The sequence below is a fragment of the Haematobia irritans genome, chromosome 2, assembly GCF_050003625.1.
Source record: "Haematobia irritans isolate KBUSLIRL chromosome 2, ASM5000362v1, whole genome shotgun sequence".
Taxonomy (NCBI): domain Eukaryota; kingdom Metazoa; phylum Arthropoda; class Insecta; order Diptera; family Muscidae; genus Haematobia; species Haematobia irritans.
Window position 1 is genome coordinate 82,992,545 of NC_134398.1, and position 72,089 is coordinate 83,064,633.

Below are 72,089 nucleotides of genomic sequence, written 5' to 3' on the forward strand. Positions count from 1 at the left end.
CATATCCATCATCTCTACAACAATGTATGTTTTCAAACCCCGGAATTGAATATAATTGTGTCATTTCCCTCTTAAACCATGTTTCTTGTACTGCAATTATGTCTGGCAATTTGGCAAACCTTGATAGCAAACATTTAAATCTGTCAAATTTATCAATTGATGATATACTTCTTGCATTAATGCTCAAAATATTAAAAAAATTGCTGTTAATTTCATAAATATATTTAGTAAAATCTTCAAAATTTTTAAAATATTGATTATGAATCATACTAAAGAAAAAAAAAAAATTAACTATAAAGCAATATATGATAATTTAGTTCTGATTAGGAGAAACATAAACTGCGCCATCTTCTTCTCTTTCTTCCTCATCATCTTCTTCTTCACTTGGTAGAATAACTTGTCTGTTTTGAACCATTGGTCTCCGACTCCAATGTTTACTTGTTGTTGCTTCAGTAAGAATTTGATCTACATCTTCCTCACATCTAACAACTTGCGCTCTGGAAATTTCATTCCTTTTGCAAAACACTTTTCCGTCTTTGGCATAAACGGAACGATAGCCAATTGTCTTTAAGGCTTTTGCGTAGTTAAAAAGATTCATTGTTTCTTTGCTCAAAAAATCGTTTATATAGACATTTTTCGTATTCTCACTTTCTTTTAGTTTAGTTTTAGCAGCCATTAATTTCTCCTTCTTGTGTTTTGAAATAAATTTCACAACAACTGTTTTCTCTCCTTTTGTTTTGTTTCTGTTCTTAATGTAATATGCTTCTTCTAAGTCATTTTGTTCCAACTCAACACCCACATTATTTGATAGTTTAATTATTGCTTCCTTAGCACTTATTTCTGCATTGACTTTCAATCCACTGATAATGCAGTCATTTTTTACAATTTTATCGTTCAAAAACTTCACGGATGATTTAAGATACTGAACTTCATTTTTTAGTTTATTATTTTCTTTTTGAATTTCATTTATTTTCTTCTTATTTTCTTTCACATCATTGACAAGCACATCAAACTTCTCTGACATAAATTGGATAGAATCAGTCAGCTCATCTAATTTCTCCAGTTTCTTCAACTCTGTTTTTATTGTTTTTAATTCTCTCTTTATCTCTTCACTTCCATTTCCATCATCACACAGTTGACAGTTAAATAACTCGTTCTCATTTTGCAATAACCGATCGAACTCTCTTTTACTTAACCCAGAGCATTGGCACTTTCTTGACACTTCTCCGAATCTCGTATTCTTTTTGAATATATAACTTTTTTAATAACAACTGATGTTGTAAACAACGAAATATTTAATAATTTTCTGGAGCCTCCGAATAATTGCAAAAAATACGTGTTATTTCAACAGTGTTGCCAACTTTTTTTGGTGCCAATGATTTTCATTCTTCCCATAATATAGTTTACAGTTTGCAAATTACGCAACCTCAAGTTTAGGATGCAAAATTTACACACTATTAAGGACAAATTTCTTTAAAATAATGAAATTTTAATTAAAATAAAGTTTATAATCTTTGCTTCAATTTTTTTTCATTAAATTTAGGACACAAATTTTGAAAAATTGCGTCCCTTAGTTAAAGTTTCATGTCTTGAAACTAAGGCAAATTTTCCTTAAAATAAAGAAACACATTTTTGATTTGAAGAAATCGTCCTTAAATTAACTGAAATATTGAATCTTTAGATTTAAGATAAAAACGTTTCAAATATAGGCTAAGACTTATTTTTTACTTTGAAGTATCCGTCATAAATTGGATTTTTACACTGGCATTTGTTTGTACGTGAATAGCTTTATTAATATAACGGAAAAATAGAATGAAAATTCGATAAATGAGATCTGTATCCTATTTCCAATTTTATAGATCCTAGAGTTAAAGCCAGATAGGGAGCAAAAAATTTCTTATTTTAAAGAACCCGCATGTTTGGCTCGGAATCAATACCAAAATCCTTAAAGGAAGGTCAAAATCTTTGGATCCAAAAAACCTTTTTTTGAGTGTAGAAATCATATATGGTATGTGATTTATTAATATTAATGTCCATTAATATTAATAAATGTACGCAATGTGGTTATTTCATTTTTTTTAATTTTTTTTTGGGGTGTATCATCACAGGTTTTTTTTTCATAAAATTTGGAAAACCATTTTGTACCTATTTACATTCCTAAAATATTTTAGGGATTTAAAAAAAATCTAGAGCAATTTAGGGCTTTTTCTTAATATTTGCGAGGAAAGTTCAAAACGAGTGAACGTAGTATTAACCATCATCAGTCATTGTTAAACGAAATTAATTTAATTTATATGTATATGTGTCAATAGACTAGAAAATGCAGATTAGTGTGGAAAATGGGATTTTGTTAACAAATGGAAGGATTTCAGGATAGTAAACGTCAAACCTATACCGAAACAACGTACATCATTAAACTGATGCAAAATTTAACTCAATTTTTTCATCCTATTCTAATTTAGTATTGTTACGTTTTTTTATTGAGGCGTATTTCATTACCCGATAATTAAAACACAGTTCTTTTCAAATAACGACAATCTACAATTTAATTGTTTAACTGATTGGTTTCACTTTTTTGCTCTACGATATATACTGTATGAATTTTAGCATACGACTGACTTTACAGCTCCCTCCGTCAGGGGCTTATATACCGTGATTTGACGATTTCGAAAATTCTGGATAGTCTGGCCTTGTAGACCATCTAGAACTATCTAGATACAATTCATCTATCAGCACATATTCAACTGGTTATCTTCATTGCCCACAGCCATCTGGTATGTTCTACTAGTGTCCGGCAGATGTCGCACATGAATAGCTGATTATGTTCATAGTTTTGCCTACAATTATTTAATCTTCTGTTCATAGTCTTACCTACAATCATCTAGAACAATCAATTTGTCGTTTCTGCCTATCTCGTAATTTAGCTGACAGAGGGTTGTGCTCATATTACTACAACAATAACAAAACAAAAGGGGTTACTACAATTATTGTGAAACTAAGAACACAAAAGATGTTTAGGAAAGTACGAGAAAATAAAGAAATGAATGTGATGACGTACTTTGACCGTTACAATTTGAAATTTTAAATTAACGGAAACTAATTTGAATAAACTTAAATCTAGAAATATCAAATTCGTAACAGTATCTTTAGTACCAGGAAACCCCGAACATAGTACCCACACTGTTAGAAAAATATGTTTTTCATATGTTCCGATATAAACAAAATGTGTTTCGGGCACAATTTTTAAACACAATATATTTAAGTGCCAACATGTAATGTTCCTAAACTAACACTAAATGTTTGGCACACATACGTTAATATGTTAAAATATATTTTGTTTGTGGCATGAAGGTTTCATAAAAATAATATGTTGAATGTAAACATATATAAATTTACAAATTTCGAGTAAACATATATATGTTTACAATTTCTGTGAAACGGTTGTATGTTGTTTCGGAAAACTGCTTTATGATAAGGCCAAAAATTTGATATGCTAAAGTCTAAATATTATTTAATTTGAATATTAGAACGAGTATTCGAAGTAAAGAGAATAGACACTCGGAACCAAGAGCATAGAAATTTGAAAAAAACAGCATGTGTTTTCGCCTTGAGAGGAGAATTTTATGTATATGTGGACAAGTGTTTTGTTTATCATTTTGGTATTATGGACACACATTTTTTAACGTCCTTAAAGGTAAAAATGAAATTAAGTACAAAACACGATAAGTTTTAAAGGCATTTAACATAAAATGGTGTTAAATGCTAGTAAAAAACGGGTCACGCCTAAATAAATTTATGTGTACATTAAAAAATTATTTATGTATGTTTATACTCTTCTTTTGTTAGAGTTTTTGATTTTCCTCCAAAATTTCAAACTTGTATACCAAAAAAAGTTTTTTTGTTATAAAATTGTTATTTTTGCAAAAAAAAAAAAATAATATTTTATTCAAAAGCCATTTCGTTTATATCAAGCACTGTTTCTGACTGTAAATCTTTAATAACCCACATTTCGAAGTTTCATTATATCGGTCGGTCGGAGCAGGAATTGAACCCACGACCCTTTGCATGCAAGGCAGACATGCTAACCACTGCTCCACGTGGCCAACAAATGTATGTTTCTTTTAAATAATGTTATGTTTGTATGGGCTCGTGGGCGCTGCAAACTATGCTATATAAATGTAACTTATAACGATAATTGTCTACTGGTGACTATAACTGCTACGTAGCCCAGTGGATAGTGTGTTGGCTTACAAACTGTATGGTCCTCGGTTCGATTCTCCGTCCAGGCGAAAGGTAAAATTTAAAAAATTTATAAAATTGAATAATTTCTTCAACATTATTTGTATTACAGAAAAAGGTACCAAGAACTAAAAATTTCGTGGAAGTGAAAATTATGTTAGGGAATGAGCACAATCTTCTTTGGGGAAAGTTCTTCCAAGCATATAATATTTTTGGGCTCAAAATGCTTCCAAACATATAATATGTTCACATAAAACAAACATATTAATGTTTCGGCAGCATCCACTAATATATGTGGTTCCTGCAAAATATGTTTGGAACATATGTTAGAGAAGCGATTTTTTTTGAGGGTGCACCAGCTACATAGTCTATTTGTGTGTAAAGAGTCTTCTACCGGTTGCTAAATTATATGAATGTGGAATATATACTTCGTGCGCCATCTACATGTGATTTGTACAACACTATGTTAAGAGCTTTTTAAGTTATCAAAAGCTCGCTGTATTATTGCCAGATACAAATAAAGAATTTAACTCAGTGGTGAGAAATATAATTAGTTCCGGTGCTAAAGTTGCTCATCCGATATGTGAAACTTACTGAAGATAGATTTGAAACTTTGATTAGGTATGAAATCAGTTCTTTATTGATAGTCTAAGCGATCAGACGTTTAATTTGCCCAGTTACCGAAGTGCGATTTCGAGTTCCAGTGATAGAATTACGTACGTAGTTTGTATTCCTGTTTTTGTCCACAGACGTACATATACAGTCGAATAGGCATTCATGCAAAGAAGAGTTCTACGTTCAATACCGTAATAATATGAAGGTGGTCAACACGCTATTATACCTTCGTGTGAACAAATATGTCCGGTTACTTTGGGATGTGTACATTTGTAATTATGGCTTGGTTGGTCTGTGCATTTTGGTTTTACCCACGGCTAGACGAGAGTGAGAGAGAGTGTATCGAAAGTCAATTCATCAGAATCTTTAGTTAATGGGAAAACCAGTTTTGGCAACAAATTTATTTTGCTTTTTTGTTGCCTTTAGTTTAATCGATTTCTTTTCGGTAATTTTTTGTATCTCGTGTTGTTTTTTATTATTTTGCATTTTTCAAGTTCAATTTGTCTTAATTGTTGGCGATGTGTTTTGCATATTAAGTATGTACTCATACAAGAATATGGACATTAAAAAAATAAGGCAGTATTAATGGTGGTCAATTCGTTTTTGTCAGATACTCGTATCAATCGAAGATAATAATAAACCGGCGATAATGGGACAACACCGCATCCAGCTTAGCTGATTTTTTTTCGGTAACAAATGTAACAATAAGCTCTTATATAATTCGCGAACGAATGGTGGATAGTCGAATGGTAATTTCTTAAAATCGGGGATCCGCTATATGTACACGCCAAAACCGATTTATTTTTTGCGAAATAAGAATTTAGTCCAAATTTGTTGAGACACATAAAACGTTATATTTCACTAAAATGAAAATTGAAATCACTGCTACATCTAAGTTTTTTATACCCTCCACCACAGGATCGGGGTATACTAACTTTGTCAAGCCGTTTGTAACGCATTATTGGTCTCAGACTTTACAAAGTATATATATATTCTTGGTCGTGGTGAGATTCTAAACAGAAAAAATATCACCAAAATATATCCAATTAAAATGTTGCTTGAAGTTGAAAACGCAATCAATTGAAAAGCGATACAATTAACTTTTTAATCAAATTAGAAAAAAACGAGATTATATAATGATTGCAAATATTTATTAAACTAAAAACTATTTCCAATTAAAAATATAATTAAAATTTTGTTTTGAAAATTTAGTTTCTGTGTACATACTATTCACAGGTTTATTCCATTTGTACTCAAACTTAAAGATAAATTCAACTCTATTTGTAAAAGGAAAATTCCTAGGAAGGTGCTAAATCGTATGAACTTTTATAAAATTACAAGAAAATTTTTGTATAAATTTATTAAAGCAAAGTCGATTATTCAACGTTCAAGTTAGTTCACTCTATTCTGATAATTGGTTGATATTTTCGGTGCAAGTAGATGATGCTGATGAGGAATGTGGAAATCCCAACCAGTGATGAAGCCGACCCATTTTGTCGGCGCCGGCTGACACTAAATTTTTGACTCCGATGGCGGCGGCTTGACGGATGAGCCGATATAAATTTGTCAATAATCATCCAATAATCAAATCAATTTGAGATTCATTGTACAACCAATCTTAAAATCAAATTTCATTCGAATTTTCTGAGGTAATTTTTTGCAAAACTACACGCTCACAAAAAATCGCTTCTGTAACATATACTCCCAAACATATTTTGCTTCAAGCATATACATTTTTGGGTATTGCCCAAACATTTATATGTTTGATCTCTTCCAATATATAATATGTTTGAAAGCATATTGGTCTAAACAATATATGTTTGGGTAGTCTAAGTTCCAAACATTTTTTATTTTTGCATCCAAATTCAATAATGTTGTCTTCTAAAAAACAATATGTTATTATGTGAACATATAATATGTTTGGAAGCATTTTGCACCCAAAAATATTATATGCTTAAAAAAAATTCTCCCAAAAAATATTGTGCTCAAAATGTTATTTATTTACTTATATATTTACAATCATAATGAATTATGAAAATAAACAGGTAATATAGGTGCTAACAACATAGGTTTTCGACCTGAATGCTCAAAATTTTGTTTCTGCCTAATTGTATATTCCCCCACATCTTTCTCACTTCCACGAGTTTTTTTAGTTCTTAGCACCTTTTTCTGTAATACAAACATTGTAGAAGAAATTATTCAATTTTATGATTTTTTTATTTTAATTTTACCTTTTGCCGGACGGGGATTCGAACAGCGGACCACACAGTTTGTAAGGATCAAAGAAGTAGCTGATCAATTGCCCAAGGAAAAATAAAATGTTAATTTTGTAATAACAAGCAACAACCACCAACTTAATTCAATATCGCTCCCTGTTAAATAGCGCTCCAAGCTACTAAACACATATATGTTTATAGGCTATTTCTAAATTAATATATGTTTGCATCCAAGCATATTATATTTACAAACATTTTATGTCCCAAACATAGTATGTTCTAACATATTAACATATATGTCCCAAACATGTTATGCTAGTTTATGAACATTATATGCTTGCACTCAAAAATATTGTGTTTAAAAATTTGTGTTCCAAACATATAATGTTTATAGCCAAACATATGAAAAACAGTCTTTTTCATCCGTGTACTGATTGATTGTGGATGGAACATTTTGGCAAAAATACAAATGCAAAACAAATTTTTCCGATATAAATTATTATTTTTGATAAGTTGGTGGCTAAGTTTGAGTCGGCGTCGGCTGGCACAAAAAAAACCGGCGGTGCGACTGGGCAGCTTCATTCTCTGATCCCGAAAAGATCGTCCATCCAACCATTGTGCACTCTTTGCCCAAATAAATTTGAAAAACATACTTTTCCTCTGTTGGTTAAGCTATTGTTGTAGTTTAGTCACACAGAAAAAAATTTCACAAAAATTTTTCCAATTAAAATCTTAATTGAGTTTTACAAAATATTCAATTAAAAATTTAATTGATCCAACAATTTTTTTAATTGAAATAAAAATCAATCACACAAATTAATAGTATCAATTAAATATTTAATTGGATCAATTAATTTTTTAATAGACTGTCAATTAATTTTTTAATTGATACTATCATTTCTGTGATTGAAGACATTTCAATTAAAAAATTAATTGGATCAATTAATTTCGTGATTGAATCAGAAAAAAATTTTTTTGTGTGCATTGTATGGTTTTAAGCTGATATCAAAACAATAATAATGATAACAAGAAAACTATTTCATTCAAAGACCAAATAATTATAAATAAATAATTAATTGCCACCATTAACAAATCAATAAACAATTTAATTAAAAGTGTCGAAGAAACCAATTAATCAATTGTATTTTTATTTCTAATTAATTCTATTTATATTATCATTTTCGTGATTGAAGCAGTTACAATAAAAAAATTAATTGAATCAATTCATTTTGAGATTGAATCAGAAAATCGTTTTTTCTGAGTAGTTCAATTTAGCTATTTCCGTCCATCCCTCTGTTGATTTGAAATATAAATTCTAAAGATGTTTACCCGAATTACTAGAATGAGCAAGACGTTGCGATTTCAAGAAATCAAAGAGGAGACTCTGCAGAGACACATTTTCCAATGTTGTTTGGTATATATGTTAATATGTTAGAACATATTATGTTTCTGGATGCATCTCCGTTATTTAAATTTGTAATTTTGCGTGCTCATTTCGATATTTAAAAATGCGTCAGATTTATTGTATATTAAATGATCTGCGGTTTGGTAGATTATTAACATTCAGAAAGAAAGTTTGCTTTTTACGTATTTCCAATTAATGGCTTAAATCGCTACAGTGGTTGCAGAACATTCTACGTTGATTGTTGAAAGAATCGAATAAAATGAAAGTTCTGTTTGGACTTTAGAGTTAGCTGTATTCTTCGAATTACTATGAAATAAAGGCATCGACCATTATGCAAATGAGAACTCATCGAAAGTTATACCTACAGAATGATAGCTCTTGATTTTAAAGTGATTGAAGTTGAACTGAATAATGTTTGTCATTTCTTTGAATAATATCACGTATACATTTAGTTAGTTTATATACTAATTATAAATAAAGTAATGTTTATTATTTCATGCAGTACAATAACATCTGCAGTTTTGCATATTCCTAAGTCTGGAGTATTTAGTTTTTGAAAAGTGTCTCATATATAAAATGGTAAAATTGAAAGTGTCTAAAACACTACACCCTCAAAAAAAATCGCCTCTCTAACATATGTTCCAAACATATTTTGCAGGAAGCACATATATTATTGGATACTGCCGAAACATTAACATGTTTGTTTAATGTGAACATATTATATGTTTGGAAGCATTTTGAGCCCAAAAATATTATATGCTTGGAAGAATTTTCCCCAAAGAAGATTGTGCTCATTCCCTAACATAATTTTCACTTCCACGAAATTTTTTTGTTCTTGGCACCTTTTTCTGTAATACAAATAATGTTGAAGAAATTATTCAATTTTATGATTTTTTCAAATTTTACCTTTCGCCTGGACGGAGAATCGAACCGAGGACCATACAGTTTGTAAGCCAACACACTACCACTGATCTACGTAGCTGTTATAGTCGCCAGTAGACAATTATCGTTATAAGTTACATTTATATAGCATAGTTTGCAGCGCCCACGAGCCCATGCAAACCTAACATTATTTAACAGAAACATACATGTATTGGCAACGTGGAGCAGTGGTTAGCATGTCTGCCGTACATGCAAAGGGTCGTGGGTTCAATCCCTGCTCCAACCAAACACCAATTGTTTTTTTTATACCCTCCACCATAACTTTGTCATTCCGTTTGTAACACATGGAAATATTGCTCTAAGACCCCATAAAGTATATATATTCTGGGTCGTGGTGAAATTGTGAGTCGATCTGAGCATGTCCGTCCGTGTGTCTGTAGAAATCACGCTATCTTCCGAACGAAATAAGCTATCGACTTGAAACTTGGCACAAGTAGTTGTTATTGATGTAGGTCGGATGGTATTGCAAATGGGCCATATCGGTCCACTTTTACGTATAGCCCCCATATAAACGAACCCCGAAATTTGGCTTGCAGACCCTCTAAGGGAAGCAAGTTTCATCCGATCCGGCTGAAATTTTGTACATGGTGTTAGTATATGGTCTCTAACAACCATGCAAAAATTGGTTGACATCGGTCCATAATTATATATAGCCCCCATATAAACCGATCCCCCGATTTGGCTTGCGGAGCCTATAAGAGAAGTAAATTTCATCCGATCCGGCTGAAATTTTGTACATGGTGTTAGTATATGGTCTCTAACAACCATGCAAAAATTGGTCCACATCGGTCCATAATTATATATAGTCCCCATAGGTTAGGTTAGGTTATGTGGCCGCCCGATGTATCAGGCTCACTTAGACTATTCAGTCCATTGTGATACCACAGTGGTGAACTTCTCTCTTATCACTTAGTGCTGCCCGATTCCATGTTAAGCTCAATGACAAGGGACCTCCTTTTTATAGCCGAGTCCGAACGGCGTTCCACATTCCAGTGAAACCACTTAGAGAAGCTTTGAAAACCTCAGAAATGTCACCAGCATTACTGAGGTGGGATAATCCACCGCTGAAAAACTTTTTGGTGTTCGGTCGTAGCAGGAATCGAACCCACGACCTTGTGTATGCAAGGCGGGCATGCTAACCATTGCACCACGGTGGCTCCCCATATAAACCGATCCCCCGATTTAGCTTGCAGAGCTCCTAAGAGAAACAAATTTCATACGATCCGGCTAAAATTTGGTACATGATGTTAGTATATGGTCTCTAATGACCATGCAAAAACACCCATGCAAAAATTGGTCGATATCGGTCCATAATTATATATAGGCCCCATATAAACCGATCCCCAGATTTGACCTCCGGAGCACCTTGGAAGAGCAGAATTCTTCCCATTCGGTTGAAATTTGGTACGTGATGTTAGTATATGGTATCCAACAACCATGCAGGAATTGGTTCCTATCAGTTCATAATTATATATAGCTCCCATATAAACCGATCCCCATATTTGACCTCCGGTGCCTTTTGGAGAAGCAAAATTCATCCGATCTGGTTGAAATTTGGTACGTGGTGGTAGTATATGATATTTAACAACCATGTGAATTTAAATTTGTGGATGGCAGTCTTTCGTAGAAGTTTCTACGCAATCCATGGTGGAGGGTACATAAGATTCGGCCTGGCCGTATATACTTGTTTTAATTTACACATTTATATTTATACTATATTATTTTTTTATAATGAAACTTCGAAATGTGGGTTATTAAAGATTTACAGTCAGAAACAGATCTTGATATAAACGAAATGGACTGAGCTTTTGGATAAAATATTATTTTTTTATTGCAAATATAACAATTTTGTAACAAAAAATTGTTTTTGGTATAAAAGTTTGAAATTTTGGAAAGAATTCAAAAACTCTAATAAAAGAAGACAGTGGAGTCGAGTATAAACATACATAAATAATTTTATAATATACACATACATATATTTAGGCGTGAACAGTTTTTTACTAGCATTTAACACCATTTTAAATGCATTTAAAACTTATCATGTTTTGTACTTAATTTAATTTTTAACTTTAAGGCCGGTATTAAGTTGGCATTATCGCTCTAAAATGACCCTGTTTTGCCTTTTACTTTTCTTTAATAATTCGTTTTAAATAAAATAAACTTTTTCAAATGTTGCTGCAAAACTCGAACTTAATGCCCGCTTTTATATTTGAAGATGTCCGTCAACTCCTCTTGGACTACTTATTAATAAAGAGGAACTAAACTTTGTTCTTATACATTTTACTGTTTAATTTTTCACCATTTCCTCCTTTTTTCATTTTACTGTCCCAACTCTAAAAAAGAGTATAATGCCCTTTCGTTATTTTTATGAATATCCCTTTATAATTTGTGTATATTTTCCACCGTTTTTTTTTTTTTAATTTCCTTTGCCAGAATATTTTGACTTACTCCTCGTACGTTCCGGTTTCTTTTAACAAACCAAGAAAAATAGTGTACCCATAACGCAAAAATGATACACAAAACACTTGTCCACACATACGTAAAATGCTGCTTTCAAGACGAAAACACATTCTGTTTTTTTCAAATGTCTTGGTTCCGAATCTCTATTATCTTTATTCCGAATACTCATTCTAATATTCAAATTAAATAATATTTAGACTTCAGCATATAACATTTTTGGCCTTATCACAAAGCAGTTTCCGAAACAACATATAAGCGATTTCACAGAAATTGCTCTCTTTTGATTCTCTCGCTGTGTTAATTTGATATCTTTTGTAAACTCTCCCGGTTTCCATCTCTATTTCTTTCTCTATACTCTCTCTCTGTCGCTCTCTGAATAAAATATCACAACATATATATATGTTTACTCGAAATTTGTAAATTTATGTATGTTTACATTCACACATATAATTTTTATGAAACATGCATGCCCCAAACATAATATATTCTAACATATAACATATGTGTTCCAAACATTTAGTGTTAGTTTGGGAACATTACAGGTTTGCACTTAAATATATTGTGTTTAAAAATTGTGCCCGAAACACATTTTGTTTATATCGAAACATATGAAAAGGATATTTTTCTAACAGTGTATGAGTTGAGTAATATGTTCAGATATTTTCATTAGATTACACTTTCTTACGAATAACTTAGACATTTCTTATAAACATATATATGTTTAGAAATTTCCGAAAAGATTAAGATGGCAACGCAGATAGATAACGAAAGACATGTAAATGTATGTACAACTAATACTTTAATTACAACAAATAAAAATGTTAGTTTCTCAGTAGACGCTCAGGATTTCTTATCGGTTTACATATTGTGTATACATCCAAAGAAAAAATACTTTCCTCAGGAACGAAATTTTAGACAAACGAAATTCTCATTTATTATAAAGTATTTTTTCTTTTGGCCAAATAAACCCAAATTTGTGATATGCGATTCAACGATTGTCTCTAGCTCTTTTTATTTGACTTTAAAGAAAATTCTTTAGCAAGAAAAGAAAACTTTGCTTGCCTAAAACTTCGTTCCTCAGAAAAGAAAACTCTACTTTCAGTTTATAAATAAATGTTTGGCGTATAACATTCAACTAAATTACAAACAGGGGTTTTTTTATATTTAAGACCTTTCTCTGCACAGAAAAAAATATAACCAAAATATTTCCAATTAAAAAGTTAATTGAAGTTGAAAATTTTTTCAATTAATAAATTAATTGATACAATTAACTTTTTAATAATGATAGAAACATTAAGTTAATTAAGTCAATGATTGAAAATTTTAAAATTTTTAATTAAAAAATTAATTGATACAAGTAACTTTTTAATCAAATTCGGAAGACTAAGTCAGTTAAAAAAGTGATGAAAATTTTTTTTAAATTTTTAATTAAATTTTTTTTTTCAAACAATCAATTGTTAATCCGTATAAAAATTCTAAGCCAATTCAAAATGTAATTGAAAATAGTTACCTCTTTTAATTACTAAATTAATTGAGTTTTGCAATCAACATCAATTAAATTTTTAATTGAATCAATTAAAAAATTAATTGAAATTTGGTAATGAAATCAATAAATTTTTTAATCAAGAATTTTTTCTATGCCCAATTAAAACTCTGATTGATACTATCATTTTGGTGATTGAAGACATTTCAATTAAAAAATTAATTGGATCAATTAATTTCGTGATTGAATCAGAAAAAAATTTTTTTGTGTGTGCAAGCAAATAAATGTTTAGAAACTGGAATTATTTGGGGCCTTAACAAAAGACTATTTGGGGCCTTAACAAAAGACATGTTTAAGGTAAAACATTATATGTTCGTACAGTGCAAACAATTTTTTTTTGAAAAAATTTTGAAAATATATATGCTTGAAGCAGAATATGTTTGGGAATATATGGTAAAGAGGTGATTTTTAGTTTGTTTTTTTATTTTTTTATGTTTTTCTTTGTTCGAAAATGTTGGCTGATTGCCCGTTTCAATTTGTTTTGATGCATCTAGAAGAAAAATATTATGCCGATATAAAGAAAATAACGTACATGCCTATACAAACTGCAGATTTTCTCTTTTCACCGCTCTCTTTTATTTTCTTCAATTTAATTGAATAATGTTAGCCTTAACCCTCTAATGCCCCAATTTTTTGCCAGCTGATTAAATGTTAACGACACGAAAGCAAGAAAACTATACAAGAAAAATTTATACGATAAAATTCAGTATATGCTGCAAAGCCTCTTGAACAGTTTTAATAAAGTTTTCTTTATGTTTTACCCATTTTTGTTGTCTTAAAGTGTGTTTTACTAAAAGCTTCCTTATTAAATGAAGACCGCCTAAAGGCGGGCTTGGGCATTAGAGGGTTAAGCATATACAATGTTTGCAAGGAGCCTCGGTCGGATACGTACCAGGCACATAGTCAGTGTTTTTTTGGCTCTTCTCCCCAAATTCAGATGCTAACGTATATATCTTGCTAAAAGAGAAGAATAATAAAAACATGTAATTTTTGTTATTCGTTGATTTAATTCAACAAATAAGAATTCCCACGTGGCTAAGCAACAACAGTGCTTAGTGCTGAGTTTTAAAACTTGATAAGCGTTGGAAACACTGTCCCATTCTCCGCCAAGAAATTAAGAAGAATTTAATTTGGCGATGCGGCCCTAGCGGTCGCAGATTTTGGGTTTCTCTTAAGAAATGCATGTAAACAAATAAACATAAACAAATATCATATATTTACTGTATTTACACACAAAAGGGAATTTTGTCCCAAATCCACATAGATTTAAGTAGGTTTTCAATAGGGAATGTTCAGCTTGTAAACAAAAAGCTGTTAAATCCGAAAATGATCGAAATCTCGATATTTTGCCACTTGGGATTTGTAAATAGATTTTAGTTCTAGATTTTGACATTTCGTGTTTACACTGAAAAAAATATTTATCCAAAATATTATGCAACCTGAATTTTAGGATGCACAATTTACAATATTAAGACAAATTTCTTAAAAATAAAGAAATTGTTTTTATTTATATTAGGGCACAAATCTTTGAAATTTGCGTTCCTCGTTAAAGTGGTTTCTATTTGAAGTAAGGCAATTTTCCTTAAGTTTCTAAGATTTATTTTTAGGATTTTGCATCTTTGGATTAAAGTTATTTTTTTTTTTTTTTGAAACTAAGAAAACAGGTTTTACTTTCAAGTATGTTTTATAAATTGAATTTTAAACCGATATTATGAATACACAGAAAACAATATCACCCAAATATTTCCAAGTATAATGTTAATTGAAACTGAAAACTTTTCCAATTAACAAATTAATTGATACAATTAGTCTTTTAATCACACTGAAAAAAAAGCATACTCGGTTCCAAAGATTTTGTATTTACTTTAAAAAATTTGGTATTGACTCCGAGCCAAAGAAGCGGAGAATACAAGTAAGGATACTTTTAAGACACAATTCTCTTTTAAATATAGGTTTTGTGCACTTGCTTCTAGGAAGCAAATTTTAATTTTTCGCTTTCTCAGTTTTTTTTTTCTTCATATGCTATAAAAGCCCTTTAAAAACGAGTTAACGGCAACTTTATTTTCCAAATTAGGACTCGACTTCCAGTAGAAATTATGCTATGTTTGAAGTAAACAACTTCTTTAAAATAAAGTTTTGAAAAACATGTCCTATATTTGAACGATTTTTTGCTTTGTAGTCAAGATGCAAAAAGACAACAAATTTAAAGACAATTTCATTAAATTTAAAGAATTTTTCTGAATTATTAAAGTCAAGTTGACCTTAGCCTATAAATTTTTTCTTTCATGTTAAGATAACCATTTTTAAGTCAAATCACTTAATTATAAGGACAATACGACTTCATTGAAAAGTTTATCGACTTTTGGACAAGGAAAATAACTTTATTTTAGAGAAATGCGTCTTCTATGCTAAGCAAAATTTGTATTCGTATTTTAAAGACATGAAATCTTTGACCTCACGACAATATTTTTTTAGTGCAAACTAGAAACATTAAGTCAATTAGGTCAATGATTGGAAGCTTTTAAATTTTTAATTAAAAATTAATTAAATGAATTTAAATTAATTGTTTAATCAAACTCGGAAGTCTACGTCAGTTAAAATAATCGTTGAACCTCTCTAATATTTAATAAAACAAATAATTGATACAACCATTTTTTTAATCAAACTAAGAATACAAAAATAGTTACGAAAATGAGTGAAAATATTCGCGGTTTACTAAAAAATTTAATCAATGTCGTTTGCAAAACTCAATCAATTTAACTAAATAATTAATTCAATCAATTAAAAAACTGGTTGAGTTCTCTAATCGACGTCAATTAAATTGAATTTTTGAAATTTTTATTGAATTAATTAAAAAATTATTTTTTTTTGTTTTAATAAAAATACACTAATATATGAATACCACTATGTTTCAATTTATACTACCAATCAATAGTTACAGTTTTTTCCAAATTGAATAAAAACATGTCTTTTAAATAAAGACATTGTTTAGGAACTTTCAAATGTAGGCTCTATAAAATTTATATTAGGCTACAGAACTCATTTATCGAATTTTCATTCCCTTTTCGAGATATGTGAGATACATATTTGTTGTTTCAGTGTACAAAAAAAGTATTAACACTGATACAAAATATATTATATTACTCACTTTATTTACTCTACCTCTCTCTCTCTCTCTCTATGTGTCTCTTAACCGCACTTTTATTTTGAATTTAGGTCGAGGGTTAAAATAATAGAAATTATAAATGAATCTTATCAGTATTTAAAATCTTGGATTAGAAATTGGGCCAAATGTATTTCTACTTTTCTAAGCATTAGTTTATTAAACAAATGCTTGAGGATGCAATGTAAACAATTTAGATTAGAGATTCCTTGGTCTCTACTTGAAAGAAATTTGTGTTTTGTTTATTTGATCATTTGTTTCTTTTTCAATTTTCCCAACTGATAACACCACTGACCCGTGTTCCCCAGTAGAATACCTCCAAAACGTATTCCAAGAAGAATCTGTTGTTTGACACAGAAATGCTTGGTTTGTGAGATGCCGAAGACCGTGTTGAATCAATACTCACTGTCGGTTTGATTTCATTTGGTATTTTCAGATTTAGTCTGGCAGCATGGCGATAAAATTGAGCTGTTTTCTATTAGTCTTTGGACTATTGATGGTCCATTCCGATGGCCAGGGATTGAGTTTGGATGAGCTGATTAATCAGGTCTTTACACCAAAGCCAGATCAGGGAACAACACAAGTATTCAAGCCTGACCCTCTTCCAACGCCCGCTCCGGTACCTACTCCAGATACCAGAGTGAATCCCAATGGCGGTGGAGGTGCCTATAAATCGTGTGGTTTGGACAAGGAATGTGTGCCTAGACATTTATGTGTGGATGGAGCTATAAGCACAACAGGCGAGAATTTCATTGACATTCGAATCGATGACTCCACTTGTTCATACAACGAACTTTGTTGTGATCTACCAAATAAGGTGAGGTTTTATTGCATTATGAGAATATAGCAGGACATTGAGTTTTTTCGCCCTATATAGAGAAGCGATCCTGTAATTCCACCCCTTCCACCCGTAGTACATGGTGGTTGTGGCTGGCGCAACAAGGATGGTGTGGGCTACCGAATTACCGGCGACAGTGATAACGAATCCCAATTTGGAGAGTTCCCCTGGATGGTTGCCATTCTACGTACTGAAGATGCTGCCGGAGAAATAATCCATTTGTATGATTGTGGCGGTTCCCTAATTGCAGCCAATGTCGTTTTGACTGCATCCCATTGTGTCATCAATCGACAAGCGAATGAGCTTGTGGTGCGTGGCGGTGAATGGGACACCCAGAATACCAATGAAATTTTGCCACATGTCGATAAACGCGTGCGGGAAATAATCAAGCATGAGAAGTACAACAAGGGTGCCCTATACAATGACATTGCTCTCCTCATACTTGAAGAACCCTTCGCATGGCAGGAAAATATCCGTCCTATTTGTCTCCCTGAGCCAAATGCCAATTTTGATCACAGTCGCTGCTATGCTACAGGTTGGGGCAAGGACAAATTCAGCCGTGACGGCGAATACCAAGTGATCTTGAAGAAAATCGATTTGCCTGTCGTACCACATGAAACCTGTCAGAATAATCTGAGGCAGACACGTCTGGGCCTCTACTTTAATTTGCATGAGAGTTTTATTTGTGCCGGTGGCGAAAAGGGCAAGGACACTTGCAAAGGTGACGGTGGCTCTCCATTGGTCTGCCCTATTCCAGGTGTACCAGATCGCTTTTATCAAGCTGGCATTGTGGCGTGGGGAGTTGGATGTGCTGAGGAGAATATTCCAGGTGTATATGCAAATATTCCGTATTTGCGTTCATGGATTTCAGAGAAGCTTAGTGCACGCGGAATTCCATTTGCTGATTTCACTTCCTAATAGTGTTTCGAGGCATTGGGGAGAGGGAGATAACATTAAATACTCGTTGACGGTAATGTAACATAGATGTCTAAAAAATTGAAAATCGAATAAAGATTTGATCTTATTTGTCGAACAATATGGCTTCTGGGTTACATTTATATGTGTTTTTATTTTTTTTTTATTTTAGTCAGTATATATGGTCGAAAGTTGGGTCTGGCCAAGCCTTTTATAGACGATTTTTTCTGTGAATGAAATACCTCATGTGAAAATTGAACTAAAAATCACATTTTGTGATTTTCACAAAGCGTTGTTAAAATCAGAAAAATTTAATGTTTGTTTTATGTGAACATATTATATGCTTGGAAGCATTTTGCCCAAAATATTATATGCTTGGAAGAATTTTTCCCAAAGAAGATTGTGCTCATTCCCTCACATAATTTTCACTTCCACGAAATTTTTTTGTTCTTGGCACCTTTTTCTGTAATACAAATAATGTTGAAGAAATTATTCAATTTTTTTTTAAATTTTACAATTCGGCTGGACGGAGAATCGAACCGAGGATCATACAGTTTGTAAGCCAACACACTATCCACTGGGCTACGTAGCTGTTTTAGTCACCAGTAGACAATTATCGTTATAAGTTACATTTATATAGCATAGTTTGCAGCACCCACGAGCCCATGTAAACATAACATTATTTAACAGAAACATACATTTGTTGGCCACGTGGAGCAGTGGTTAGCATGTCTGCGTTGCATGCAAAGGGTCGTGGGTTCAATCCCTGCTACGACCGAACACTATTTTTTTTTTATTTACACATTTTTATTTATACTATATTAAATTTTTATAATGAAACTTTGAAATGTGGATTATTAAAGATTTACAGTAAAAAACAGTGCTTGATATAAACGAAATGGACTAAGCTTTTGGATAAAATATTATTTTTTTATTGCAAAAATAACAATTTTGTAACAAAAAATTGTTTTTGGTATAAAAGTTTGAAATTTTGGAAGGAATTCAAAAACTCTAACAAAAGAAGAACGTGGAGTCGAGTATAAACATACATACATAATTTTATAATATACACATACATTTATTTAGGCGTGAATAGTTTTTTTATTAGCATTTAACACAATTTTAAATGCATTTAAAACTTATCGTGTTTTGTACTTAATTTAATTTTTACCTTTAAGGCCGGTATTAAGTTGGCATTATCGCTCTAAAATGACCCTTTTGCTTTTCTTTAATAATTCATTTTAATGAAAATAAACTTTTTCAACTGTTTTCAGGTTGGCTGATAAGTCCCTGGTCTAACAAAAAAAAACACATTTTTTTTCAAAATTCGTTTTTTTTTATTCAACATAGTTCCCTTCAAGAGCGATACAACGATTATAACGACCTTCCAATTTTTTGATACCATTTTGGTAGTACTCCTTCGGTTTTGCCTCAAAATAGGCGGCCTCAGTTTCGGCGATCACCTCATTGCAGCCAAATTTTTTCCCTGCGAGCATCCTTTTGAGGTCTGAGAACATGAAAAAGTCGCTTGGGGCCAGATCTGGAGAATACGGTGGGTGGGGAAGCAATTCGAAGCCCAATTCATGAATTTTTGCCATCGTTCTCAATGACGTGTGGCACGGTGCGTTGTCTTGGTGGAACAACACTTTTTTCATCTTCATATGGGGCCCTTTTGCGGCGATTTCGACCTTCAAACGCTCCAATAACGCCATATAATAGTCACTGTTGATGGTTTTTCCCTTCTCAATATAATCGATAAAAATTATTCCATGCGCATCCCAAAAACCAGAGGCCAACAGAGGCCATTACTTTGCCAGCGGACTTTTGAGTCTTTCCATGCTTCGGATACGGTTCACCGGTCGCTGTCCACTCAGCCGAATGTCGATTGGACTCAGGAGTGTAGTGATGGAGCCATGTTTCATCCATTGTCACATATCGACGGAAAAACTCGGGTGTATTACGAGTTAACAGCTGCAAACAACGCTCAGAGTCATGTTTTTGGTCAAATGTGAGCTCGCGCGGCACCCATTTTGCACAGAGCTTCCGCATATCCAAATATTGATGAATGATATGACCAACACGTTCCTTTGATATCTTTTAGACCTCTGCTATCTTGATCAACTTCATTTTACGTTCATTCAAAATCATTTTGTGGATTTTTTTGATGTTTTCGTCGGTAACCACCTCTTTCGGGCGTCCACTGCGTTCACCGTTCTCTATGCTCATTTCACCACGCTTGAATTTTGCATTATTGTTGATTTCCCTGGGGCAGAGTCCGGAAACTCATTATCAAGCCAAGTTTTTGCTTCCACCATATTTTTCCCCTTCAGAAAACAGTATTTTATCAAAACACGAAATTCCTTTTTTTCCATTTTTTTCACAATAACAAAAGTTGCTTCACAAAAGACGCTCTATCTCATAAACTAATTGACATACAAACGTCAAATTTCGACACGAATCATTTGAAGGTTGGTACTATATAAAAATAATATGCATTTAATACTAACGACGCCATCTATGTGTCGGACCGGGGACTTATCAGCCAACCTGTTAGCTGCAAAACTCGAACTTAATGCCCGCTTTTATATTTGAAGCTGTCCGTCAACGCCTCTTGGACTTAATAAAGAGGAACTAAACTTTGTTTTTATGCATTTTACTGTTTAATTCACTATTTCTTCCTTTTTTCATTTTACTGTCCCAACTCTAAAAAGAATATAGTTCCCTTTCGTTATTTTTATGAAGATCCCTTTGCACACTGAAAAAAGAGCATGCCCGGTTCCAAAGATTTTGTCTTTCCTTTAAAAAATTTGGTATTGATTCCGAGCCAAAGAAGCGGAGAATACAAGTAAGGATACTTTTGAGACACAATTCTCTTTTAAATTTGGGTTTTGTGTACTTGCTTCTAGGAAGCAAATTTTAATTTTTCGCTTTCTCATCATTTTTACTTCATATGCTATCAAAGACCTTTAAAAACGAGTTAACGACAACTTTATTTTCCAAATTAAGACTCGACTTCCAGTAGAAATTATGCTATGTTTCAAGTAAAAAGCTTCTTTAAAATAAAGTTTTGAAAAACATGTCCTATATTTGAACGATTTTTTGCTTTATAGTCAAGATGCAAAAAGACAACAAATTTAAAGACAATTTCATTAAATTTAAAGAATTTTTCTGAATGATTAAAGTCAACTTGACCTTTGCCCAAACATTTTTTCTTTAATGTATGATGCCCATTTTTAAGTGAAATCACTTAATTATAAGGACAACACGACTTCATTGAATAGTTTATCGACTTTGGGACAAGGAAAAAAACTTTATATTAGAGAAATGCGTCTTCTATGCTAAGCAAAATTTGCATTCGTAGTTTAAAGACATGAAATCTTTGACCTCACGACAATATTTTTTTCAGTGTAATTTTTGTATATTTTCCACCGTGTTTTTTTTTAATTTCCTTTGTCTGAATATTTTGACTTACTCCTCGTACGTTCCGATTTTCTTTTAACGAACCAAGACAAAAATTGTGCCCATAATCCCAAAATGATAAACAAAAACACATGTCCGCACATACATAAAATGCTGCTCTCAAGGCGAAAACACATGCTGTTTTTTTCAAATGTCAATTCTCTTGCTTCCGAATGTCTATTCTCTTTACTCCGAATACTCATTCTAATATTCAAATTAAATATATTTCGGTTCGCTTAATTAAACTAATTTTCCCCTATGTTTCTGGTGTTATTTTGCACTTCTTTTAAATACGATTTTGACAACTTCCACCTTTCCTTCACCATGGAAGTTGGCTCGAGTTTTCCGTTTCCAAAGGGCGTGTGGTTCGTGTACCAAAGCACTATCGACCAATATCTATCTTACCTACACTTTCTAAAGTGGTAGAGCACATTCTTAAGTTGCAAATATTGGAATGTAGTTCAGTACATATTTATCTGGTGTTTTAGCACTTCTATGCTTCTTATTAGATTGACTGATGCGATCAGAGAGGAATGGAATGAGAATAGGCTATGATCCCTTATGTCTAAGGCCTTTAATTCTATAGATTTTGTCATAATGTTATCTAAGCTTCGTACAATCACTCATCGAGAGTGATTATTTTTTTGTTACACAATAAATAATTGTTTAGCCAAAAACGTGTTTAAATGATAAGGATTCGTATATAGAATCGGTGTAAGTACAAAAATTTAAAACAGACATTTGCCATCGTAACAGCTTTCCAGTTACCCTGTTGAGAATTAGAGTTTCAAACTTTTGGTAAAATAAAAACATGAACATATAGCTAATTAATTGCTCTTTATGTAATTTACAATGTAAAGTATGTTTGAACATTTTAAATTCCACTATTGTCATTTAGGAACGATGTAGTTGCACAAGTACTCGTATACAAAGTGTATTCAAAACTCCTCCAACAGATGGAAACGATTTCCCAAAGCATTGGCGTTTTTATGAGTCCAAATTAATAAATATGTCGACAGTCAAGGGGACATCTTCTCTCTCGAAACAACTGTAAGAATTGGAAACCTGCAGCGAGAGTTGATAGTAATATATATGAGTCCATTATACACAAATATATTTGTTTTTACAGAATCTGCATAATTTAAAGGAAGTTGAAGAAAACGGCGGAAAGTTCATATATATGAGATTCCATTATATATAAATATATTTGTTTTTACATAATCTACGATTTTTCCGTTGTTATGGAGTTGCCATAGGCCTTTTCCCGCCTAATTTAAAGGAAGTTGGATTTAAGAAAAATACAAGGGTTTGAAACAAATCCTAATTTATTTTGATGCTCTAGGTCTAGCCCGTATGCCTCTTTTCTCGACTAAGTCTAGAGAGGCTCCTTCACAAACTACACCAATTAGTATCAACGCGGCTTCGAAATGATCTATAGCCATGTGATAATCAAATACGATTAGCTTAAATCGTCCTTGATACCAACCAGACTCATGGAGTCGAGGATTAGGACTGGGAAACTGTTCTATGTTAGTACCTGTGAGTGGACGCCAGACAAAGCATTATCAATTTCCCCCCGCTTGTGTTTTGGGTCCATAACGTCCACTGCTCCCCTGTTTGCGATAATCATCACAAAGCCGTTTTTTGCAACTGAGTCAAATGATCTTTGATCCCTTTTAGAAGTAGACAACTTATCCGGCGAACGTTCCCTTTCTCAGCTTCAAGAATTCCTTGCGCCCATTTTAAAGAATTGCTTTGCTTAGTCAACAACGTGCTTGGGTCGACTGATTCTACTTGCCCAAATATATATGTTAACTTCAGTCGAAACACGTCCACTGGGCCCTGATTACGACGGTTGAGTGATTAATTCAATGAATCAAAGTTGGTTTGATATTATGCCAACACGTACATGCAGCAGATTACTAGCCGCATAGTATTGTGTCGTAGGATTTATCCGACCGTGTAAGGTTCTCTTTGCCAGACAACAGTAGAAAAACAGGCTAACACTCATCAAACAAGCATACATGTAATTAATAAATGATCATATTTGTTTGCTTGGTTTTTAGGCACATAAACTTAGTTCAGTTGTGTTATCAGAATGGTATTTTCAAAACGTAAGAAATGCCGTCAGTTAGAACTTTACGATAAAAAAGTTAGAGATGCCCAAAAAACTATTAAATTCTGTCTTTATTTAGAGCATTTCATCAGTAAATAATGAATATACAAGCCGACTCTAGTACAAAAAGTTTAGTAGAACTTGTAATTATAATAAATTATTTTAAAGAATTGCTTTGCTTAGTCAACAACGTGCTTGGGTCGACTGATTCTACTTGCCCAAATATATATGTTAACTTCAGTCGAAACACGTCCACTGGGCCCTGATTACGACGGTTGAGTGATTAATTCAATGAATCAAAGTTGGTTTGATATTATGCCAACACGTACATGCAGCAGATTACTAGCCGCATAGTATTGTGTCGTAGGATTTATCCGACCGTGTAAGGTTCTCTTTGCCAGACAACAGTAGAAAAACAGGCTAACACTCATCAAACAAGCATACATGTAATTAATAAATGATCATATTTGTTTGCTTGGTTTTTAGGCACATAAACTTAGTTCAGTTGTGTTATCAGAATGGTATTTTCAAAACGTAAGAAATGCCGTCAGTTAGAACTTTACGGTAAAAAAGTTAGAGATGCCCAAAAAACTATTAAATTCTGTCTTTATTTAGAGCATTTCATCAGTAAATAATGAATATACAAGCCGACTCTAGTACAAAAAGTTTAGTAGAACTTGTAATTATAATAAATTAAGTAATATAGAAATAAAAATAATGAAAATACTTCATGCAATGATATTAGGAATTATATAAAGTGTTTAAGGAAACCGAAAATAAAAGTGTTAGTGGCTATGAAATGAATACACGCACAGAAAAACATGGTTGTCGCATTCATTTAATGCTTATCTAGAGCATGTAATTGCCGCGAAAACCATGTATTTTGTCTTTGTAAAAATAGTTTTCGAGCGGAGAAAAATGTATGGTGGCAATAAGCATTTGAATGGTTCTCAAATACCGCAAACATGTTCTATCATTTGAATGAAAGAATTTGAGACCATTAAATGGTCGGGAAAATCATGTACCTGACCATTCAATTTTTTTCACTTTTTTACAGGGAAAAAAGTATTTTTATAGGTTAAGTATAGACATGTCTAGAACCAATACATTTTTTTCGTGACCATTTAATTTTTAACTTTTTTGCAGCGAAAACAATTTTATAAAAACATTGAGCAGGTACACACGATTTTCATTTTGCGCGTCAGTCATGTGTTGATTGTTGCTTGGAATGGACGGAGAATACGGATTTACTGTGTTTTGTGTTAATTTATTTATTCAGAAGTGGCACGTGGTTTTATGTGAACACAAAAAAGGAAAGTGTAATTGAAATGTAAATGTACCTGTTTTTTGTTATGCATTTTGATATATGGTATAATTTATTTTTATTTGCAGTTACATAATAAATATGGTAATAGTAAATATGGAACGATTACTTATTGTTGAAATTGAACCAAAGTAGAGTGTGTAAAAATATGTGATGTTTGCTTGCACGACATTATAAATACAAATAAACAATGAATTAGTTTATAAATAAATAAAAACAAACAAATAAAGTTAATTTTGTGTTTTCTTTTCTCAAGTGGCGTCCTTTTTTCGACGATGAAAAAAGTTTTTTCATAAAGATCAAAACATTTTAGGTTGTGACCATGTTCTTTTAACTAGGAGAAAAACATTTTGAATGAATACCATAACATTTTAAATCGTCACCAAAGTCTTTTCATTCAAACAAAATTATTTTTATCAATATAATAACATTTTAGATGGGGACAATTACATTTTTCTTAGAACCATGTTCACTGAGCCAACATGGTTGCAGGTTAAAATGTTACATGGCCGCCGCAAAAATAGCTCCTATCATATTATTTTGCTCTTCGAATATGATTGTGACAATCATGTTCCTTCTCTGCGTGTAGTGATATAGAAGACTGTTTTAGCGACCACAACATAGATGATGACAAAAAATCTAAAACATTGATGGAAAGCTTAAGCTGGCGGCCCATTAAACATTCTGTAACGAATGTTGCCGTAAACGAATTGTTGAAAATTTTGCGGGAAAGTAATTTACCAATTACCAAAAGATGTCAGAACCAGGGATCCGGAGCGGAGCGGAAAATAAATGCAATTAAACGATCTTATTTATATTTAATTTTTTAGTTTTCTACACTGAAAAAAATATTGTCGTGAAGTCAAAGATTCCATGTCCTTAGAATAAGAATGCAAATTTTGCTTAACATGGAAGACGCATTTCTCTAAAATAAAGTTTTTTTTTTCTTGTCCAAAAGGCAATAAACTTTTGAATGAAGTTGTAATGTCCTTATAATTAAGTGATTTTACTTAAAAATGTGTATCATAACATGAAAGATAAAATTTTTGAGGTAAGGTCAACGTGACTTTAATAATTAAGAAAAATTCTTTAAAATTAATAAAATTGTCTTTAAATTTGTTTCCTTTTTGCATCTTGCCTACAAAGCAAAAAATCGTTAAAAAATAAGACATGTTTTTCAACACTTTATTTTAAAGACGCTTTTTACTTGAAACATAGCATAATTTCTACTGGAAGTCGAGTCTTAATATGGAAAAAAAAAAATAACTCGTTAACTCGTTTTTAAAGGATTTTGATAACAACTGACGGAAAAAAATCTAAAAAAATGGAAAATTAACATTTGCTTCCTAGAAGCAAGTACATAACCCCCAAATTTAAAAGAGAATTACGTCTTTAAAGTATCCTTACTTGTATTCTCCGCTTCTTTGGCTCGGAATTAATACCCAAAATGTTAAAGTAAAGACAAAATCTTTGGAACCGGGCATGCTTTTTATACCCTAAACCACATAGTGGTTTGGGTATAATAAGTTTGATCGGCCAAAAAATGTGCCTACCAGAAATATTGATTTTGGACCCCATAAAATATATACCGATTGACTCAGAATCACCTCCTGAGTCGATCTAGCGCTTGTTGTCCGTCCGTCCGTCCGTCTGTCCATGTATTTGTTGTTCACAGGATTCCGGTCGCAATTATTAACCGATTTTGATGAAATTTGGTACAGTGAGTTTTTTGGGCACAAGGACGAACGCTATTGAATTTGGAAGAAATCGGATCAAATTTAGATATAGCTCCCATATATGTATCACCCGATTTTGAAAAATTCGCCCCTAATAACCTTACGTTTGACCATACAGGCCTCATTTCTTAACTGATCTTACTCAAATCTTGCACAAGGTAACCTTTTGTGGTATTAATCAAACCCGCAAAATATTATGCAATTTGGTTCAGATTTAGATATAGCTTCCATATAAATACATCGCTCGATTTTCCCAAATTTGGCCATAGTACCCTTATTTATTAACCAATGTTACTCAAATTTCAAATTTTGATGTACTAGCCGATCGTACTTATACGTACTTGTAGCTCTTACATAAGAATATTGCTCGATTTTTACAAATTTGTATTTATTACCCACACAAATTTAACGATTTTTTCTTTTTTAATAATGGGCTCAATATTAGTGGCATACTAACTCCGTAGGCGCAATATCAACACAGCCAGTGTTGCTAGAAATAGGGGAAATTCCCTATATGAAGGGTTTTTCTAATATTTAGCGTCTTGTAGGGACGTAGGGCCACAATGTAGGACATTTTCACTCAACATAATTTGTAATAATTTTTACATTTTGGTGGCTCTAGAGGAGGAAATTAGAAGCCGGCAAGGCTTGATCTTTAATAATGTGTGGTAAACTTTATTCCTGTAGAAAATTTTGTCAACATTTTATTTCTATAGAACATTTTGTCAAAATTGTATTTCTATAGAAATTTTTGTCAAAATATTATTTCTATAAAAAAATGTTCTCAAAATTTTATTTCTGTGGAAGTTTTTCTCAAAATTTTATTTCTATAGAATTTATTGTCAAAATTTTATTTCTATAGCAAAATTTCGCACAAAAATGTTTATAGAAACTTTTTCCAAAATTTTATTTTTATAGAGATTTAACAAAAAAGGTTACTAATTTGGGTAGAATTCTACCAACTGTGGCAACCGTGGTGGTAATACAAATTTATATTCTAAGTTATATACGTTGCATGTTCATGTTTTAAGATAATAAAGTACTTAGAACCATTTTTGTTTTGTAAAATTTTTTAAATTTAACGAAAAATATAGTAGGGAAAATTGTTTGGGAATGTATGGGAAAGTAGGGAACTTTTTTTGTCCTTGTAGGGTAAACCGAACATTTTCCCTGGCAACATTGACTATGAGCTATAGTCAGATTGACACAAAGCACCCATAGACATGTACCTCTTAATTTTCTTAAATATGTAACTGCGGTTTATCTCCCAGACCTATACGTTACCCTACAAATGCTTATGATTACTAATTCTGTAATGGTGGTTTAGGGTATGATATAGTCGGTCCCGCCCGACTTTCTACTTTACTTACTTGTTTTCATTCACATTTGCTTTACTATTGTACTATATCCTAGCATTCTCTTATTTCTGATATTAGTTCTCGAAAATTTAATTAAAATTATGGATAGTTTCAATTTTGGTTGAAAAATGTGCGCATATACATTTATTATACAATAAAGGGGAAAAAAGCGAAATTAAATTTGGTCCGATGGTCAGACCAAACAGAATTTGGTCAATTTTGGTCAATTTTCATAAATTTGGTTTCTATCACATATTAAATAGTAGATGGTGCACCGCAAAGAATATTGTCGGGAGGCCAAATATTTCACATGCTTAAAATACGAATACGAATTTTGCTTAGAATAGAAGACGTATTTCTCTGAAAAAAAGTTTTTCCTTGTCTAAAAGTCTCTAAACTTTTCAATGAAGTCTGTTTATCCTTATAGCTAAGTGATTCGACATAAAAATGTGTATCCTAACATGAATGCAAATTTCGTTTTAATGAAGTCAAAATGGATTTAATATTTCTGAAAAAATCTTCAAAATTAATAAAATATTTCAACACATTGTTTTAAAGTCATTATACCCTAAACCACATAGTGGTTAGGGTATAATAAGTTTGATCTGCCAAAAAATGTGCCTACAAGAAATATTGATTTTAGACCCCATAAAATATATACCGATCGACTCAGAATCACCTCCTGAGTCGATCATGTATTTGTTGTTCACAGGATTTCGGTCGCAATTATTAACCGATTTTGATGAAATTTGGTACAGGGAGTTTTTTGGGCACAAGGACGAACGTTATTGAATTTGGAAGAAATCGGATCAAATTTAGATATAGCTCCCATATATATGTATTGCCCGATTTAGACGAATGGGGTCACGTTGCACTTTTTTTACTAACCGATCGTCGTCAAATTTAGCACAAAATAATCTTCTGTATCACCCTTTAAGTCTGAAAATTTCATCGAAATCGGTTCAGATTTAGATATAGGTCCCATATATATGTATCGCCCGATTTTGTCAAATTAGGTCATAAAACCCTTATTTATCAACCGATCTTACTCAAAGTTGGCGAAATGTAATCTTCTATAGCACTAACTATATGTGCAAAAAATCATCGAAATCGGTTCAGATTTAGCTATAGCTCCCATATATGTACCGCCCGATTTTTCTAAATAAAATAAAACTCAATTGAACAAATAATACAATATTACATGTTAGCCTGATACCGAAACAGGCAATTGACGTCCAAATGCATTATATCTAATTATACAATTATTATTCGAGCTTTATGGACAGATATAGATTAAGGAACATGGTTAATAGAGCCATTGAAAACAATACAATGTTTGTACTATAATTTTCTCGAAGAGGAGCGGAGCGTGGAGCGGAGCGGAGCGATTTTTTTTTCTCGGAGCGGAGCGGTTTTTTTTTCTCCGGAGCGGGAGCGGAGCGAAAAAAATGGACCGCTCCGGATCCCTGGTCAGAACATTAAAACTTACATCAAGTTATGTATAAAGGTGGGTACTAAGTTCGAGTTTAGCCGCTAAAATCGCTAAAGTGAAAACTAAATCAGTAAGAACAAGTATATACGGCCGTAAGTTCGGCCAGGCCGAAGCTTATGTACCCTCCATCATGGATTGCGTAGAAACTTCTTCTAAACACTGCCATCCACAATCGAATTACATAAGTTGCGGTAACGCTTGCCGATGGCAAGGTATTTTAAAACCTCCTATCACCATCTTCTAAATTGTATGTAAGTCCATACGTGGTATATATTAAATCAAAAAAGATCGATCCAATACGTATATAATTCAGTTTGACAAAGTAGACATAAAATTTTGACAAAATTTTCTACAGAAATAAAATTTTAACAAAATTTTCTATAGAAATAAAATTTTCACAAAATTTTCTACAGAAATAAACTTTTGACAAATTTTTCTATAGAAATAAAATCTTGGTAGATTATTTTTGGCTCGAGTGACAACCATGATTATGAACCGAATAAAATTTGAACAAAATTTTCTATAGAAATAAAATTTTGACAATGATGAAAATTTTATTATGAACCGAATAAAATTTTAACAAAATTTTCTCTAGAAATAAAATTTTGACAAAATTTTCTATAGAAATAAAATTTTGACAAATTTTCTATAGAAATAAAATTTTGACAAAATTTTCTATAGAAATAAGATTTTGACAAAATTTTCTATAGAAATAAAATTTTGGGAGAACAATTTTGGCTCTAGTGGCAGCCATAATTATGAACCGATATGGACCAAGTTTTGTGTGATTAGACCAATTTTGGTATGGTTGTTAGCGACCATATACTAACACCACGTTCCTAATTTGGATCGGATGAATTTTGCTCCTCCAAGAGGCTCTGGAGGTCAAATCTGGAGAACGTTTTATATGGGGGCTATATATAATTATGGACCGATATGGACCAATTCTGGCACGCTTGTTAAAGATCATATACTAACATCACGTACCAAATTTCAACCGAATGGGAAGAATTTTGCTCTTCCAAGGTGCTCCAGAGGTCAAATCTGGGGATCGGTTTATATGGGGCCTATATATAATTATGGACCGATATCGACCAATTTTTGCATGGGTGTTTGAGGCCATAAATTAACATCACGTACCAAATTTCAACTGAATCAGATGAATTTTGGTCTCATAAGAGGCTCCGGAGTCAAATCTGGTGATCGGTTTATATGGGGGCTATATATAATTATGGACCGATATGGACCAATTCTGGCACGCTTGTTAAAGATCATATACCAACACCATGTACCAAATTTCAGGCGGATCGGATGAAGTTTGCTTCTCTTTGAGGCTTCGCAAGCCAAATCTGGAGATCGGTTTATATGGGGTCCATATATAATTATGGACCGATGTGGACCAATTTTTGCATGGTTGTTAGAGACCATATACCAACATCATGTACGGAATTTCAGCCGGATCGGATGAAATTTGCTTCTCTTTGAGGCTCCGCAAGCCAAATCTGGGGATCGGTTAATATGGTGGCCATAAGCGTAGGAAGACCTCTGGGGAGGGGGCTTAGACCCCCCCAGAAAAAATTTAGCCCCCCCCCCCCAGAATTTGAAAATCTATTTATGATTTTCCATTTTTCAATAAATGTCAACAGTTTTTTTTTTAATTTTTATAACAATTAAACAAGTATATACAATCGCACAAAGTTCCGCTAAGGACTTTCATGAACAATCGAATTACTTGGATTGTGGTAGCAGTTGCCGATGGTAATGTTTGAAGTCAGATATTTATGAAATAAAGCTGTGGTTGGCCTTTTGATTGATTTAGTTTAGTCAATTTAATTAAAAAAATAGTAATTGATATTAAAACTATTCTTTCATAAATTAATATCTTAATAATGCTGCGAAAAAGCGTCGCCAAAAAAGTAGTGAAAATGTTCTTTTTGGGTCTAGATGTGGTGCAAAATTGGCGGAGAAGCAATGAATGTAATATGAGCTTGTCATACGACAAATGTCCATCGTTTCAACAGCCGTTGCAATGAATTTGCATCAATTCTTAAGGTGAGATACGAATTGAGTGTTTTGAATGTGAATTAAAAAAATTTGTGATATTTTCCCAAATAAATAATTTTTTTATTGTTTTTATTATTTTTAATGCATTCTGACGCTTGTTTGAAACGTTTTTCCTCGAATAATTTCCAAAATTATCGATTTTTCTATAATGGATTTAGCAGTTTTATGGCAAAATTTGAATAATTTGTACCGATTTATTTATTCTTACTCTTTTTTTTAAACTATTTGAAAAAAAAGAAAACAAAAAATTACATATTAAAATATGAAAAAAATGAAGTAAAAAACTTCCTGTGTAGTTAAAATAATTGAGGACATTTTTGGAAGTGCTTTTAAAGTTGTGCCTTTAGAACAACTCACAATTTTTTTGCTGGGAAAAATGTGGAACTACTATAAGTTGCTTTATTATAAATTAATTGTGGAGTTATTTGTATGTCTAATTTTTTATTCAATTTTATGAAATAAAACATTAATTGAACCTATAAGTTCAGTCTATAAATTTTTAGCTAGGGGGGGCTATAGCCCCCCCCCCTAGGAAAATTGTCTATCTACGCTAATGATGGTGGCTATATATAATTATACACCGATGTGGACCAATTTTTGCATGATTGTTAGAGACCATATACCAACACCATGTACCAAATTTCAGCCGGATCGGATGAAATATGCTTCTCTTAGAGGCTCCACAAGCCATATCTGGGGATCGGTTTATATGGGGGCTATATATAATTAAGGACCGATATGGACCAATTTTTGCATGGTTGTTAGAGACCATATACCAACATCATGTACCAAATTTCAGCCGGATCGGATGAAATTTTCTTCTCTTTGAGGCTCCGCAAGCCACATCTGTGGATCGGTTTATATGGGGGCTATATATAATTATGGACCGATGTGGACCAATTTTTGCATGGTTGTTAGAGACTATATACTAACACCATGTACCAAATTTCAGCCGGATCGGATGAAATTTGCTTCTCTTTAGGCTCCGCAAGCCAAATCTGGGGATCGGTTTATATGGGGGCTATATATAATTATGGACCGATGTGGACCAATTTTTGCATGGTTGTTAGAGACCATATACCAACACCATGTACCAAATTTCAGCCAGATCGGATGAACTATGCTTCTGTTGGAGGCTCCACAAGCCAAATCTGAGGGTCCCTTTATATGGGGGCTATACGTAAAAGTGGACCGATATGGCCCATTTTCAATACCATCCGACCTACATCGATAACAACTACTTGTGCCAAGTTTCAAGTCGATAGCTTGTTTCGTTCGGAAGTTAGCGTGATTTCAACAGACGGACAGACGGACGGACATGCTTAGATCGACTCAGAATTTCACCACGACCCAGAATATATATACTTTATGGGGTCTTAGAGCAATATTTCGATGTGTTACAAACGGAATGACAAAGTTAATATACCCCCATCCTATGATGGAGGGTATAATAATATACCCCCATCCTATGATGGAGGGTATAAAAAGGCATAAAATTATACATATTTGTTGCAAATTTTTTTATAACTTGATGGGGCAAAGCAAATTTGCACAAAGTTTGTATTCCTTAAAATAGATTATTAAAGAAAAGTAATCGTGAAAAAATGACGATTTTAGCGGCTAAACTCGAACTTAATACCCACCTTAAAGGTACATATGCTCACTACGGTATCAAAGACGTGTTGACTGATTTTCTTCATAAGACCAATTATAATTACCACAAAATAATATTGGATGTAAATATCCTCCTTTATGTAATAGCTCTAGCAAGCTGGTTTGACCCATTTTTATGTGGGGGCATATGAAAGTTACATACAGTAAATCAAAAAAGTCCAACGAGTTATTACATGAGTTTGTCGTTGAATTTAAAGGACTTATTAGTGACGTAATTTATTTTGCAGTTTTATAGTTGGCAACCGCATCAAAAGGACATAATGGATACTATTCTTGTAGAAGGTGTACAGGAAAAAGTGAACAAAAAATGGCATTATACCCACACCCTCAAAAAAATCGCATCTCTAACATATGTTCCAAACATATTTTGCAGGAAGCACATATATTATCGGATACTGCCGAAACATTAATATGTTTGTTTTATGTGAACATATTATATGTTTGGAAGCATTTTGAGCCCAAAAATATTATATGATTGGAAGAATTTTCACCAAAGATTGTGCTCATTCCCTCATATAATTTTCACTTCCACAAAATTTTTAAGTAATTGGCACCTTTTGTTGAAGAAATTATTCAATTTTTTAAATTTTACCTTTCGCCTGGACGGAGAACCGAACCGAGGAGCATACAGTTTGTAAGCCAACACACTATCCACTGGGCTACGTAGCTGTTATAGTCACCAGTAGACAATTATCGTTATAAGTTAGTTTTATATAGTTTGCAGCGCCCACGAGCCCATGCAAACATAACATCCGTCCGTCTGTTGAAATCACGCTAACTTCCGAACGAAACAAGCTATCGACTTGAAACTTGGCACAAGTAGTTGTTATTTATGTAGGTCGGATGGTATTGCAAATGGGCCATATCGGTCCACTTTTACGTATAGCCCCCATATAAACGGGCACCCAAATTTGGCTTGCGAGGCCTCTAAGAGAAGCAAATTTCATCCGATCCGGCTGAAATTTGGTATATGGTGTTAGTATATGGACTCTAACAACCATGCAAAAATTGGTTCACATCGGTCCATAATTATATATAGCCCCCATATAAACCGATCCCCCGATTTGGCTTGCAAGGCCTCTAAGAGAAGCAAATTTCGTCCGATCCGGCTGAAATTTGGTACATGGTGTTAGTATTTGGTATCTAGCAACCGTGCAAAAATTGGTCCACATCGATCCATAATTATATATAGCCCCCATATAAACCGATCCCCCGATTTGGCTTGCGAGGCCTCTAAGAGAAGCAAATTTTATGCGATCCGGCTTAATTTTGGTACATGGTGTTAGTATGTGGTCTCTAATGGCCATGCAAAACTTGGTCCATATCGGTCCATAATTATATATAGCCCCCATATAAGCCGATCACGAGATTTGACCTCCGGAGCCTCTTCGAAGACCAAAATTCATCTGATTCAGTTGAAATTTGGTACGTGATGTTAATATATGGCCTCAAACACCCATGCAAAAAGTGGTCGATATCGGTCCATAATTATATATAGGCCCCATATAAACCGATCCCCAGATTTGACCTCCGGAGCACCTTGGAAGAGCAAAATTCTTCCCATTCGGTTAAAATTTGGTACGTTATGTTAGTATATGGTATCCAACAACCATGCAGGAATTGGTTCCTATCAGTCCATTATCATTTATAGCCCCCATATTAGAGGTGTGCACGTGAGTAATAGTTTACTCACGCTCACGCACACTCACGACAGAAAAATCATACTCACGCACGATATTTTTTGGTAGGACTCACGCTCACGCACACTCACGAAAAGAAAATTTGTATTCACGCACACTCACGCACGAAAACGTCGTGACTCACAAAAAATACCGTGACTCACGAAAAATACCGTGAATCACGAAAAATATCGTGACTCACGATTAATTTTATAATTAATTTACCTTACCGAAGTGTCTGAAAACATGAGCATTATTAAAATCGAGAGTGTTATTAAACTCTTAACATATCAGGTTACACTAGAATTGTAATTGAATTTAACTCTTAAGCGTTTTATGTTGGTGAGCAGGAATATTGTCGTGAGTGTAATTCGTTACTCACGCACACTCACGAAGATATTATTTTCGTGACTCACGCTCACTCACGACATTTTGTTTTGTTAATCACGCTCACGCACACTCACGCTGTTGTCATGAGCGTGACTCACGACTCACGCACGAATCACGAAAATGTTCGTAAGTCACGACAATTTCGTGTCACGTGCACACCTCTAATATAAACCGATCCTGAGATTTGGTTTGGAGCCTCTTGGAGAAGCAAATTTCATCTGAGTGAGTTGAAATTTGTGGATGACAGTCTTTTGTAGAAGTTTCTACGCAATCCATGGTGGAGGGTACATAAGCTTCGGCCTGGCCGAACTTACGGCCGTATATACTTGTTTTATTTAAGACAATACAGTAAGCCAGTAAGGCCAATAATAGCGCATTGTCACTATAACTAATTAATTATATAAAATCTAAAATAAATTTACCATTTAATTAAATAACAATATGAATGAATTTTTAGAAAAAGTATAGAATATATTTATAAGAACAAACCAAATAAGCAAAAAAATAAAATTAAATTTTTATAACGAAACTTCCAAGAAAGAAAAAAAAATGTGCCCATAATGCCGAAATGATAAACAAAACACATGTCCACATATACATAAAATGCTGCTCTCAAGTCGAAAACACATGCTGTTTTTTAATGTATATTCTTTTGGTTCCGAATGTCTATTCTCTTTACTCCGAATACTCATTCTAATATTCAATCTAAATAATATTTAGACTTAAGCATAAAAAATATCAATTCAACTGTCGAACGGAACGGATAAAATCATCGTAATAAGTACCTACTACGAATTTCAAGTGTGGTGGGATATTAGGCCACCATGCAGAGAAATTCAAAGACATTCACTAGGTTGCTAACTTCAGGGCCCAGTGGACGGGTATCGACTGGAGTTATAAATTTGGGCAATGACCAAGAGTTAGGCCCAATTAGTCGACCTGTAGACGGGTCGACAGGTGGCGACACTTTGACAAGTCGAACCTTTTCCAAGGTAACGGCATCAAAAGGAGGTAATCCCTCACGAAAGAGATTCAAGGAACGCAGAAATGCTTTGTTTATCCTAAAGAAATTAGAATCAGTCGACCCAAGCACGTTGTCGGCTAAACAAAGCGATTCCTTAAAATGGGCTCAAGGAATTCTTGAGGCTGGAAAAAGGGAACGGTCACCAGATGAGCTGCCATCCTCCAAAAGGGATCAACGATCGTTTGCCTCAGTTGCTAAAGACAGCCTTGTGATGGCTATCATGGTTCCAAAGCAAAAATGGCGGGAAATTGAGAATGCTCTGTCTGTCGTCTACTCACAGGTGCTGGAAAAGTTTCCCGGCCCAGATCCTCGACACCAAGAGGCTGGTTGGTATCAAGGACGATTTAAGCTAGTCGCATTTGAGGACCAGAGGTCTATAGAATGTTTTAAAGCTGCTCTGATACTAATTGGTGAAGTTTGGGAAGGAGCTGCTCTAGAGTTAGTCGAGAAGAAAGACATACCGGCTAGACCTAGAGTACATGCGTGGATACCTGCAAACCCTCCTGGCCCTGAATCTATTTTAAATAGACTGAAACAATGCAATCCAGATCTTCTAACAGCTGATTGGAAGGTTGGCCGTTTGGATGAAGTGGATGATCAAGACGGCATGCAGGGTTTATATTGAACACTCAGTCTTTGCCACATCTAGCAAAGTCTCAGGGCCGTGTACGTTATGGCTTTCATTATATACAAATGAAGGTATATAAAAACGATCAGCTAAAGGATTCGGAAATCGACAAGCCTCTGTCTGAATCAGAAATAAGCGGATCCTCTTGCGAAGTCGAGGGAGATACCAAAGATGCAGACTTGGATAGACACCGTATGCAAGAGGAGGTTTCTATTGCCTCAAAACCAAACTTGAACCTATGGTTATTGCGAGAGTCACCGAGATCTCTGAAGAGGATATTCTTGATAACTCGATTGAAACGGCTGATGTGACGGTCGTTGAAAATCTCGATGTTCCTACGGATCCTCCAGATAAATCTTCACCATTGTAAGGCTGCATGTTGCTGCCTTAAAAGTTCTCCTGATGAAAGGGGACATAGATATAGTTCTTATTCAAGAACCATATGTTTATAGAAACAAAATATGTGAATTAAGTACTCCGGGGTTCAAAACTATTGCAGTATACTGGTAATGATGTAAATCGAGCCTGTATAATTGCTAAAAACGAGCTCAACTTGTTTCTGCTTCCTTCAATGTGCAATACAGACACTGTCGTTGCCAATTGAGAAATAGCCAAATGCAAAGATACCCAACTTCGGTCTACATGGGACATGATAGGGAGATGCCTCCATGTGCCGTTAACACCTTAGTTGAGGAGTCATTGAAACAAAGACAAAACTCATTCTGGGATGCGATGCAAATGCCCATCATAGTATATGGGGAAGTGGTGACATTAATACAAGAGGAGAGTCACGCCTAGAGTTTATTTTGCGTACTAATTTGGTAGTTTGCATTACATGAACTAGTCAGCTATCTATCAAAGATACAATATCGTCCATCCGAGCTCGATATTAAATGGACTGACAACTCTGAATGTTGATCCAGGTATACTTAGGCTGTTAGACGAACTTCTAAGGAAGAGACGCATTTCAGCCACACTAGGACAAGCAAACATACAAAGGTATGTGAACAGAGGCACTCCTCAAGGAGAAGTTCTATCACCTCTTCTTTGGAATGTTGCTATAAACGACCTCCTTGTTTCCCTAGAAAAAGAAAGGATACAAGTGGTGGCATACGCAGATGATGTGGCGCTAGCAGTCAGGGGAAAATTCCCATCAACAGTTAGAGATATTATACAGAGAGCCCTCCGGATGACTGAGAAATGGGCGAAAAGATAATGGTCTTGGTAAATCCTGCAAAGACAGAACTAGTTATGTACTGCAAAGATCGCAAAACTCCCACGGTTAGGCCCATTTCCTTAGGGGTATTGAAATTCCCTTTAGTGAGTGTGCAAAATACCTTGGCGTTATTTTGACAGGAAGCTGAACTTTAAGCTTAATATTGAAGAAAGGGCAAGGAAAGCAACGGTAGCTTTATACTCGTGCAAAAAGGCAATAGGAAAAAAGTGGGGACTAAAATCAAAAATTGTACGTTGGCTACACACGGCAGTGTTTAGACCTATCATGCTATATGGTGTTGTAGTCTGGTGGCCGGCACTTCACCAGCCAACAAGTTTAGACAAAGTTCAGCGTATGGCGTGCTTGTGTATCTCAGGTGCATTCAGCATGACAGGAACAAATTCCCTTAATGTCATACTGCATCTATTGCCTTTAGACATTTTGGCCAAACAGTCAGCTGCAACAACAAATCTTTAGTCTGACCTCCCGGTTTCCATCTGTATTTCCTTTTCTATACTCTCTCTCTCTCTGAATAAAATATCACAACATATATATGTTTACTCGAAATTTGTAAATTTATATACTTTTACATTCACATATATTGTGTTTAAAAATTGTTTTTTTTGTTTTATTTTTCTAACAGTGCAGTAAATGTTCAACGACGCGAACAAATGAAAGTTTCAGAAAACGATCCCAGCCTACGCACCACAATGAAAAACTCACACTGATAATTGAGGACCTGCACACAGAAAATAAATTTGTTGTGCCAACCGAATTATTCGGTCCCATCTACAATCAGAATATTACCGACAAAATTTGTTAAAGCAACCAATTGTTGTCTGGCCCAACTGTACATATAATTTTTGGGATAACTAAAATTAAAACATTTACTTAAATCTTTCAATATCAAAAAACTTAAGTTTGTTTGAAAGCAACTTGCAGTACCATACCGTGGAACCGGATTTAAGTTTTATTATTCAAAAACCTTGTTCAGTCGCCTTCTTTATAGAAAACATGATAAATGTATGTCTTGTTTACATTACTATTTAATTTTATTGTTTAACTACACTGTTAGAAAAATATGTTTTTCATATGTTCCGATATAAACAAAATGTGTTTCGGGCACAATTTTAAAACACAATATATTTAAGTGCAAACATGTAATGTTCCTAAACTAACACTAAATGTTTGGGACATCTATGTTAATATGTTAGAATATATTATGTTTGTGGCATGAGTGGCAGAGAGTATAGAGAAAGAAATAGAGATGGAAACCGGGAGAGTTGACGAAAGATATCAACATAACAGCGAAAGAATCAAACGAGAACAATTTCTGTGAAACCGCTTGTATGTTGTTTCGGATAATTGTTTTATGATAAGGCCAATTTGATATGCTTAAGTCTAAATATTATTTAATTTGAATAAAGAGAATAGACATTCGGAACCAAGAGAATAGACATTTGAAAAACAAACAGCATATGTTTTCGCCTTGAGAGCACCATTTTATGTATGTGTGGACATGTGTTTTGTTTATCATTTTGGTATTATGGGCACAATTTTTTTCTTGGTTCATTAAAAGAAATCAGGGGTCTTCATAAAAATAACGAAAGGGCACTATACTCTTTTTAGAGTTGGGACAGTAAAATGAAATAAGGAGGAAATAGTGAAAAATTACACAGTAAAATGTAAAAAAAAAAAAACAAAGTTTAGTTCCTCTTTATTAATAAGTAGTCCACGAGGAGTTGACGGACACCTTCAAATATAAAAGCGGGCATTAAATTCGAGTTTTGCAGCTAAAACAATTTAAAAAGTTTATTTTCTTTAAAATGAATTATTAAAGAAAAAAAAATAAAAGGCATTTTAGAGCGACGGTGTTAAATGCTAGTAAAAAACTGTTCACGTCTAACTAAATTTATGTTTATATTATAAAATTATTTATGTATGTTTATACTTGACTCCACGTTCTTCTTTTGTTAGAGTTTTTGAATTCCTTCCAAATTTTAAAGCTTTGTACCAAAAACAGTTTTTTGTTACAAAATGGTTATTTTTGCAGTAAAAAAATAATTTATCCAAAAATCAGTCAATTTCGTTTATATCAAGCACTGTTACTGACTATAAATCTTTAATAACCCACATTTCGAAGTTTCATTATAAAAATTTAATATAGTATAAATATAAATGTGTAAATTAAAAATAAAAAAAAAAGTGTTCGGTCGGAGCAGGGATTGAACCCACGACCCTTTGCATGCAAGGCAGACATGCTAACCACTGCTCCACGTGGCAAACAAATGTATGTTTCTGTTAAATAATGTTATGTTTGCATGGGCTCGTGGGCGCTGCAAACTATGCTATATAAATGTAATTTATAACGATAATTATCTCCTGGTGACTATAACAGCTACGTAATCCAGTGGATAGTATGTTGGCTTACAAACTGTATGGTGCTCGGTTCGATTCTCCGTGCAGGCGAAAGGTAAAATTTAAAAAATTTATAAAAGTGAATAATTTCTTCAACATTATTTGTATTACAGAAAAAGGTGCCAAGAACTAAAATATTTCGTGGATGTGGAAATTACGAGTATGTTAGGCAATGAGCAGAATCGTCTTTGGGAAAAATTCTTCCAAGCATATAATATTTTTGGACTCAAAATGCTTCCAAACATATAATATGTTCACATAAAACAAACATATTAATGTTTCGGCAGTATCCAATAATATATGTGCTTCCTGCAAAATATGTTTGGAACATATGTTAAAGAATCGATTTTTTTTGAGGGTGTATAAAACATTTTAACGTCTATATCTATTATTATATATTATTTCATAATATCCCAATAACAAATAGAAGTGGACAGGCTTGTAATTGTATTGTCTTCCACTTGTCACTTTCGTTAGGTTAGGTTAAAGTGGCTGCCTGATGTAGTTTCAGGCTCATTTAGACTATTCAGTCTATTGGGATACCACATTAACTAAACGTACTTATTACATATGGGCACTTCTATTTTTAACCGCTGAACATTCTTCTGTTGTATTAACCAGATTGTTCCAAAAACATTAGCAGAGTGCTAAATTTAACGTTTTCCAGGTCTAAAGTTATATGTTCCCAGTAATCTAAAGCTATATGTTCCTAAAATTCGCTTACCCACAATGCAGGACACTCACACAAGAGGTGTTTAATTGATTCCTTTTCCTCCGCATCAAGACAGATCAAATAGTAGTCATTATTCTTCGCGTCAATACCTAGCTTCTGCAAAATCGCTTATCAGGCAGCGCAGATAACACAAGTGATATCTGACGTCATGTGCGTGAAGATAAATTGTAAATTTAACTAGTCGAGACACAAACCAGGTAGTTTTTGCTTGCGCACCTAATGGGTTAATTACAATATGGGGAGATAAAATATTTAATGAAATTCAGCACTTTCCAACATATTTGCGCAAAATATTTTGGTATTAAACGAAGGATCTTGACAAGTACTATAAATGCAAGTGGTTGTCATGTTCGAAAGCGTCCCATAAATGTTAGTTTTGCAGCTATATTTTAAAAGTCAGTTTGTCCAACTTGAAATAAAGTTAAACTACGCCCACTGTGCAATACCTGCTCTAGATTTTTTGGTATCAAATGAAAGCTCTTGACGAGTACTATAAACGCAAGTGGTTGTCATGTTCGAAAGCATCATAAAAATATCGATTTTTATAAAAAAGAAAATTACTTTTTTAGAATTTCAAAAAAAGTGCACATTGGCCCACTGTGCAACACCTGCTCTACAGTGTTTGGTATCAAATGAAAACTCTTGATGAGTACTATAAATGCAAGTGGTTTTTATTTTCGAAAGTTTCCCAAAAAAAATTGTTTTAAGCAAAAGTAAAATTAATTTGCGAAATTTTAGAAAATATCGCACCAGCGCCCACTGTGCAAAACCTGCTCTAGATTTTTTGGTATCAAATGAAAGCTCTTGATGAGTACTATAAATCCAAGTTATCACAGAAATATCGATTTTTATCAAAAAGAAACTTAGTTTGCACGAAGTTACAATATAGGACACCCGTGCCCACTGTGCAAAACCTGCTCTAGATTTTTTGATATCAAATGAAAGCTCTTGACGAGTACTACAAATGCAAGTTATTTTTATTTTCTAAAACATCCCAGAAATGTAGGTTTTTGTTAATTTTTTTTTTTTAAATTTAATCGCCACAATTTGAAATAAAACTGAAATGCGTGCACTATATTTTAAATTCTGACATATTAATTATATTTTTGATAAAAATCGATATTTCTATGATGCTTTCGAACATGAGAACCACTTGCGTTTATAGTACTCGTCAAGAGCTTTCATTTGATACCAAAAAATCTAGAGCAGGTTTTGCACAGTGGGCGCTGGTGCGATATTTTCTAAAATTTCGCAAATTAATTTTACTTTTGCTTAAAACAATTTTTTTTGGGAAACTTTTGAAAATAAAAACCACTTGCATTTATAGTACTCATCAAGAGTTTTCATTTGATACCAAACACTGTAGAGCAGGTGTTGCACAGTGGGCCAATGTGCACTTTTTTTTAAATTCTAAAAAAGTAATTTTCTTTTTTATAAAAATCGTTATTTTTATGATGCTTTCGAATATAACAACCACTTGTATTTATAGTACTCATCAAGAACTTTCATTTGATACCAAAAAATCTAGAGCAGGTATTGCACAGTGGGCGTAGTTTAACTTTATTTCAAGTTGGACAAACTGACTTTTAAAATATAGCTGCAAAACTAACATTTATGGGACGCTTTCGAACATGACAACCACTTGCATTTATAGTACTTGTCAAGATCTTTCGTTTAATACCAAAATATTTTGCGCAAATATGTTGGAAAGTGCTGAATTTCATTAAATATTTTATCTCCTCAAATTGTAATTAACCCATTAGGTGCGCAGGCAAAAACTACCTGGTTTGTGTCTCGACTAGTTAAATTTACAATTTATCTTCACGCACATTCTGACGTCTTGAGAGCACTATCATATCTAGTGTGCAGTTTAAGTTTAAATGAGGCCATATTTGCTTAGTGTCGTCATCATAACAGCCTTCTAACACAGTAAAAGCTTGCAGGTAGCCAGAGACATATTAATAGATTCTACACGGACGAAGAAGACTGTTTTTCATATGTTTGTGTGTAAAAATTATGTGTTTGGAAGTCTAATTTTTAAACACAATATTTTTATGTGTAAGCATACAATGTTCATAACATGTTTGGAAGATATATGTTCATATGTTAGAACATATTATGTTTGGGACATAAAATGTTTGTAAATAAAATGATTGGATGCAAACATATTCTTATTTAGAAATAGCCTATAAAAATATATGTGTTTAGAAAGAGAGACTTACGGAGTTTGCTGCAAGCAAAAGAATGGAAGTAACCAATTGGCGCCTTAAAAATATATATACACAAGGAAAATGTCATTGATTTTTTTTCTACCAGCGTATACCTACGGTGAAACATTATATGAACAATACAAACAATCCGATTTTAGTTTATTTTAATGGGCTGTTTTAGTCAATGTATATAAATGCAAATAAAACAATATTTTGTTTGGACCAATCGTGAAAATATATATGCTTGAAGCAAAATGTGTTTGGGGTATATGTTACAGAAACGATTTTTTGAGGGTGTATAGGCCCTGGAATATTTATGGTAGTTCTTAGCCTTGCTAACTCATCCGCTTCGCAGTTCCCTGGTATGTTCCTGTGGCCAGGCACCTATATTAGTGAATATTGTACTGCTCAGTCATCTCGTTGAGAGATTTACGGCAGTCGAGTTAAGGAACACAGAGTCCAAGGATTTTATTGCAGGTTGACAGTCTGAGTATATATTAATGCCAACATTTGTTGGAACATTATTCTCAGCGAATTCACCACCTCTCTTATTGCTAATATTTCAGCGTGAAAAACACTACAGTGATTAGGTAATCTTTTCGCTATTCGAAGTTCCAGATCTTTAGAATATACTCCGAAACCCACTTGTCCATCCAATTTGGAACCATCAGTGTAGAAATCTATATATCTTTTATTCCCCGGGGTCTGTGTACACCACGCCTCACTGTTAGGTTAGGTTAGGTTAGGTGGCAGCCCGATGTATCAGGCTCACTTAGACTATTCAGTCCATTGTGACACCACATTGGTGAACTTCTCTATTATCATTGAGTGCTGCCCGATTCTATGTTAAGCTCAATGACAAGGGACCTCCTTTTTATAGCGGAGTCCGAACGGCGTTCCACATTGCAGTGAAACCACATAGAGAAGCTTTGAAACCCTCAGAAATGTCACCAGCATTACTGAGGTGGGATAATCCACCGCTGAAAAACTTTTTGGTGTTCGGTCGAAGCAGGAATCGAACCCACGACCTTGTGTATGCAGGGCGGGCATGCTAATTATTGCACCACGGTGGCTCGCCTCACTGTTGGGAATTACAGTTTCAAACTTTTTGTTGAATTTCGGTTAATTTTAGAAAATTTTGAATATTTGTAGAAAATTTTAACTAACATAAGTAAATATTTTTCGACAAATTCAAGAAAATTTATTAGACATAACTAAGTTTTTTCACTTGTTAAAGAAAATTTTGTAGTTTGAAGGAAAAACTTAGAGTTAAAAATTGCAAGAATGTCTTTATTGACATACGAAGTTCATGATGGACGCATTTTTGGTAAAATTTACAAATTTAAAGAAATTTTGAACTATTTTGTGGAAAACACGAATTTAGTTAATCACTTGAGTATACTTTTTTCCTCGGTTTTAGTTAATTTAACTAACGTACACAAAAAATTATTAGAGTTAAGAAAACTTTCTCCAAACATAATAATTCCATGAACTAAAATAAAGTTAAATTGGCTTTAGTGAAATAAAGAGTTCAGTTTTTTTTTTTTGAGTGTACGTTAGGCACATCTGGCATTATTTTGAGGACCGAACTGTGACCGTAACATACATTTTTTCCGACCACAGCGATAGCTCACCGTACAGCCATTGTTGCTGCCGACTGTTTGGCTAATATGTCTAAAGGTAATAGATGCAACATGACATTAAGGGAGTCTGTTCCTGTCTTGCTGAATGCACCTGAGATACACAAGCACGCCATACGCTGAACTTAGCCTAAACTTGTCGGGTGCTTAAGTGCCAGCCACCAGACTACAAAACCATATAGCATTAGGTCTAACCACTGTCGAGTAAAGGCAATGCACAATTTTCGGTTTTAGTCCCAATTTTTATATCCTGCGCCACACTGTGGAACAGGGCATTATAAGTTAGTGCATACGTTTGCAACGCCCAGAAGGAGACGAGCCTTTGGCTATAATGCTCAGGGTGGGTCCCTGAGTCGATATAACCATGTCCGTCTGTCCGTCCGTCCGTCTGTCTGTGAACACATTTTTGTGATCGAAGTCTAGGTCGCAATTTAAGTCCAATCGCCTTCAAATTTGGCACATGTTCCTAATTTGGGTCAGAATAGAACCCTATTGATTTTGGAAGAAATCGGTTCAGATTTATATATAGCTCCCATATATATCTTTCGCCCGATATGTACTAATATGGACCCAGCAGCCAGAGTTTTATACCGATTTGCTTGAAATTTTGTAGAAACATAACACTTAGTCGTATAGTCAAGTGTGCAAAATTTGATTGAAATCGGTTCAGATTTAGATATAGCTCCCATATATATCTTTCGCCCGATATGGACTTATATGGCCCCAGAAGCCAGATTTTTGGCCGAATTTGGTTGAAATTTTTCAGTGTGCAAAATTTGATTGAAATCGGTTCAGATTTAGATATAGCTCCCATATATATCTTTCCCCGATATGGACTAATATGGTCCTAAAAGCCAGAGTTTTGGCCCAATTTGGTTGAAATTATGCACAGGGAGTAGATTTAGCATTGTAGCTATGCGTGCCAAATTTGGTTGAAATTGATTCAGATTTAGATATAGCTCCCATATATATCTTTCGCCCGATGTGAACTTATATGGCCCCAGAAGCCAGAATTTTTGCCCAATTTGGTTGAAATTTTGCACTAGGAGTACAATTAGTAATATAGTCATGTGTACCAAATTTAATTGAAATCGGTTCAGATTTAGATATAGCTCCTATATATATGTTTTTCTGTTTTCGACAAAAATGGTCAAAATACCAAAAAAAATTCCTTGTTAAATCGCCACTGCTTAGTCGAAAAGTTGTAAAAATGACTCTAATTTTCCTAAACTTCTAATACATATATATCGAGCGATAAATCATAAATAAACTTTTGCGAAGTTTCCTTAAAATTGCTTCAGATTTAAATGTTTCCCATATTTTTTTACTAAAATTGCATATCACATTTGACGGATGTGATATGGTATCGAAAATTTAGATCTACAAAGTGGTGCAGGGTATAATATAGTCGGCCCCACCCGACTTTAGACTTTCCTTACTTGTTTTCTACTAACATAGTGTACCATCCTAGGGTATTAGCCTACTTAAATTTTAAGTCTATAGATTATAAATTTTGTTCAGATGGAGTCAGATTTAAATGTATGTATTTGGGACAAAAACCTTTATATATAGAACCCAACACATTTGACGGATTTGATGTAGTATCGAAAATGTGGATTTACAAAGTGGTGCAGGGTATAAAGTCAGAGTTGTCAATCCATTTAATATCTAGCTCGGATGGACGTTGTTGAATGCCCCTTCGATGTCTAGAAAAGCCACAATTGTGTATTCATTGACAGATAGTGAGCTTTCAATAAAGCTGACTAGTTCATGCAATGCGGTCTCAGTAGACCTGCCCTTCGGGTGAGCATGTTGTCGTTTCGAGAGCAATCTTGAATCGATGTTAGTTCTAAGATAAATATCTACCATCCTCTCCAGAGTCTTAAGAAGGGATGAGGATAAGCTGATTGGTCGGAAATCCTCGCACTCGAGTGAGAGGCTTTCCCCGCTTTGAAGTACGAACACCCAATTTGCAACTGATGTAGCGATGATCTGAGAAGTTCACATAAAACCTGCCACTCAGATATCCTTTCATTCAGTTCTTGCGAGGCCAAAGTGACGTCCAAAACATCTTGCCTACACTGTTAGAAAAATATGTTTTTCATATGTTCCGATATAAACAAAATGTGTTTCGGGCACAATTTTTAAACACAATATATTTAAGTGCCAACATGTAATGTTCCTAAACTAACACTAAATGTTTGGCACACATATGTTAATATGTTAAAATATATTTTGTTTGGGGCATGAATGTTTCATAAAAATAATATATTGAATGTAAACATATATAAATTTACAAATTTCGAGTAAACATATATATGTTTACAATTTCTGTGAAACGGTTGGATGTTGTTTCGGAAAACTGCTTTATGATAAGGCCACAAATTTGATATGCTTAAGTCTAAATATTATTTAATTTGAATATTAGAACGAGTATTCGAAGTAAAGAGAATAGACATTCGGAACCAAGAGCATAGAGATTTGAAAAAAAAACAGCATGTGTTTTCCCCTTGAGAGGAGAATTTTATGTATGTGTGGACACGTGTTTTGTTTATCATTTTGACATTATGGACACACATTTTTTAACGGCCTTAAAGGTAAGAAGTATATACGGCCGTAAGTTCGGCCAGGCCGAATCTTATGTACCCTCCACCATGGATTGCGTAGGAACTTCTACTAAAGGCTGTCATCCACAATCGAATTACTTGGCAAAATTTTCTATAGCAATAAAATTTTGACAAAATTTTCTATAGAAATAAAATGTTGACAAAATTTTCTATAGAAATTATATGTTGACAAAATGTTCTATAGAAATAAAATGTTGACAAAATTGTCTATAGAAATAAAATGTTGACAAAATTTTCTACAGAAAAAAATTTTTTACAAAATTTTCCATAGAAATAAATTTTTGACAAAATTTTCTATGGAAATAAAATGTTGACAAACATTGCTATAGAAATAAACTTTTTACAAAACTTTCTATAGAAATGAAATTTTGACAAAACTTTCTATAGTAATAAAATTTGACAATTTTTACATGGCTGTTAGAGGCCATATACTAACGAAATGTACCAAATTTCAACCGCATCGGTTGATTTGACCTCCTCCAAGAGGCTCCGGAGGACAAATCTGGGGATCGGTTTATATGGGAGCTATATATAATTATGGACCGATATGGACCAATTTTTGCATGGTTGTTAGAGACCATATACTAACACCACGTACTAAATTTCAATTGGATCGGATGAATTTTGCTCATCCAAGAGGCTCCAGAGTTCAAATCTGGGGATCGGTTTATATGGGAGCTATATATAATTATGGACCGATATGGACCAATTTTTGCATGCTTGTTAGAGACCGTATACTAACATCAGGTACCCAATTTCAAACGGATCGGATGAATTTTGCCCCTCCAAGAGGCTCCGGAGGTCAAATCTGGGGATCGGTTTATATGGGAGCTATATATAATTATGGACCGATATGGACCAGTTTTTGCATGGTTGTTAGAGACCATATACTAACACCACGTACCAAATTTCAACCGGATCGGATGAATTTTGCCCCTCCAAGAGGCTCCGGAGGTCAAATCTGGGGATCGGTTTATATGGGGGCTATATATAACTATGGACCGATATGGACCAATTTTTGCATGGTTGTTAGAGACCGTATACTAACATCAGGTACCAAATTTCAACCGGATCGGATGAATTTTGCCCCTCCAAGAGGCTCCGGAGGTCAAATCTGGGGATCGGTTTATATGGGGGCTATATATAATTATGGACCGATATGGACCGATATGGACCAATTTTTGCATGGTTGTTAGAGACCGTATACTTAGACCACGTACCAAATTTCAACCGGATCGGATGAATTTTGCTGCTCCGGAAGGCTTTGCAAGCCAAATTTGGGGATAGGTTTATATGGGGGCTATACGTAAACGTGGACCGATATGGCCCATTTTCAATACAACCCGACCTACATCAATAACAACTACTTGTGCCAAGTTTCAAGTCGATAGCTAGTTTCGTTCGGAAGTTAGCGTGATTTCCACAGACGGACGGACAGCCGTACAGACGGACGGACGTGCTTAGATCGACTCAGAATTTCACCACGACCAAGAATATATATACTTTATGGGGTCTTAGAGCAGTATTTCGATGTGTTACAAACGGAATGACAAAGTTAATATACCCCCATCCTATGGTGGAGGGTATAAAAATGAAATTAAGTACAAAACACGATCAGTTTTAAAGGCATTTAAAATGTTGTTAAATAAATATAAATGTTGTTAAATAAATTTATGTGTACATTATAAAATTAGTTATCTATGTTTATACTCTTCTTTTGTTAGAGTTTTTGATTTTCTTCCAAAATTTCAAACTTTTATACCAAAAACAGTTTTTTGTTATAAAATTGTTATTTTTGCAAAAAAAAAAATAATAATATTTTATTCAAAAGCCATTTCGTTTATATCAAGCACTGTTTCTGACTGTAAATCTTTAATAACCCACATTTCGAAGTTTCATTATAAAAATTTAATATAATTTTAATGTCTAAATTACAAAAAAAATTGGTTCGGTCGGAGTAGGAATTGAACCCACGACCCTTTGCATGTAAGGCAGACATGCTAACCACTGCTCCACGTGGCCAACAAATGTATGTTTCTTTTAAATAATGTTATGTTTGCATGGGCTCGTGGACGCTGCAAACTATGCTATATAAATGTAACTTATAACGATAATTGTCTACTGGTGACTATAACTGCTACGTAGCCCAGTGGATAGTGTGTTGACTTACAAACTGTATGGTCCTCGGTTCGATTCTCCGTCCAGGCGAAAGGTAAAATTTATAAAATTGAATAATTTCTTCAACATTATTTGTATTACAGAAAAAGGTACCAAGAACTAAAAATTTCGTGGAAGTGAAAATTATGTTAGGGAATGAGCACAATCTTCTTTGGGGAAAGTTCTTCCAAGCATATAATATTTTTGGGCTCAAAATGCTTCCAAACATATGTTCACATAAAACAAACATATTAATGTTTCAGCAGCATCCAATAATATATGTGCTTCCTGCAAAATATGTTTGGAACATATGTTAGAGAAGCGATTTTTTTTGAGGGTGTATTATTGCAAACTACCAGGTTAGTACGCAAAATAAGCTCTTTTAGCGACTCTCCCCTTGTATTAGTATCACTACTTCCCCAAATACTATGATGTGCATTTGCATCTCATTCCATAATGAGTTTTGTATTTGTTTTCAGTGACTCCTCAACCAAGGTCTTAACGGGACATGGAGGCATCTCCCTGTAATGTCCCATGTAGACTGAAGATACCCAATATTTACATTTGGATATATCTGGCTACGACAGTGACTGCATTGCTCAATGAAGGAAGCAGAAATAGGATTAGTTCGTTTTTGGCATTTATACATGCTCGATTTATATCTTTACCGGTATTCAAAAGGACTTTTAAGGCGGCACAAGCAGCCTTACAAAGGTGAAGATTTATCTGGAGGAACCGTAGAACCATCTCAACTTTCAACCACCCTCACATCAGCCGTTTCGCTTGAGTCATCAAGGACTTCCTCTTCACAGATCTCGGTGCCTCTCGAACAATCCTCGGTTCATATTTGGTGAGGTTTGAGTCTGTAGAAACTTCCCGCATACGATGTTCGTTAATGTCTGCAGTTTTTATGTCTGTTTCGGCTTCGCAAGGAGATGTTTTCACTCCTGACTCTAACGGAGGCGTGTCCGTTTCGGAATCCTTTGGTTGAACATGAAAGCCATAACTTACACGGCCTTGTGTCTGTGTTAGATGTGGTAACAACTCAATGTTTAATATAAACACCGCATGTCGTCTTGGTCCATCCACCTCATTCAAACGACCAACATTCCAATCGGCGCACAGAGGGTTGAAATCCATCAAAGGTGGCGATTAATTCAAAAGATGAACTTTAACTTTAATAACCGTATTTGGTACCGGGTGAAAGAAGATAAAATTCTACATCACTACTTGCCAAAATAAAAGTTCTTAGTTGTTTACTTTATTTGCAGCATGTCTTCAAAGTTCAATAATTATTATTATTTTTGCGCGCATTGGTTAAAAGTGAAAATTTGCATATTTCCAGTGACAATTTTTTTAATTAAGACTCCTAAAAGTGAAAATTTTATAATGGAGCCATCTACTTCAGGTATTTGAGCTTATGATAAATATTTGTTTGTTTAGATAAATGTTTTGGAAATATTAAAAAAAAAAATATAAGGAAACTGCTCCAAAAATGAGGTATTTTTGATGTTTGTATTGGATTTCAACTGAATTATCGGTGAAACTTGGTAAAACTGCTTATATTTTCTTAAAATATGAAGTTTCAGCTTATAAATTCCAAAACATCTTTTTGCCTTTTTGTTGCATTTTTTGACTTATTAAAGAATTTGTAAAATAACTCCAGTCGCTAAAAATATATATGAAAAAATAAAACAAACAAAAAATCACTTTGACCTTATTAGCTTTTGCCTTTATATTCCGTTTAGTATTTGTTATTGTAGCTACTGAGTGTGCAGTTTATTAGAGATGGGTGCGTGAGTAATTTTAAATCACGCGCACTCACGAAAAAAAATTAAGTAATTCCAAATTACTTACAAAGCTTCGTAAGCTAACTGAAGAATCTCAGGAAGCCAGAAATAAGGACTTCAAAAGCTATAGGGAGCACTTTTCCCTTAAATTCAGTCGGGAAAATACAATAGAAGACGTCTTTAATAGATTTCTTCTAAGTTCAGATCCATTTATTTCCAGCAAGAGGAAGAGTTGCAAAATGAAAATGCAGCAAATGCCTCAGACTGCATTGGAGTTACTTATTCTTACCCAAAATGAAAATGATAATGGTGACGAAGATGATGAAGATAATGAAGATGAAGATTATGTTATCGAATTGTATGATGATTAAGAAGAAAATTATTATTATTAAGTAAATTAATTTTATAATGGTTGTGAAGTAAATGATGATTATGAATACTTTTAAAATTAATGAAATGATGTAAACAAAAAAAACCGTACAATTATATTTTTTTTAATTATTTTTTTCCTTTAATGGTTGTTGTTTGTTTTATTTTTATACTATGTTTTTTTTTATGAATATTGATCAATAAGATATAATAATATTTTCTAACGTAATTTTTTTTAAATATGTGGAATTACTGAATTCAAGAAAAAAAATCGGATTTTAATTTAAAATTTTGGGTATATAAATACAGATTAAATATTTATTAATTTTTATTTTTTAAGAACATTTTTTTTTCTAAAAGCACATTAAGTCTGCTCTAATTTTCAATTGCATTTCCTAATTTATGGTTTTTCTTTGAAAAGTTACAGCGAAAATTGTGATATAAGACCACTTTTTCCAAAATACAAAAAAGGCCATAAAAGATTAAAACAACAATTTTTAAAATTTTTTTGGTTTCTAGTCAGGGATCCGGAGCGGTCCATTTTTTTCGCTCCGCTCCGCTCCCGCTCCGGAGAAAAGAAAAACGCTCCGCTCCACGCTCCGCTCCGAGAAAAAAAAATCGCTCCGCTCCGCTCCTCTTCGAGAAAATTATACTATATTATATAATTATATAATCTGAACCAATTTTCATAATATTTTGCGGGTTTAATTAATACCACAAAAGGTTAACTTGTGCAAAATTTGAGAAAGATCAGTTAAGAAATGAGGCCTCTACGGTAAAAAATAAGGTTATTAGGGGCGAATTTTTCAAAATCGGGTGATACATACATGGGAGCTATATCTACATCTGAACCGATTTCGATGAAATTTTGCACATACCGTTAGTACTATAGTGGACTGGATCTAGCCAACTTTGAGTAAGATCGGTTGATAAATAAGGGTTTAATGGCCAAATTTAGAAAAATCGGGCGTTACATATATATGGGAGCTATAGCTAAATCTGGGAAAATCGGGCGATACATATATATGAGAGCTATATCTAAATCTGAACCGATTTGGATGAAATTTTGCAGACTTGAAGGGCGATGAAAAAGATTACCTTTTGCCAAATTTGGCGACGATCCTTTTGAAAAAAGCACAGCGTGTCCCCATTTGCCGAAATCGGGCGATACATATATATGGGAGCTATATCTAAATTTGATCTGATTTCTTGCAAATTCAATAGCGTTCGTCCTTGTGCCCAAAAAACTCCCTGTACCAAATTTCATCATAATCGGTTAATAATTGCGACCGGAATCCTGTGAACAACAAATACATGGACAGACGGACGGACGGACGTACACCAAGCGCTAGATCGACTCAGGAGGTGATTCTGAGTCGATCGGTATATATTTTATGGGGTCTAAAATCAATATTTCTGGTACACACAAAAAATTTTTTTCTGATTCAATCACCAAATTAATTGATCCAATTAATTTTTTAATTGAAATGTCTTCAATCACGAAAATGATAGTATCAATCACAGTTTTAATTGGGCATAGAAAAAATTCTTGATTAAAAAATTAATTGATTTTTTCAGCAAATTTCAATTAATTTTTTAATTGATTCAATTAAAAATTTAATTGATGTTGATTGCAAAACTCAATTAATTTATTATTTAAAAAAGGAAACTATTTTTAATTACTTTCTGAACTGGCTTAGAGTTTTTATTTGGATTAACAAATGATTGTTTGAAATACATTTTTAATTAAAAACTAAAAAAAAATCAACACTTTTTAACTGAATTAGACTTCCGAATTTGATTAAAAATTTAATTGTATCAATTAATTTTTTAATTAAAAATTTAAAAATTTTCTATCATTGACTTAATTAACTTAATGTTTCTATCATGATTACAAAGTTAATTGTATCAAAGAATTTATTAATTGAAAACATTTCCAACTTCAATTAACTTTTTAATTGGAAATATTTTGGTGATATTTTTTTCTGTGTAGGCACATTTTTTGACAGATCAAACTTATTATACCTTAACCACTATGTGGTTTAGGGTATAATGACTTTAAAACAATGTGTTCAAACATTTTATTAATTTTGAAGATTTTTTCAGAAATATTAAATCCATTTTGACTTCATTAAAACGAAATTTTCATTCATATTAGGATACACATTTTAGCTATAAGGACACAAAGACTTCATTGAAAAGTTTAGAGACTTTTAGACAAGGAAAAAACTTTATTTCAAAGAAATACGTCTTCTATTCTAAGCAAAATTAGTACTTGTATTTTAAGCATGTGAAATATTTGGCCTCCCGACAATATTCTTTGCGGTGCACCATCTACTATTTAATATGTGATAGAAACCAAATTTATGAAAATGGACCAAAATCACCAAAATCTGTTTGGTCCGCCCATCGGACCAAATTTAAAAATTAGAAATCTTTTGGACAAATTTTGGTCCGATCGGACGAAAACGGCAACGCTGATTGGAATTGAAAGTCTATACACAGAGTAGAAGTAACTACTCTCCGAAGGTTTTTTTTTTTGTTTTGCAACAGACGTAGAGAAGAGGTTTTGTTATATTATATTTGTAATGTGTGTGGGTATGTTTATGTTTGCAACAACCTCCATCGAAATCAGCCCGTGGTATACCTACGAATATTCTTACTCAGATCTAGTGTTACCTAATTTCGCTTTTTTCCCCTTTATTGTAAAAATACATTTTCGAACAGCGTTTTTAAGAAATGTTCGTTCTCAAAACAAAGTAGATAACATGCAATAATACTAATCAAGTCATTAGTTTTCAATGTGAGAAAAAATTAAAATAAATATATATGCGCACATTTTTCAACCAAAATTGAAACTATCCATAATTTTAATTAAATATTCGAAAACTAATATCAGAAATAAGAGAATGCTAGGATATAGTACAATAGTAAAGCAAATATGAATGTCCTTACACTGAAAAAAAGCATGCCCGGTTCCAAAGATTTTGTCTTTACTTTAACAGTTTGGGTATTAATTCCGAGCCAAAGAAGCGGAGAATACAAGTAAGGATACTTTAAAGACGCAATTCTCTTTTAAATTTGGGGGTTATGTACTTGCTTCTAGGAAGCAAATGTTAATTTTTATTTTTTTTTTAGATTTTTTTCGTCAGTTGTTATCAAAATCCTTTAAAAACGAGTTAACGACAATTTTATTTTCCATATTAAGACTCGACTTCCAGTAGAAATTATGCTATGTTTCAAGTAAAAAGCGTCTTTAATATAAAGTGTTGAAAAACTTGTCTTATTTTTTTAACGATTTTTTGCTTTGTAGGCAAGATGCAAAAAGGAAACAAATTTAAATACAATTTTATTAATTTTAAAGAATTTTTCTTAATTATTAATGTCACGTTGACCTTACCTCAAAAATTTTATCTTTCATGTTATGATACACATTTTTAAGTAAAATCACTTAATTATAAGGACATTACAACTTCATTCAAAAGTTTATTGACATTTGGACAAGGAAAAAACTTTATTTTAGAGAAATGCGTCTTCCATGTTAAGCAAAATTTGCATTCTTATTCTAAGGACATGAAATCTTTGACTTCACGACAATATTTTTTTCAGAAAACTAAAAAATTAAATATAAATAAGATCGTTTAATTGCATTTATTTGACGTTCATTACAAACATCTTTGTAGTAATACGGGATTAAATTGTTGTTACTTTTACTGTTGTTACATTTACAACACATACGAGAGATATATTTTGACATTTGCCGTTTTTGAAAACAATTACTAAAAAAACACGTTGTGTTTTCCCCAATGTACGTACGTACAAAAATACATATCGCACATTTTAAACGTTTACTCACACTACGCTAAGTACTAGCTATATTTGAAATTACCTACACAGTGTAATTTCAAAGTTACACATTTCATTCAAGTAATATTTTATTCGGAGCGGAGCGGTTTTTCATTTGGAAACCGCTCCGCTCCCGCTCCGCTCCGGATTTTAGAAATGCCGCTCCCGCTCCGCTCCCGCTCCGACAAAAAAAGGGCTTGCTCCGCTCCGCTCCACGCTCCGCTCCGGATCCCTGTTTCTAGTTATGCCTTTTTATGTATTTATGAATATCCATCAATAAAAAATAACAATATTTTAAAATTACGGCTTTCCTGAATTAATCGCCACTTTGCCTACCGCTCAACCCACTGTGCGGCGGTTGGAAGATCTGCATTACATTCCTTTAGTCTATTTAGCATTGACTCAGGATCAGTAGCGTTTGCAGGTATCCATGCATGTGTTCTAGGTTTAGCCGGCATGTCTTTTCTCGACTAACTCCAAAGCGGCTCCTTCCCAAACTTCACCAATTAGCATCAAAGTAGCTTTAACCCTTCGCTGCATGACATTGCATATATGCAATGTTAGTTCCTTGCCTGTCTAGCTCCTATTCTTTTACATATTATACCATAATTTTTTTGTTATTCACATTTTGGAAGCCGTATATTTGATAAGGATTTTATCCAGTATAGTAACAATTTCATTTAAATAAAGCGTAAAGTATTTTGAGTACCTCGAAAAATTTAAATTATTTGTTTTAATATTATGAAACTTTCTTAAAAATTTTTAAAATGTAATTATACAATGAAAAGTTTACTCTATTCTAAACGCTACGTATATAGTTTTATAATACAAATTATATTTACAAGTGCTCTACGATGAATGATATCATATCTGCAATTTCCTGCGTTTTAGCTGATATGAACTGTCATTGCATATATGCCATATAATTGCATATGTGCAATATCATGCATTCAATCAATTTTTGTTACTACTATGACACTTAGCGACAAATATGAATATAAAGCCGAGTATTTTGATGATGATGGAGATTTAACACGGAGTTTGATATCCATCGAAGTCGCAGAAGAAGCACAAGATGTAGGAGAAGATTCGAGTTGATCCTTGGCCTACATCGTTGGAGAATCGTATAACATACAAGCTGCTGGGTTGTAATTGTAACACGTATATCATCGTGATAGATAGGTTAAATGGGTTCAAAAATTTTTTTGCGGTGGTCTATCCCCTGTCAATAATGTTGGTGACAATTTTAGGTGTTTAAAAGCGTCCCCAAAGTTGTTCACATTATGGTGAAAGACCGTTCGAACTCGGCTATAGAGTTTAATATGGAATCGAACTGCACTCAGTGATAAACAGAAGGTCAATATTGTGGTATCATAATTAACTGAAAAGTCTAAGTGAAAATGAAGTTTTGGGTCGCCATTATACCTAACCTAAGTAAAAAAAAGGTTTCCGTATATTATATAAGCTGACATATATCAAAACCAGTTTTCAGCTTGTTTCTTTGTTCCATCATAGCGAATCATATAAGATGTGATGATTTTTATATCTTGTAAAAGAGTAGCATTTGACATAAACAGAGTTCCAAAGCCTCTTTTTCGTCAAAATACGGCTACATACACAATTATGCCTCCAACTGTAGGTGTCCAGTAATGATTGCTATGATGTTTCTGTTCCTCTTTTCTCTAAGCATGGTAGTTCCCCAGTCTTTTTCTTGTTTGGGTCACCCCCTAGAAGTTTCGTCGCCCCTCCGACCATTGCACTGTTCCACCCGGCAAGCGGCCGCCTCTATGGGTTGCGTTCTCCAAGTTCACTTACCTTTGTATTAAATGCAAAAATGCGGAACTAAAGGGTGATACGGTCAAAATTTGGTCAATATAAACTTGACATATTTCTTTCAATTTTGCATTTAAAAAACCTGAACACCCCTCATTTTGAAGGTGTGTGTGTGTGTAGAATGTTGCTCTTATTTTCATTTTGGAGTTCACTCTTCAGTTGTCAAAATGCCGTACAAGCAAGAAGAGCAGCGTATCAAAATTTTGCTCGCGCATCGCGAAAATCCGAGCTACTTGCACGCAAAGCTGGCAAAATCGCTAAAAGTTGCCAAATCAAACGTTACAAATGTAATTAAAGTGTTTGGGGAACGTTTGTCGACAGCCAGGAAGTCTGGATCGGGGGGAAATCGAAAACCGGAAGCCGCTGAGACGACAAAGAGAGTTGCCGGTAGTTTCAAGCGAAACCCTAACCTCTCTCTCCGAGATGCCGCAAATAAGCTGGGTGTATCGTCTACAACCGTGCATCGAGCCAAAAAACGAGCCGGACTATCGACTTACAAGAAGGTAGTGACTCCAAATCGCGATGATAAACAAAATACGACGGCCAAAGCGCGATCCCGGAGGCTGTACACGACGATGCTGACGAAGTTTGACTGCGTTGTAATGGATGACGAAACCTAAGTCAAAGACGACTACAAGCAGCTTCCGGGACAGGAGTTTTATACGGCAAAAGGAAGGGGAAAGGTAGCAGATATTTTCAAGCACATAAAACTGTCAAAGTTCGCAAAGAAATATCTGGTTTGGCAAGCCATCTGTACCTGTGGCTTGAAAAGCAGCATTTTCATAGCTTCCGGGACTGTCAACCAAAAAATTTTCGTGAAAGAGTGTTTGAATAAACGTCTGCTGCCTTTCCTGAAAAAAACGCGGTTGTTCCGTACTGTTTTGGCCGGATTTGGCATCTTGCCATTACGGTAAAAAGGCCATGGAGTGGTACGCCGCCAACAACGTGCAGGTGGTTCCCAAGGACAAGAACCCTCCCAACACGCCAGAGCTCCGCCCAATTGAGAAATACTGGGCTATTGTCAAGCGGAACCTAAAGAAGACCAAAAAAACTGCTAAGGACGAGCAGCAGTTCAAGGCAAATTGGCTTTCTGCGGCGAAGAAGGTGGACAAGGTGGCTGTACAAAATCTGATGGCAGGTGTCAAGCGTGAGGCCCGGCAATTCGGATTTGGAAAAGCAAAAGCCTAACTGAATATTTTTCCCGAATTTTATACTAATTGAACTTGAAAAAGAAATTTAATTTGATTTTTTAAATAAACGATTTCACCGATTTACACGCGTTTTCCCTTGACCAAATTTTGACCGTATCACCCTTTAGCTATGCATCAAAAAAGGCAGAAATTATTTACAATCCCAAAAGTTGGACTTTTAACATTGCACCCCGAGATGGAATATGACCACCTCAAACATGTTTCAGAAGTAAAATGTTAGTTTCCTATAGGAAACATGTAACATGTTTGACGCAACTATGCTATCTGATTTTGGAGAGAAAACAATTTTTATACCCTCCACCATAGGATGGGGGGTATATTAACTTTGTCATTCCGTTTGTAACACATCGTAATATTGCTCTAAGACCCCATAAAGTATATATATTCTGGGTCGTGGTGAAATTCTGAGTCGATCTGAGCATGTCCGTCCGTCCGTCTGTTGAAATCACGCTAACTTCCGAACGAAACAAGCTATCGACTTGAAACTTGGCACAAGTAGTTGTTATTGATGTAGGTCGGATGGTATTGCAAATGGGCCATATCGGTCCACTTTTACGTATAGCCCCCATATAAACGAACTCCCAAATTTGGCTTGCGATTGCTCTAAGTGAAGCAAATTTCATCCGATCCGGCTGAAATTTGGTACATGGTGTCAGTATATAGTCTCTAACAACCATGCAAAAATTGGTCCACATCAGTCCATAATTACATATAGCCCCCATATAAACCGCCCCCGATTTGGCTGGTGGAGCCTCTAAGAGAAGCAAATTTCATCCGATCCGGCTGAAATTTGGTACATGGTGTTAGTATGTGGTCTCTAATGACCACGCAAAAATTGGTCCACATCAGTCCATAATTATATATAGCCCCCATATAAACCGATCACCAGATTTGACCTCCGGAGCCCCTTGGAAGACCAAAATTCATCTGATTCAGTTGAAATTTGGTACGTGGTGTTAATATATGGTCTCAAACACCCATCAAAAATTGGTCGAAATCGGTCAATAATTATATATATCCCCCATATAAACCGATCCCCAGATTTGACCTCATTCGATTTATTTTTATGCCGATTGTTGTATTTTGTTATGCGACAATTGATACAGTTTCAGAGTCATTGGTAGAGCATTAATAGAGAGAAGTGAGCGTGTTACAGAAATAGGAATAATAGGATTGGGTGTTATATAGCTAAACACTATTCACAGTACTGTGATGAGAGGAGTGTGGTTGTGGGAGTGAAATGTAAGAATGTTAATAAAAGTTTTTGGTTTTAAAATACAAAATTTTGAATTGGTTTTCAAGATTAATGGCGATTTCGATTCGAATAATAGATCGAAGGAGACTGTCCTAATTTTTGCATATAGAATCCCTCAAAATATTATGAATTAATATAATATTTTGAGGGATATGGAACTATCATTTGGGCAAAAATAAAGGAAGGAATGAATTAGTGTAACACACGCATACTATTTTTTTCACCCTTACCAATCATTTAATAAATTTGTTTCTAATTCTATTGAATTCCAATATAAATTATTGAGGCGAATGCACTTTTACTAATTGTAGTGGAAGAGGGTCGGTTAATAAATACGGAAAATTTGAGCAAAACTGTTGGGAATTGTCCTAAGGAAATTATAAGGAAATTGCCACATATATCTTAATCCACATCAATTTAATCAATTACAATATAAATTTCAAAATTTAGAGAAGACAGTTTTAAAGCTAAATAAAAATGCATGTGACACTATTAGTGCAAATCATATGATATGTGTATAAAACCCATTTTTCTGTTTATGAAATAATGAAATAATATTCACTGCCACTTTAAAGAAGTTTGTTTAGGTAAGATGAAGCATACAAATAATAGGGTATGCTTTCAGTACACGAGCCATATTGAATATATATACTAATCTCCTAAATTTTAAGTTAACTAAAAATTTAGTTTCGAAAATAAAATATAAGGAAATCACATTATAAAAATCATCATAGAAAATCTGTGTGTATCTTTGGGAGCCTCTTTTATTTAGTTCCCTTTAGTTTTTCACATTAAAAAACATTTTGTTTAAAAGTAAGGAAATAGTTTTCAAATTAGTGTATGCGAATAGTTTTTTTTATCATTTTATGATAAAGATGGGTATTAAGTTCACATTATCAAAGTAAAAAAGCCTTTTTCACTGTTAGTTTTCTTTAATAATTTATTTTAAAGAAAACAAATTTACAATTATATTATTATTTTATTATATGTTATGTTATGATAGTAATGAGGACTGAATTTTTTAAATTTATGCTTTGGACCATTCAATTTTAGCGGATGAACTCGACCTTTATACCCACCTTAAATGAGTAGCTTTAAAAATGCACTACTTTGTATAAAACTTTCAAAAAAAAGTGTGGCTACATTTGTATAAATAGTGCGCCACTTATATCATACTCCGATTAACTTTACTTGCACACAATATAGAAGAACAATGTAAAATATCAGCTACAGAATTCAGAGAAGACTATTTTAAAAACTAACTAAAGAGAAGTGTATAAATTGTATGATATAGAGTTCGCTAGAGTTCCATATCATCCAGGACCTTTATACCACCGTTAAAGGCTTACAATGCACTCGAGTTTCGAGTGCCAGGAAGGCTAGTAAAATTATTATTTATCAATTGGTATTATAGTTTATTATGTAGTGTAGTGTATTATTATATATTTTATTTTGATGAAAATGAATAAATTATACAAAATTCATAGAATTTTGGCTATGACTTTCAATTTGAAGTGGGGATATCATTCATTCAAATTTAGGTTGAAAAGTATTTGCAACGATGTTAAATTTGAAAATTGTTTGACAAATTATTGAGTAGCGATGCATTTCAATTTGAGGATAACACTTGAGATATTATTGCTAATGTGTTGATTTTCACTGTTGAGGGTAATGCCTGTTTTTTGTTGAGAACGCGATTTTCTCAACAATTTCTCAACTTGAATATTACCCTAATCCTTTGAAAAAATGTTTGAAAAATTGTTGAAATTTAGCATTTTTTCAAACGTTTGTGTTTATTGGGACTTAAACAATTCTGTCCATTGTGATACCACATTAAGTGAAAGTACCTATTACATATTACTTTATTAAAACATTTCAATATAAAGCATATAAATTAACTCAATTGAGGCGCAGTTTCTTGTTCCCCTAGATTTCGGCAAAACTTTACAGGTATATGTTTAAATAATCACGAAAATAAAATGATTTTCAACTCGAAAACCGAACATACTCGTAGTACCCACCTTTAACGACTGTAAATTTTTGAAAGAAATCCGTGTGGTGGTGTCCCCCATCAAAGATCTAATAAAGAAATAGGCTGAACTGGATGGAGAATACTGCCGATCGCATTAAGAGGACCTATGCGGCACTATACTCGTGTCAAAAATTGGTCGGGCAGAGATGGGGAATGAGGCCTTCTCTTTTTGGCTGGATTTATACCGCGGTTGTAAGACCTGTGGCCACATATGGCTGTCATGTTTGGTGGACGATCGTGAAACACCAAAATCATATATCGAGAATAAATAGGGTAAATAGGACTGCACTCATCTATATGACAGGTGCCATGAGGACCACAGCCACTGCCGCTCTGGAGGTACTGATGGGATTTATCCCACTCGATTTACACGTAAGGAAAACGGCTGAACTGACACTTCTGAGACTTAGGAGCTTGAACACGCTGGAGAGGACAAACTGCAGGCATACTGAAATTCTGGCCGGCCAGTATAGAGAGACGGACCATATGGCCACGGAGCATGTTTATCATCACAAACCGACGTACATTATACCAAGTATAGAAGAGTGGGAAGACAGGAGGATACCCTTCGGAACCCTGAACATGTATACGGACGGATCAAAGATGGAGGAAGGAACGGGCAGTGGAATCTATTGTAGTGAACTAGGAATAAGGGAGTCTTACACGCTGGATAGTGATTGCAGTATTTTTCAGGCTGAGATTTATGCGATCACGAAGGCTGCTGAGTCGCTGTTGATGAGGCCGTTATACAGAAGCGATATCAGTTTCTTCATCGACAGTCAAGCAGCTATAAAGGCATTGTGCAGTGCTGACATAAGGTCTAGGGTAGTCAGCCGCTAGGGTAGTCTCACTGAACAGCATAATATAACTCTGTGCTGGGTACCTGGGCACTATGGGATAATAGGAAATGAGGAAGCGGATGTGCTGGCTAAGGAGGGTGCTCGTGGAACGAACAACGTCCTAGCGGACGCTTTTCCTCCATTATCTTCTTATCATTACAGGATAGAGGTTAAATATGATGAGCAATGGCGAAGACGCTGGGTCTCTTCGGATGGTTGCGAGCAAACCAAGTTGATATGGGATGAAAAGAAACGTAGGAACTGTGAAATTTTGTTGTCGATGAACAGAGAGGAATTACGGCCATTGATTGGTATCATAACAGGACACAACACACTTGGGAAACACATGGTAAGAATAGGACTTAAAGACGATGATATCTGTAGATGGTGCCTGGACCCGGAAGTTACGGAGGACTCGTACCACTTCCTGTGTCAGTGCCCAGCTTTATCCTTTAGAAGAAACAAGATACTGGGCTACTTTTTCTTTCAGACTCTCACTGATCTATGGGAGTGCAGCTTAATTGCATTCATCAGGGCCTCTGGTTGGTCATTCTGAGATTTCTTTCAAAGAGAACGAGCAGATGGAAGTTTCTGGGACAAAGCGGCCGCCTCGGAAGAAGAAAGATTGAAAAATCACATCGAGGGATCACAATGGACCTATACTGGTCTAAGTGGGCATCAATACAAGACATTGATGTCACCCTCTACAACCTAACCTAACCTAATAAAGAAATAGATCAACACATTTATTTTATTCAATTATATATATTTTTATTTTAAAGACTTATTTTTCTGTTTCATTTATTTAATTTAAATGTAATTGTAAGTAAGTAATTGTAAATCCTAAAAAACTAGTTGGTGTTATTTCAGCTAGAATCTTCTTCTAGCATTCCTTTCTTAAAAATACATTTCCATTTTAATATATTCCGTTATTTATTTTCCATTTAAAACTAACATTCATGGGAGTTTAATTTTATTTCGATTTTATATTTTTAAATGTTCCATAAATATAAATGTACATATTTATATATAGCTATGAGTATGCATTTAATTAGGAATAAACTATTTCTCTTAATCCATCAATTTCAATAAAGTAGCTATATTAGGATGTACCAAACCAATTGCATTCAGATTTTCGATAGAAATTGTGATTCCATAGTTTTCTGCATTTATATTGGGCTAAAGATGGAGCTTTCAGTGAAGCAATACGAACCATTTTTAGATGAAATGAGAAGTTTTAGTTAATTGCCTTCCAAAGTCAATGTTTATTTGGTATCAAGCAAACATAAAAATGTAGGTCCCAGCGTCCTTGCAGATCGATCCTCAGGACGCTGGGACTTGATTTCTAATGGGTACTTCACTTGATTTCTAATGGGTATCGAGTGTCAAGAGATCATTTATTGTCACGTTATCAAAACATTGGATAATTTTCTTCGTCTTGTTTATGTTGATGATCTATATTCGAGTACACAAGTTTTTGTTCCTATATTGCGCTTAAGACCTTCAGTACAAGGACGTTCCCTTAATATAATGATTGTAAAGAGGTGTCGAACACCCAGATAAAAGTGCCTTCGAAACTAAAAGAAAAAATGTTCATAATTTTAGTTTAGCCATTTTTTATTTCCATTAAGATTAATTTCTGTGTAAAATAATAAAATTTACTTGTTTTAGTGAAAAGATCCTAAACAGAAAGCAGTTAGAAATAGTTCATTAACTAGAATAAAGTATGGCATTTTATACACAAATAACAAAGCTTTCATAAAAATGAACAAAACCCGAATTTCCTCAAATTTAGTAAAATTTCTTATAAAATGGTAAATCTGACTTTCTTTATAATTGAAAGCTTATCATATATATGAATAAGACTTAGCATAAAAAATATTTTAGTTCACTCGTACTAAGAAGTATTCAATCCATTCGAAACTTAAGGAACCACACCTGTTAGAATATAGGAACTTTTCCTATATTTCTTTTATCAACATGTCATCGATGTAAACAATATGTCATGTCGGGGTGTTGTTTTTCTGTTGGAATAGTGTTGTTATGGTATACGGAACATCACAAAAAAATAATATAATACTCGAAGCTGTTTGGGAAAATGCAAATCAAATATATAAAATATTTATTGTTTTAAATTAGCGAGTAAATTTTCGGGATTTTTTTTTTTAATTATTGAAAATCAATAACAAAACAATATAAGTCTATCAATAAGAGTGATTCTGTATAAAGAAACTTTATACACAGAAAAAGTAGCTCTTAATTTATGTCAAGTTTTGTACTTCACTTTAGTTAGTCGCACTTCTACCAAGTTCGTTCAAATTTCAAGAATTTTTTGAAAATGTCATAATAATAAGTATTAACTATTTTCCAGTTCACTCGAGTACTTAAAATTAGTTTAAAAAAAAAATTCTTAAACTGGTGTACTCTTGTATAGTTTGAAATTACAAATATTTGGTCAGTTTTTCGTGCCAATAACGAAATTTTTACTTACATATATTACAAAATGTTTTCAATTTAAAAAAAAAAAAATTAACGACTTTTTTCATAAATGAGAGTAAAAATGACCATGAGTTGGCCCGAAATCTGTGCGAATTTTAAAGAAATTTTCTACGGTTACCCTTAATGCTCCCAACTTGAGCTTCGTATCGGTGTAATATTTTCTAAAATTAACCTAAATTTTCTATATTTTCTAAAATGTACAAACATTTTCCTTCCTGGTGGGCCCACTCTTTTTGAGTGTATGCAGGTTCTTTAACGTGCGTACTGTTGGGTTTCCGCGTCGAAATACATCCTTATTTGAAGGTTACTTTTTCCTATCAATGCCCTGGAACTTTTCCATCCATATTTGGACATGATCTGATACAAATATAATCTTCCTCATATATATTTTTGCACTTATAATTTAATGTTTGGTAGGAAAACTGTTAAAGGAAAAAACCTTGCTTAGTGACATCACGTAATTCAGTTTTAGACGTCAACGTCTGACTGCAAGCCAAATTTAAGGATAAGTGGTCATTTTACTTCCATTTTAATATTTATAGAACCGAAAGCTTAATGTCCTCTACACGGATGAAAAAGACTGTTTTTCATATGTTTGGCTATAAACATTATATGTTTGGAACACAAATTTTTAAACACAATATTTTTGAGTGCAAGCATATAATGTTCATAAACTAGCATAACATGTTTGGGACATATATGTTAATATGTTAGAACATATTATGTTTGGGACATAAAATGTTTGTAAATATAATATGCTTGGATGCAAACATATATTAATTTAGAAATATCCTATAAACATATATGTGTTTAGTAGCTTGGAGCGCTATTTAACAGGGAGCGATATTGAATTAAGTTGGTGGTTGTTGCTTGTTATTACAAAATTAACATTTTATTTTTCCTTGGTCAATTGATCAGCTACTTCTTTGATCCTTACAAACTGTGTGGTCCGCTGTTCGAATCCCCGTCCGGCAAAAGGTAAAATTAAAATAAAAACAAGTATATACAGCACTAAGTTCGGCCGGGCCGAATCTTAAATACCCACCACCATGAACAAAATATTAGGGTTTTCTGTGAAATTTCAGGAGGGCTTGAGGACTTGAGGACACTTCCCGAAGATAAATTTAAAGATTTCACGTATCGGGACTATATCAGATTCTGGATTTATAAGAACCATTTTTGTTTGAGTTTTAGAAAACTCAAACCAATTTTGTTTGAGTTTTAGAGGAATCATTAACATGTCTTGTAAGTGTGCAAGAAAATTATAAAATAACGTCTTGATTTGAAATCTTAAATCTGTAGAAGTAAAATCTTGAAATTTTACATTGAGTTTCAAGCAATTTTCATGATCAGTGCACCTTTAACACCCTCAAGAAGTGAAGTCGGTCTATATGGAGGCATTACCAAATGGACCGATAAAAACTTAATCCGATACACGTTTTTGTGAGCCTAAAATACCAGAATATTTACAATTTCAGGCAAATTGGATAAAAACTACGGTTTCTATAAGCCCAAGAAGTAAAATCGGGAGATCGGTCTATATGGAGGCTATACCAAAACATGGACCGATACTCAACATTTTTGGCACACCTCTTTATGGTCCAAAAATACCTCTAGATTTCAAATTTCAGGCAAATTGGATAAAAACATATAAATGTTTGGGCAATACCCAAAAATGTATATGCTTGAAGCAAAATATGTTTGGGAGTATATGTTACAGAAGCGATTTTTTGTGAGCGTGTATAAGCCCAAGGCCCCAAATCGGGAGGTCGTTTTATATGGGGACCATACCAAAACATGGACCGATACTCACAATTTTTGGCACACGTAAAGGGTGATTTGTTAAGAGCTTGATAACTTTTTTTTTAAAAAAACGCATAAAATTTGCAAAATCTCATCGGTTCTTTATTTGAAACGTTAGATTGGTCCATGACATTTACTTTTTGAAGATAATTTCATTTAAATGTTGACCGCGGCTGCGTCTTAGGTGGTCCATTCGGAAAGTCCAATTTTGGGCAACTTTTTCGAGCATTTCGGCCGGAATAGCCCGAATTTCTTCGGAAATGTTGTCTTCCAAAGCTGGAATAGTTGCTGGCTTATTTCTGTAGACTTTAGACTTGACGTAGCCCCACAAAAAATAGTCTAAAGGCGTCAAATCGCATGATCTTGGTGGCCAACTTACCGGTCCATTTCTTGAGATGAATTGTTCTCCGAAGTTTTCCCTCAAAATGGCCATAGAATCGCGAGCTGTGTGGCATGTAGCGCCATCTTGTTGAAACCACATGTCAACCAAGTTCAGTTCTTCCATTTTTGGCAACAAAAAGTTTGTTAGCATCGAACGATAGCGATCGCCATTCACCGTAACGTTGCGTCCAACAGCATCTTTGAAAAAATACGGTCCAATGATTCCACCAGCGTACAAACCACACCAAACAGTGCATTTTTCGGGATGCATGGGCAGTTCTTGAACGGCTTCTGGTTGCTCTTCACTCCAAATGCGGCAATTTTGCTTATTTACGTAGCCATTCAACCAGAAATGAGCCTCATCGCTGAACAAAATTTGTCGATAAAAAAAGCGGATTTTCTGCCACTGATTTTGGTAATAAAATTCAATGATTTGCAAGCGTTGCTCGTTAATAAGTCTATTCATGATGAAATGTCAAAGCATACTGAGCATCTTTCTCTTTGACACCATGTCTGAAATCCCACGTGATCTGTCAAATACTAATGCATGAAAATCCTAACCTCAAAAGAATCACCCTTTATTTGTGGTCCTACAATACCTCTAGATTTCCAATTTCAGGTAAATTGAATAAAAACTGCGGTTTCTATAAGCCCAAGAAGTAAAATCGGGAGATCGGTCTATATGGGGGCTATACCAAAATATGGACCAATACTCACCATTTTTGGCACACCTCTTTATGGTCATAAAATACCTCTAGATTTCAAATTTCAGGTAAATTGGATAAAAACTACGATTTCTATAAGCCCAAGACCCCAAATCGGGAGGTCGGTTTATATGGGGACTATATCAAAACCTGGACCGATATAGCCCATCTTCGAACTTGACCTGCCTGCAGACAAAAGACGAATTTGTGCAAAATTTCAGCACGATTGCTTCATTATTGAAGACTGTAGCGTGATTACAACAGACAGACAGACGGACAGACGGACATCGTTATATCGTCTTAGAATTTCTCCCTGATCAAGAATATATATACTTTATATAGTCGGAAATCGATATTTCGATGTGTTACAAACGGAATGACAAACTTATTATACCCCCGTCACCATTCTATGGTGGTGGGTATAAAAATCATACAATTGAATAATTTCTTCTACAATGTTTGTATTACAGAAAGAGGTGTTAAGAACTAAAAAATCTCGTGGAAGTGAGAAAGATGTGGGGGAATATACAATTGGGCAGAAACAAAATATTGAGCATTCAGGTCGAAAACCTATGTTGTTAGCACCTATATTACCTGTTTATTTTCATAATTCATTATGATTGTAAATATATAAATAAATAAATAAAATTTTGAGCACAATATTGTTTGGGAGAATTTTTTTTAAGCATATAATATTTTTGGGTGCAAAATGCTTCCAAACATATTATATGTTCACATAATAACATATTGTTTTTTGGAAGACAACATTATTGAATTTGGATGCAAAAGTACAAAATGTTTGGAACTTAGACTACCCAAACATATATTGTTTAGACCAATATGCTTTCAAACATATTATATATTGGAAGATATCAAACATATAAATGTTTGGGCAATACCCAAAAATATATATGCTTGAAGCAAAATATGTTTGGGAGTATATGTTACAGAAGCGATTTTTTGTGAGCGTGTACCTTCGATGTGGATAAAATAACATGGATAAAATAAAATAAAAAAATAAAGAAATACGACTTTAGTAAATCTTTATGCTTAATCTGTGTATCATTTTTCCGACCGAACACTTTTTTTGTATTAATTTACACATTTATATTTATGGTGGGTTATTAAAGATTTATAGTCAGTAACAGTGCTTGATATAAACGAAATTGACTGATTTTTGGATAAAATATTATTTTTTTATTGCAAAAATAACAATTTTGTAACAAAAAACTGTTTTTGGTACAAAACTTTAAAATTTGGAAGGAATTCAAAAACTCCAACAAAAGAAGAACGTGGAGTCGAGTATAAACATACATAAATAATTTTATAATATAAACATACATTTATTTAGGCGTGAACAGTTTTTTTACTAGCATTTAACACCATCGCTCTAAAATGCCTTTTATTTTTCTTTAATAATTCATTTTTAGCTGCAAAACTTGAATTTAATGTCCGCTTTTGTAAAGGGTGATTCTTTTGAGGTTAGGATTTTCATGCATTAGTATTTGACAGATCACGTGGGATTTCAGACATGGTGTCAAAGAGAAAGATGCTCAGTATGCTTTGACATTTCATCATGAATAGACTTACGATCTGCCACAACGTCGAATTTTCAGTGAATGGGCCCTAGAAAAGTTGGCAGAAAATCCGCTTTTTTATCGACAAATTTTGTTCAGCGATGAGGCTCATTTCTGGTTGAATGGCTACGTAAATAAGCAAAATTGCCGCATTTGGAGTGAAGAGCAACCAGAAGCCGTTCAAGAACTGCCCATGCATCCCGAAAAATGCACTGTTTGGTGTGGTTTGTACGCTGGTGGAATCATTGGACCGTATTTTTTCAAAGATGCTGTTGGACGCAACGTTACGGTGAATGGCGATCGCTATCGTTCGATGCTAACAAACTTTTTGTTGCCAAAAATGGAAGAACTGAACTTGGTTGACATGTGGTTTCAACAAGATGGCGCTACATGCCACACAGCTCGCGATTCTATGACCATTTTGAGGGAAAACTTCGGAGAACAATTCATCTCAAGAAATGGACTGGTAAGTTGGCCACCAAGATCATGCGATTTGACGCCTTTAGACTATTTTTTGTGGGGCTACGTCAAGTCTAAAGTCTACAGAAATAAGCCAGCAACTATTCCAGCTTTGGAAGACAACATTTCCGAAGAAATTCGGGCTATTCCGGCCGAAATGCTCGAAAAAGTTGCCCAAAATTGGACTTTCCGAATGGACCACCTAAGACGCAGCCGCGGTCAACATTTAAATGAAATTATCTTCAAAAAGTAAATGTCATGGACCAATCTAACGTTTCAAATAAAGAACCGATGAGATTTTGCAAATTTTATGCGTTTTTTTTTAAAAAAAAAGTTATCAAGCTCTTAACAAATCACCCTTTATTTGAAGGTGTCCGTCAACTCCTCGTGGACTACTTATTAATAAAGAGGAACTAAACTTTGTTTTTATACATTTTACTGTGTAATTTTTCACTATTTCCTCCTTATTTCATTTTACTGTCCCAACTCTAAAAAGAGTATAGTGCCCTTTCGAAAACAATTGTGCCCATAATGCCAAAATGATAAACAAAACACATGTCCACACATACATAACATAAAATTCTGCTCTCAAGGCGAAAACATATGCTGTTTGTTTTTCAAATGTCTATTCTCTTGGTTCCGAATGTCCATTCTCTTTATTCAAATTAAATAATATTTAGACTTAAGCATATCAAATTTTTGGCCTTATCATAAAACAGTTTTCCGAAACAACATACAAGCGGGTTTCACAGAAATTGTTCTCTTTTGATTCTTTCGCTGTGTTATGTTGATATCTTTCGTCAACTATCCATATCTATTTCTTTCTCTATACTCTCTCTGTCGCTTTGAATAAAATATCACAACATATGTATGTTTAGTCGAAATTTGTAAATTTATATATGTTTGCATTCACACATATGATTTTTATGAAACATTCATGTCCCAAACATAATATATTCTATCATATTAACATAGATGTCCCAAACATTCAGTGTTAGTTTAGGAACATTACATGTTTGCACTTAAATATATTGTGTTTTAAAATTGTGCCCGAAACACATTTTGTTTATATCGGAACATATGAAAAACATATTTTTCTAAGAGTGTAACGTACGCAAAAACTTTTTAGAGTAAAGAAAACTTTCTCCAAACATAATAATTCCATGAACTAAAATAGAGTTAAATTGGCTTTAGTGAAATAGAGAATTCA

At 33.8% G+C, this 72,089-nt stretch overlaps 1 protein-coding gene across 1 annotated transcript; it reads left to right on the top strand.

Moving 5' to 3' along the window:
* Positions 1–4,819: 4,819 nt before the first annotated feature.
* LOC142225646 (phenoloxidase-activating factor 2) lies at positions 4,820–18,473 on the top strand. Its single transcript, XM_075295451.1, has 3 exons — positions 4,820–4,955; positions 17,020–17,400; positions 17,461–18,473. The coding sequence occupies exons 2-3, from the start codon at positions 17,035–17,037 to the stop codon at positions 18,337–18,339; spliced, it is 1,245 nt and encodes a 414-aa protein (XP_075151566.1). The 5' UTR covers positions 4,820–4,955; positions 17,020–17,034; the 3' UTR covers positions 18,340–18,473.
* The last annotated feature ends 53,616 nt before the right edge of the window (positions 18,474–72,089 follow it).

What these genes read in the sequence shown, in the direction of transcription:
- LOC142225646 (XM_075295451.1), top strand. Translation starts at nt 17,035, where the DNA reads ATGGCGATAAAATTGAGCTGTTTTCTATTAGTCTTTGGACTATTGATG. An exon ending in GTTGTGATCTACCAAATAAG is followed by an intron (nt 17,401 to 17,460) that starts GTGAGGTTTTAT and finishes CGCCCTATATAG; the next exon opens with AGAAGCGATCCTGTAATTCC.